This window comes from Lissotriton helveticus, chromosome 4_2 (genome assembly GCF_964261635.1).
Source record: "Lissotriton helveticus chromosome 4_2, aLisHel1.1, whole genome shotgun sequence".
In the NCBI taxonomy this organism is placed as follows: domain Eukaryota; kingdom Metazoa; phylum Chordata; class Amphibia; order Caudata; family Salamandridae; genus Lissotriton; species Lissotriton helveticus.
Genome location: NC_136064.1, coordinates 136639115 through 136711203, shown reverse-complemented (window position 1 = coordinate 136711203; position 72089 = coordinate 136639115). Strand labels below are relative to the sequence as shown.

At 47.3% G+C, this 72089-nt stretch overlaps 1 protein-coding gene across 1 annotated transcript; it reads right to left on the bottom strand.

Annotated features, from left to right (window-relative positions):
• Positions 1–21943: 21943 nt before the first annotated feature.
• LOC144752265 (nicotinamide N-methyltransferase-like) lies at positions 21944–56775 on the bottom strand. Its single transcript, XM_078640276.1, has 3 exons — positions 56553–56775; positions 50803–51010; positions 21944–22566 (listed from the first exon to the last, which is right to left on the bottom strand). The coding sequence occupies exons 1-3, from the start codon at positions 56698–56700 to the stop codon at positions 22131–22133; spliced, it is 792 nt and encodes a 263-aa protein (XP_078496402.1). The 5' UTR covers positions 56701–56775; the 3' UTR covers positions 21944–22130.
• Positions 56776–72089: the final 15314 nt, after the last annotated feature.

Below are 72089 nucleotides of genomic sequence, written 5' to 3'. Positions count from 1 at the left end.
CGTTTCTCAGGCTCCCTCTCCGGAATCGATCCCTGATTCCCCGTTACCCGTGGTCACCATGGTAGGCACAGAAAGTACCATTGAAAGTTGATAGGGCAGACATCCGAATGTATCGTCGCCGTCACGGGGACGTGCGATTGGCCCGAGGTTATCTAGAGCCACCAAAGCGGCCGGGCTATCCCGGATTGGTCTTGGTCTGATAAATGCACGCATCCCGGGAGGTCAGCGCTCGTCGGCATGTATTAGCTCTAGAATTACCACAGTTATCCAAGTAACAGATGGAGCGATCAAAGGAACCATAACTGATTTAATGAGCCATTAGCAGGTTCACTCTACCGGCCGTGTGTACTTACATTTGCATGGTTTAATCTTTGAGACAAGCATATGCTACTGGCAGGATCAACCAGGTAGCCGCACCTGATGACGCGGTGGGGAGCCGCGTGCCCTTCTCCCCGACCGGCAACCTTCGCGCAACCCACCGTCTCTCGGGAGCCTGACAGGGGGAAGGAGCCCACTCGCCTGGGCGGTAGGGCTGGCCGGAGGGGTGCGGAGAGGCGCGGTCGCATGGGCACCGGCAGGCCCAGCCGTCTCCCTCAGGAGGGAGAGGCGGGCCGAGGCGCAGCCTGAGCGAGACGCAGGGGTGCCGGAGCCTGGTGGCGGCAGCACCCCTCGGAACGGTCGTTCCGAGCTGCTGTGGAAACGTGCTGAGGCAGAGAGGAGCGGCGGTGTGGCGCGCGGGGCCTAACGGACCTGCTGGGCGGCGGCATCCGAGGGCCTGGCGCCATCCGACCCCTCCTGCTGGGGTCGGACCACTGGGGGGCACGAGCTGCCGGGGCCGCACGAGCTGCCGGGGCTGCTCGGCCTTCGCTCTGCTGGGTTGAAAGGGGCCTCCCGCCAGGCAGCAGGCCCTCGAGTCTGACGGTCCATGGCGTGGAAGCTCTTTGCTTGAAACAATAGCCGAGGCTGGCCAAGCAGTCCATCCCTAAACGGACCGAGAGTGCCCAATCGATCGGAGAGTACGGCCGGGGCATCCCCTGGCAGGCCGCCCTGCGCATGGGGATGGGGGTGCTGGCTAGGCATCCCCTGCCTGCCCACTCACCCGGGGCAAGCAGGCTCGGAGAAAAAGGCCCATCGGGAAGGGGCTGAGAGGCAGGTGCGTTCCCGGGCCCCTGGGGGCCCCGGCAGGTGGGCCCCGGGTGCTGCCTTCCCCTGTTTCAGCATGGCCGGGCCTCACGGGGCTCTGCCTGAGCAAACTCGGAGAAAAAGGACCATCGGGAAGGGGCTGAGAGGCAGGTGCGTTCCCGGTTCCCTGGGGGCCCCGGGTGCTGCCTTCCCCCATCTCGGCATTGCCAGGCCTCATGGAGATCTGCCTTAGCAAACTCGGAGAAAAAGGACCATCGGCAAGGGGCTGAGCGGCAGGTGCGTACCCGGGCCCCTGATTCAGATTCGCCGGAGCTCACGGAGGTCTGACTGACCCTCTCCCTAGTAATCCAGAGGAAAATGACCCCCCTTTCTTGTAATCCGTGCACACGAGGTGACAGAGGGGACCCAAGGCGCGAATGTACCCGACCTCCTGGAGCCCTCGCTGGGATCCGGGAGGCAAATGGCACTTCATCGGGACTTCCAGGGAAATTCGCCCATCTGATCGCCCCATTGGAAAGCATTGCGGGCGACCAGATGGCCGAGGCGATCAGAGCGACCAGATGGCCGAGGGGATCTGGGTGACCAGATGGCCGGGCACGAAAGGGACACGTCTGGTCACCCTGTGCCCCAACGAAGGAGTGAGCGGGCGCCCGGGGCATGGCAGACAGGAGGCCCTGGGCCCCAGCCAGCCCCCAGCCATGGAGGCTGCCAGGGGGGGCCCGGCAGGCCCTCTGACCCGGGGCCCGGTGCCCGCGGACACCATGGCAAGCCGGGGATTCCTGCATGGGACCGACAGACCCCTGTTCTAGGCCCTTGGTGGAGCAGCAGCCCGGGGGACAGGGCCCAGGGCCGGAGCCCCCGACCCGGGGGCCCGGCCAGGCCCCTGGACTCATCCGGGGCTCCCAGGCCCGGAGGCGCAGGGGAGGCCTCCCCGGGCCTGCCTGACCCCGTCCCGGGCACCCTGCCCCGCAGCAGGACCCAGGGTGGAGCCCAGGGTGGGGAGGCCGCCCTCCCCGGGGCCCTTGGGGGCCCCATATGGGGCTCCTGAACACAGCCAAGCACGGGGAGGCTCCCCGGGCCCCACGGAACCCCATCCCGGGCCTTTGGCAGTCCGGCAGGCCGGGGGACGGGGCCCAGGGCCGGGGAACCTGACCCGGGGCCCCGGCCGGGCCCCTATACCCAACCGGGGCTCCCAGGCCCGGAGGCACATGGGAAGCGGCAGAACCCAGGACGGAGCCCGGGGTGGGGAGACCGCCCTCCCCGGGGCCCTCAGCGGCCCCGAATGGGGCTCCTGAACCCAGCCAAGCAAGGGGAGGCTCCCCAGGCACATCGGAACCCCTTCCTGGGCCCTTGGCAGTGCGGCAGGCTGGGAGACAGGGCCCAGGACCGGAGCAACCAACCCGGGGCCCGGACCGGCCCCTGGACCCACCCGGGGCTCCCAAGCCCGGAGGCGCATGGGAAGCTTCCCCGGGACCTCCGGACCCCGTACCGGGCAACCTTCCACGCAGCAAGACCAAGGACAGAGCCAGGGGTGGGGAGGCCCCCCTCCCCGGGCCCTCAGGCCTTCCAGGTAACCACAGCAATCTGGTCGCTCCATTGGAAAGCATTGCGCGCTACTTTTGCAACACATTATCTACTGGACTTGCTCTAGATGGCGCTCCAACATAAGGAATATACCAACACCTTCCCGACTGAAATCGTGTCGGCATGGAGCCGTCATTAGCACTGAAGGGGCTAAACATGCGTTTCACAGGCAGCGATAAAGAAGAGGAAGAAATTAGTGCTGCAGGTATCAGCTGGGATTTCCTAGACGAAAGCTTGGATGCTGATTTGTGGAAGCATTAGATGATATCGAGTTTGATCATATAACTTCCGAAATTGATAACCAGGAAAATTAAATACCTATAATAATATAAATTATGAGATGTTACAAGAATAAATATATTATTATATAATAACAATGGTTTGAGTACTATGTATTAAAACATTCACTGTAACAAAGTGTACCAATTATAGATTCTCTTATACATATTTTAAATTCAATGCTCAGTCTGTATCCTCTACACTTCCCTCAAACACTCTGTTACTGTTGTTTTAGTATTATAGTGAGCCATTCAGCAGAATGTCCTTATCTATCTGTGCACTGTGCTAAAAGTGAAGCTGCTATACATTCAGCCAGACACTCTCCTTGCAGAACTGTAATCATCCAGTCAGTACCCAAGTACTCATGGAGCAAAGTGGGTCTTAGGGCATGGACTGCTTCAAACCCCTATAAACTATGCTTGCAGTCTTCTATGCACCTGCAAACGTGCCTTTTATACCTTCAATTCCCCAGTCTGTATCCTTATACTTCCAGCAAACACTCTGTGATTGCTGATTCAGTTTTGTACTGAGCCATTCAGCAGAATGTCCTTATCTATCTGTGCACTGTGCTAAAAATGAAGCTCTTATAAATTCAGTCATGCACTCTCCTAGCAGAACTGTAATCATGCAGTCAGTACCCAAGTAATTATGGAGCAAAGTAGGCCTTAGGGCATGGACTGCTTCAAATCCCTATAGACTATGCATCCTCTGTTCTATACACCAGCAAACTTGTCTTTTATTCCTTCAATTCCGTAGTCTGTATCCTTACAGTTCCACTAAACACTATCACACTACTGTTTCAGTACTGTAGTGAGCCATACAGCACTATGTGCTTATCTATACACTGTCCTAAAAGTGAAGCTGCTATACATTCAGCCAGACACTCTCCTTGCAGAACTGTAATCATTCAGCCAGTACCCAAGTACTCATGGTGCAAAGTGGACCTTAGGGCATGGACTGCTTCAAACTAAGGGTGGGCGTAGTTTGTGAAGTAGCGCTACGCGAAGCTACGCGAAGTGCACTTTGCACTACGCGAACTTCACGTAGCACTACGCGAGCTGCGTAGTAGCATGTTCGCACTGTGCAAGATGCATTTTCAATGATTGCACAGTGCGAACAAGCATCCGGCACTGTGCAATCATTGAAAACGGCATCTTGCACAGTGCGAGCTGTAGTTTTCTGCAGCTCGAGTAGATTTTTACTCGAGTGGCAGCTTTCTCAACGCGAACCGGTAGTTTCTCATCGCGAGCGGTCGCAAGCATGCACGACCACTCGCAATGAGAAACCTGACCTCCCCGCGTTGGGAGTCTCGCCGGGATGTCATTTTGCTTGCTCGCGGTCGCGAACATGATGTTGAGGACTGCGAACAAGCAAAAATGACCGCTGCACTACGCTACGCTGCACTACGCATGTTCGCACTGTGCTACGTGCAGCTCGCGTAGTGCGAAGTTGCGCATGAAGTTGTATGCATGCACTGTTCTATGCACCAGCAAACTTGTCTTTTATGCCTTAAATTCCCCAGTCTGTATCCCTACACTTCCAGCAAACTCTCTGTGATTGCTGATTCAGTATTGTACTGAGCTATTCAGCAGAATGTCCTTATCTATCTGTGCACTGTGCTAAACATGTAGCTCTTTAAATTCAGTCATGTACTCTCCTAGCAGAACTCTAATTATGCAGTCAGTACCCAAGTAATTATGGAGCAAAGTAGGCCTTGGGGCATGGACTGCTTCAAATCCCTATAAACTATGCTTGTAGTCTTCTATGCATCTGCAAACTTGCCTTTTATACCTTCAATTCCCCAGTCTGTATCGTTACACTTTCACCAAACACTCTCACACTACTGTTTCAGTATTGTAGTGAACCATACAGAAGTATGTACTTATCTATACTGTTCTAAAAGAGAAGCTGCTATACATTCAGGCAGACACTCTCCTTGCAAAATTAATCATTCAGTCAGTACCCAAGTACTCATGGTGCAAAGTGGGTCTTAGGACATGGACTGCTTCAAACCCCCTTTGTATATGTGATGTCATCAGCAGTGCATTGCGGGCCCGCGAGTTATAGTTAGCTGAACTAACTATAACGGGGGAATTTCAATGGTTTTGTATGAGTGAAATGTCCAGCTCACTATAACATGTGTGAAACCTATGTTTTTTTCTGTGATTTTCTAAGGTCTTTTAAATGCTAATTCCTAACTATAACGTGGCTGAAACCTATGGTTTTTTCAGTGAATATATATATAAATATATAATAAGTTGGCAAGAGGTATAGATGAGAGAACTAATATCTCTATGTGCTTAGTTTCCTAGAACACCACTTACCAAGGCACAATACAACGCTGAGGAGAACATTGAGTGTGCAGGCATCAGATGACCAGAGGCAAAATCTTCTTCTTGTTGTTTATAATTTTAACCAACTCCCCTTTCCCCTTCAGGAGACATTCTCAGACACTATAGAATTAAAAGAGTGTCCGGGTGTTTCTCAAGAGGGGTTTTGGTAATTTCCGTCCTTCTGTTCCTGCGAAAGTCAAAGAAGGTAAAGGCAGCTACACAACCACTTAAGCATTGAGAGTAGCTTAATGCACCAATTGCATAGTCAGCTTCTTATACCACGCAGTAGTGTTACATGCAGCTTTGCAAAGATGCATCCATTGTTCCATCCAGTCTACACCAGTGGTTCTTCTCCTGGTGTACGTGGACCCCTGAGGGTCTACAACACCTGCCCTGGGTGTCTCTGACTGTTTAAAAAATATAAATGTTAGTAGATAACAGAGGATATATAAATAAATTCTTTTTTAAAAAAAATGAAAAATATAAAATGTTTTGCAAATGCAAAGGAATTTAAAATTGGAGGCAAAAAATGTAATATTTAATAATGTATGTATTTGTGTAATGTATGCTTGTTTCCATACATTTGTGGATTGTTTTGAGGTTTAAATTGTGGAAATTGCTTAGGTGGAGTCCCTGGTGTCTAGTACTCATTCACTGGGGCGTTCATAGTCATTCATTGGAAGTCCTGGGGGGTCCAGTACTTTCAAAGATGGCTGCATGGAGGGAGCTACTGGGATGAGCTCCGGGTAAAGGGATCACAGTTAGTGAAAATCCCGACCGGAACGACCCCCCATTCCCCTACCCTACGAATGGCACGGCTTACAACAGGACCTCCCAATCGATCCTGAACGTCAGTCCCTGTAACCCCCAAGGAACACGGAGGTTGACAACATAAGAGTCGGCGCGGTCAACACGGAGTCCCCCCCGCCACGACAGGGGAACCGGAATGGTATCCTCCCTCACAGAAGCCCCACCAAAAGGAGAAAGTAAGATTGGCACTTACCCGTGACAGGGAATGGTGGCGAGGCAACCCGCAACAACCGCATTGGGGGTCACAGCTCACAAAAAGGCACGAACGGTGGCAGAAATGGAACCCTGCGCCTAACAACCTGCGAAGGCTCAGAGGTGGTTGCTGACAAAGCGCCGACCACAACAAATAGCAGAGCCCGTAGCGGAGACCCCTTTTCAAGTGGGGGCTGGATTCAGCAAGGGACCGACGTTGTGCTTCTCGCGTCCGGTGGATGCCTGCCCCCAAAATGGACACTTGCTAGCCTCAGCCTGACAAAAGGGAGGACTCCTAGGCCGGTATCATCCCTAAAGCCACCAGCCTTGGGTCGAGGAGAGAGGACCCACACGACGTCCTATAGGAGCGCCATAGCATCGCTAACACTGAAGAATCAAAGCTCTAGCTCGCTTTTCGGCAACTGGTCCGCCTGACTCTAAAATGGGCGCCTTGTCCCGACATTAACTGCTCAATCCCAAAGAGCACGAAACTCACTGATGCCCCTTGCAAACGCCTAGATGACCGGAGCAACCCCCCCTCCCTTCGGGACTGGAGCGCCCGCGTGTGACCGGAACAACCCCCCCGCGTGACCTAAAGGACTACCAAAACCAGTGCTTCTACTGAAGAATCTCGAGCACCAGCTCACTTCCAGGCAAGTGGGCTGCCTGACCCAAAAGTAGCCGCCATGCTCGGGCATCAATTGCTCAATCAAGGAGCACAAAACCAACTGAGAAGCCCTGCTTAGGACTGAAACAACACATCCAGAACAGACCCCCGACGACCCAGCATTCCCAGGTTAGTGAGGTCCCGCATCCCACTACCCACCATCAACTGAGAGTACCGAGGGCTCTGCACCCCTGGATTACTAGCGCCCGCCCCCCCATGGAGGCCTCCTGACAGCACCTCTATCGCCCTCATCCTTCACCCCACTAACCACTCCCCCCCACCTGACGCAACACTCTTCTTCCCCCGCCCAACTGAGTCCCACAGGAGGATGACCCCTTACCACCCAGCTAACAGATCACACCATTAGAGAGACGTTATTGCGCTCTACCCCACTACACACCTCATCGAACAGCCCAGCCTCCACCCGACCCAACACTCTCCCCCTCATACCTGAGGACCACCTCCTCCCCCTGAACAGCTAAGATGCCCCTGGCCTTGCAATTGGACACTTATCCATGCCCTACACCTAACTACCTGACACCCCACAGACAGAACACCTTCGCTATAACTTTCCCCCACACTCTCTCCTTCAAAGCGAAAAAACACTTTAAACACAAATTAATCAGGCAACATCCCGAAACACTAGTTGTTGACACATACCACTGCACATCTAGAGGGCAACGGAAAATGGACTTCATCTTCCATACCGACAGGCTCGACCTCTGGGTCACTATCTTCAACTCTCACCTCCCCATTTCCAAAACCACCATCAAAGCCCACAGCCACAAACTAACAATCTCCCTCTTGAAACACCAGTCCCTGACTGGAGACATTTCCATTACCATTTTTGAGAACGGCACCATACTAATTCAGGCTAACGACGAGAACCTCGAGTTCTTCGACTCCATCTTCCCCGTACTAAAGAAGGCATCATCACACAACTCGCACCATGCGCGGATCACTCCCCAAGCAACCCCATACAAGCATCTAGCCATCTGATCCCGCATACGCCCGCTCCCAGAGCCCATCCCTTCACAATTTGTGAATTCTCTAGCCCTGCGTCCCCCGCAACCACAGCTCCTCCTATCACCCACCCCCGCTCTACCATCCATCTCACCCAGCCTCCCAGAACTGAGCCCTCCTCCCAACCACTACTGTTCCACAACACCCCATCCCCCATCATCCGGATCGCGCCTAGATCACAGACACCCCCCAAAGTAAAGCCCAACTTCCAAGCAAAATCGATGCCCAGCCACACCCCCGTCAACCCCTACTCAACCTGAGCAGAGCCTCCACACCAGAGAGGATCACTACTCCCATCCTCAACTAGGCCACAACCTCCCCCCTCCAGCCTCATCTTAGATGTACACTAAGCCAGAGTCAGCATCCCAGCCGCCCATGAACCCCTCTAGAAACAACACCGCCAGCAGCCCCTCACCCATAGGGCTCAGTTCCTCTCTTCCCCCTCCCCACCCCCTCACACAAGCTGATGCAACGCCTTGACCTGCTGGAAGCCCAGCTCGGAATCCTGATTCATGGCCTGAAGGAAACCCTATCCTCCCTAGGGAAAATCCATCTGTCCACCCTAGACTCCGCAACCCCCCATCCCTCTGCAAACCAGAAGGAATGCCTCACAACCCCCCATCCAGACCCGGCCCCCCCGGATCTCGGCCCTAACTCACCAAACCCTGGACGGAGTCACGAACAGGCAGACCCAGAAGAACTAATCCCAACCTCTCCCCCAGGAAGCGACCACACTCGCCTCATCATATTATCATCCCACTATCCCTTATCCTAAGCCTGCTCCCCCCCTCAGATAACGATTCCACCCACCCTAGCTCAAGCTCTGACGTTGATCTCTTCACCCAAATCCGTGATCCAAGTTATTACTGGAATGGGAAGGGACCCTCCCCCCATAGAGCCACCAGACCTTCCCCTCCCCCCATAGAGCCACCAGACCCCCAGCGTACCTATCCTCCATACCCAGAGCCCATCCTGGCAATCAGAACACAAAAGAAGAACCTCCCATTAATTGCATGCTCATAAACAGCAGATCCGCTTACAAACACGCTACTGAAATAGCACAAGCCATCCTCTCCCATGACCTTGATGTAGCTTTCAGCACGGAAACCTGGCTGAACACCCTGTCTTACCCCAACATGGATATGCTGGTGCCGCCCGGTTTCTCAACTATCCACAAAGACAGACTCGAGCACAGAGGAGGTGGCTTAGCAATCATTCACAAAAGTGACATTTCCATCTTAGAAAATCCCTCATGCCTTTATAACTCCTTCGAATGCCTCTCGGTCAACATTAAATCTCGTATTAACAGTTTGTTACAATGCCATCTACTGTACCACCCACCTGGTAACCACAACGAACTTGGGACACAGCTTTCGGACCTGATCACCCAATGGGCTCTCAGCAACGATAACAGCATAATTCTGGGTGACCTTAACCTAAAATGGAATCAAACAAAAAATCCGCTCATCCAATCTCTCAACAGCCTCATGCTAGATAACGGTATGATCCAACAATGCTCAGAAGAAACACACCACAGAGGAGCGATCCAGGATGCAATCATCTCAAGCAGGAAATCAATTACTATTGACTACATCATTCCAGTTGACTAGTCTGACCACCAAATTATTCTTTTTCAATCAACCAACCGGCCCTAACCAAACCCCCTCTTCTGGCCCCACCTAAAAGGGCCAGGAACACATCCCGAGTCCCTCGAGACAAACTAGAAGAAAAGCTAAACACGCTCCTCTCAATCGAATCGGAGCACCTCTCAACCACTGAACTTACCTCGCTCTACCACTCTAATTTGTCGCTCACCTTGGATGGGCTGGCACCCCTGAAACTAAAAAAAAAACAGAAGCACCCCCTCCAGGTCCTGGTTCACCGCTGATATCAATGCGGAAAGAAGACACTTCAGAACCTTAGAAAGAACTTGGAGGAATAATCCCATCTCCCTTCATCGCAATCAACTCAAGGCAGCACGCAGAAACTACAATAAGCACATCAAGTACAAAAAAGACATCTTTCTTCTGCTCCGCCTTAGACAACGCAAAAAAAAAAACAATGAACTCTTTAACTTCATTAGGAGCCAAACATCCAAACCGTCGACAACCAACATGGTGGCGTCCAAAACGCTCTGTGACAACTTTGTCAGCTTTTTCAATGAAAAAATCACCAAAATAGATCTATCACTCAGCACTTACCCCTCCACCCTCACGGAGACCTTGACACTTGCAACAATAAACAACACCCCAGTGATCACTCCTACTCTTTGGTCCTCCTTCCGCCCCATCGAGGAGGAAGAGATTTGTAAGCTGATAGCCGCAGCTAAACCCTCATCCCACTCCCTAGATCAGCTACCGTCGAGCCTGGTGAAAGACGTGAAGCTTACCCTAGCCCCAATCTGGTGCAAGATCATCAACAGTTCACTGAGCACGGGAATCATTCCAGACTGCCTCAAAGTAGAACAAGCCACTCCGCTACTAAAAAACCTGGCCTCGACACTGAGGATATGAACAACTTCAGACCGGTATATAACCTTCCTCTCTTATCCAAAATTCTAGAAATATGTGTTCTCCCACAGTTAACCCAGCACCTAGAGAACATCAAACTACTAGACCCACACCAATCAGGATTCAGAAAGGGATGCAGCACCGAAACAAGCAATCTTAAATGTCCTAGATGATCTTCACATGTCACTTGACTCTGACTAATGTAGCCTTCACATCCTACTTGACCTATCGGCTGCGTTCGATACAGTTGACCACACCCTGCTCCTTAAAGTCCTCAGGAGAGAGCAGGCATTGAAACGACGGTACTAAAATGGTTCTACTCCTGCTTTCACAACCACACACAAAGAATAAAAATTCAATAACTTTGAGTCTTACCCCCTTCCCGTCAGTAGAGGAGTTCCACAAGGGTCAGTACTCTCTCCACAACTTTTCAACATCTACATGGAAACCCTCACCACACTTCTAAGGAACTCCAACATCCCCTTCCACCTCTATGCGGACGATACACAACTTTATCTGGAAACCACCTCGATCAAAGACATACATAGACTAAATGTCACGCTCAAAGAGGTCCAACAGTGGCTCTCAATGAACCACCTCAAACTCAACCAAGAGAAAACATAAGTTCTCCCCATCTCTAATAGAGACGAGATCCCCCAAATCGAAGAATGGCTCAAAGCCATAGACGCCCTCAATGGTGCCCTCGACCCCAAGCTGGACATGAAAAAACGCATCTCAAAAGCCGCAAAAAAAGCGTTCCTAAAACTGAAGCTGCTGTACAGAATAAAACGCCTCCTCCCCCCGAAAGATCTTAAACAGGCCACGCAGGCATTGGTGCTTACCAGAATTATCTATGGAATCGCAGCACTGACCGGGTCAGCAAAATCTCACCTTGGTCCCCTGACCACTACCCTCAACACCGCAGCAAGAATGGTCACAGGAACTAAGAAATATGAGCATATTTCGCCGGCACTTAGGGAACTGAAGTGGCTTCCTATTGATTAACGCACCAGCTGCCGCACAGCCTGTCTCACGCATAAAGCCTTGCACACAGGCAAACCTGAATATCTGGCTGCTAAATTCAAAAGGGCCGGTCAGTCCAGGAACCTCAGAAGCTCCAACATGCTTCTACTCATCCCACTGCAATCACGGAAACACAAAACCGCAAATAAATCCTTTGCGGGTATTGCGCCCAAGATTTGGAACTCCATCCCACCTCACATCAGAATGACCACCTCCTTCCCAAAATTCAAGATACTACTCAAAGCCTTCTTCCTAGAGTGCTCCCGAGCGTAATGAGTAATCCAGAAAGGACTTGGGGAAGGATTACTAACTCCACTTCGTGAAACCCCTAAAACTGGAGATATGTTCTGTAACTGTGTACATATTGTTTGTACTTGTTTGTTCATAATTGTACATGCTGTGAAGGGCTCTGATACCCTCTGGTCCAGCTAGCACTATACAAAACTTAAATAAATAAATAAATTCCTTGGAGCTCCGCACTATTCAAAAGACCAAGAACCACTGGTCTACACCGCCCTTCTACTTGTTGTAGCGCAAGCTACAGGTTGTTTTATATATTTCATTAACATGACCTCTAAACAGTAAGAGGCGACCCTCTTATTATGGATTATGAGATTATCCCACTAGACGCCAGGGTTTGATTTTGAGAGACCACATATATCTTCATCCGCATGAGGACAGGACATCAGAACGGACGAGGTATTTGAGAGTAAGTATCTCATTGCAGCTCAAGATGCCAAACTCATCCTTTGCAAGTTTCTTTCAAATAAGTTGACAGTACCTCATTTATTCTATTGCATTTTTATGAAATATATTCTGCAGTCTCTAACCGCTACATTGACTGGAGATTTTAGAGCAGAATTAATTGGGTAAAAATCAGGGTGTTTAAAGTATTTGAATTCAGATGATTATTGGGGTTCGGCCCCCACACAGGTAGAATTGTTTTTGTACCGGAAGGAACACCTTCCTGCACAAAAGCAATCCACTTAGGATATTTCCACTTTCTGTTGTTGCTGCTGAATGCAGAACACGTAGAAAGAGTAAAACAATGAGAAATAAATTTATTTTTCCTTGATAGACCTCCCTTGCGATGACGTTTGACTCAATCCTAGGTTTGCTATTAATAGTATACCTAAGAATTCACCAAAAGCCATGCGTGGATGTGCGGGAACACCCTCACTCCATCCATGAAATGCCTTCCCAGGACAGAGTAACCCAAGGTGGCTCTGCGTGGCACAGTAAATCTTTACTTAAGGGCTTGTGTTGCCCTTGCATCACCTTGTGTGAAACAAGAGCAACACAAGCCCTTAGTTACTCTGAGCCTCATTGTGTAATGTACCAGTCAACAGTATCTCAATGTCAATCTTATAGAACCACAAACCTTACCAGGTCGCAAGGCAAACACTACATCTACTCTCTTTCTCCTCCACCTCATGCGCCATACCCAACTGTTTTGTCTCAGAATCATGTCCACATTGACATTTCCTAATGGGTCCCCCCAGAAGACACACATACCAAACCACCACAGTGTACTGACCACCTGGACAGCCGAGGGCAGATCCTTTTGCACTTAGATTCAGCCTCAGGACTACGTGCATATCTTACTAAGCCTGTTCATCTTTCAATTTCCCACAACCCAGGCTCTCCCAGTTTCCAGGCATCATATACAACAATATTGATTGTCTGCATTCTAAAATGTATAACTAATCACATATGTTCTCGGTGGTCTAGTGTTCGGAGCATATTAAGTCTCCAACCTATTTTTCATCTTGGCTGACCCTTTTCCCGTGAATTTCATCTGAAGTAGCCCATTCCACCATCTCTTTGCCCCAACTATCAATAGTCAGAGACCTCACACTTTTTAAACCCCATGCTGGTCCTTTAGGCCTAGTTCACTCATTCGGTTTGACTTTTACTACACGAATGACATCAAACTATTCTACACCTGGGTAGGAACAGTTCCATGTTAAAGAGTGTCTGTCGGCATCCGTGCATTGGATGAATCACAATTCACTATGTCCTAATCCTTCTAAAACCAAGATTCTTGCCTTTGCCACAGCTTCAGTTTAGGATTTCAACTGGTGGGCCTCAGACTCACGCTGTAGACATCGCTAATTCCTCTGCTCACAATATTGTGATCATCCATGACACCGGCTTAATTTTTCATAATTATATTTATAAATTCATCTCCATTTTGTTCTTTTTGATAAATCTTCTGAAAAAGAGACTACCTCTTTTTCCAGCTGACTTCTGTAAGGTGGTTGTTGAAGCCATAATTGTATCATGTCTTGACTATTGAAATTCTTTCCTTTGTCTTCATAAATATCATGTACACTGTCTTTAAGTCATTCAAACTTTGACTCCTCATCCTCACTTGGTAAGAAGAAACACTGTCTTCTCTACTCACTTACACTCTCTCTATTGGTTTTCATTCTGCAAAACATTTTTTTCAAGTTTCTCTTTTTTTTGTCAGACCGGACCGGTGTGTATCAAAAAGTTGTAGTTCAGCATTAGTCTACAACATGTCTGCATGCTATGTCGGCTCATCTTCTACACAACTCTAGAGTCAAAGGTGATAGACTAACAGGCAAATCTTTCTCTTCTCACTGCCAAAGCTTCTTGTTGTCTTCCCTTCTCCCTCAGCTCTAGCCTGTCTCTTACCATGTTTCTCAAACATCTTAAAACCAATCTTGTTATGCCAGATGATTGAATAACCGTGCATTTTAGAAATTATAAATCAATTACTCACAAAAAATTAGCTTGGTAATGTATTCTCTCACAAGCACACACCAAATTCACAAACTTTGAAGTCTGGCCAGGTTGAGTCACATTCAGCTCTATGGGCCCGATTCATAAAAGTAATCTGAGACAAAATCCTAACTTTACGACTTTCGGTATTCACAAAGTGCATTTAAGAGTAGTAAAGTTAGGACTCCTAACTTTACTACTCCTAAATGCACTTGTGAATACCGAAAGTCGTAAAGTTAGGATTTTGTCTCAGATTACTTTTGTGAATTGGGCCCTGTGTTTTTGGACACACTTAATTTATATGTTTATGTGTAGCTGTATAGTGCACACTAAAGAGCTTTGTTTCTTCTAGATGCCTTTGTGGGTAGGAACAGTGAAACATGAGAGGTGTCACATCCATTCTTTGTAATAGGTTTTTAGGTGGTGTTGGACTTGACCCCCTCTCCGTTGGGTCACCCCAACAGTTTTGCCTTCACTCCTCCTGTTTATTGAATTTCATTTTGTGCTGGCATTGGGATCTGTGCACTTTACAACTGCTAACCAGTGCTAAAGTGCTTGCGCTCTCGTCTTTAAACATGCTGAAATTGGCCTACACGTAATTGGCATATTTATTTTACTTTTTAGTCCCTAGTAAAGTGCACTACATGTACCCAGGGCGTGTAAATTACATTCTACTAGGGTGGCCCTCAACACTCTATGCCACTCACTACAGTAGCACTTTTAAACTTGCCTCAGGGGTGGCCATTGCAGCTTGCAGGGCAATTCAAACTACCATTTCAACCTAGCAAAATACACCTTTTGTCAGGCTCAAACCTTAATTTGTGTAAGAAATAGCCCTCTCTACAGGGTCACCCACAAACGTTTTGCCTTCCTCCTCCTACTTTTTCTGGATTTGTGCTTCGTAATTTGTGCTGTGCTGTCTGTTGTGCTGACCAGTGCTAAAGTGCTTGAGCTAACTCCACTAAACACAGTTTATTTGGCATATACATGATTGGCATATTTCATTTACTTGCAAGTCTCTTGTAGACTGGTATACCATACACACAGGGCATGTAAATGAAATACTACCAGTGGGCCTGCAGCACTTTTGTGCCACCCACATTTAGCACCTTACAACTTGCCCAGGGCCTGCCTTTGTAGTCCATGTCGACCTGGCATTTAAAACCCCTTTGACAAGCCCTAAACTTCCCTTTTGTTACATATAAGACACCCCTAAGGTAGGCACAAGAAGCCCATAGGGTAGGTGTAGTGTCCGCATAATTTGTCCTATTTGGACTGATGGTGACTATGGTCCTCCGCCATCTCAGTATATACTATGAATCCTTTGTTTCAGCCTTATTTGTGCCTATTTGTAGGATTTACCTATGTACTTTGACATGGTTTTGTGCCTTCTTTGCCTCTTTTCGGGCCTAAAAGCCTAAAGCTATGGAGAAGCCATCTTTGTTCTTGCCTCGGCTGTCTGAGACGCTTGGAGGGTAAAGGTAATGTTTAGAGTTTAGCCTGTTATGTGCTGATGAGGAGCTGGTGAAGACTGGTTCTTATCGAAGGAATGTGTGTGTCTCTTGGGTCCCAGACGCAATACGCAAATGACCACTGCGGGTGCGCAGGCATCCTGGAAGCTGGCACAGGAATTCGTGGGAGTCAGTCTGCTACTGGAAATTTCCATGAGGAGAGAGCATTCTATATTATCAGAGGGCAAGAGAGCAGAGTGGGCAGATGGTTTTTGGAGCAGTTGGAATTACATGTGCAGAAGGAAACGTGCAGTGTGCTGAGAAGGAGCCAGCTACAGTTTGAGTCAGAAGGATTTTTCTGTTGGAGAAACCAGGAGGAGGAGGCAGTTGGAGTGATGAATTGATTCTTTGGAGTTGATAAAGACAGTTGGTGGAGTTATATCTGAAGTGCAGTTGGAGCCGGTGAAGTGCAGAGGCCATGAGGAACAACAGAGGTTGGCACGTTGGTGATGGTGGCTCAGTGAGCAGAGAGTCCTGATTCAACCAGAGAGGGACAGAGAGAATTGGATCCCCTTTCTAAGGGTGAGGTGTTCAAAGAATACTTTCATTATTTCTGTTCATAATCAATCACTTTTCTTTCAGCTACCTGTTTGTATGTCACAATTAATCACTTTCCTTTTAGTTTCTCATATGTGTTGGTGATTGCATTCTATCATTGTATCATGAAGAGCATTCATGTTTAACCATCTTTACTTTTCAGTTCTTTATATAAATGTATGTGTTGGTGATTGCTTGTTAGTTGAGTAATAAAGAGACCCCTTTTACATTTGAAAGTTGTTTCCATGATGGGGTCAACCTTTCTTTTTAGCCAGGTGCTGACGAACAGAAGGATGGGACATTCCCTTCTGTAAAGGTAACTGATGACAGGGGAGAGTGTGAATCATATTGGGGAATAATTCTTGAATGTAATAATTTGGCAGTTCTTGTGTGAGAGGATCGGATCTCCTATCCATTACATGAGGGATAATAATAATTCATATGAGATAGAAGATATTTTCAGTAGATGTTAGGAACTTAGGAAATTCCCAATAGAGAGCAGGAGGTATTAATAGGATAGTGGGGACACTATAAAGAGAGATCGCTCAGGATAGGGCGTTATATACTGGAGCTGCTCCCCGAGAAGCGAGGGGGTAGAGTAGTCCGGGTCGGATTGCCGTGGGACTACAAGTGGGGACACTATAAAGAGAGATCGCTCAGGATAGGGCGTTATATGCTGGAGCTGCTCTCCGACATGAGTGAGAGTAGATTAGCACGAGCCGGATTGTTGTGGGGCTATAAGGTGAGATCATAGGATATAGGATGGAATTCCGTAGTTATTATTGATTTCTATAGTTAGTTCTTGGTAATCCTCTAGATTTTAGTGGTATGTTGGCTGTGTAAGCTTGTATATTGTGGGTTCCCCATTCCCAGGAAAGTACCCAGGTACTGTTGTAAATAGGGTCTGGGAAGGGATGAGGTTACGTGATGACTGGGTTTGTTGTGTTTGGGTGAGCTGATAACTTGGTCTGGAAATCCGGTCATTACAGTAGGGTGCTGTGCAATTAAAAGATAGGACATATACTTTGAAGTTTAACATGTCCTGGTAGCGAAAAACTCCCAAATGTGTGTTTCACTACATGGAGCCTACCGTTCCAATAGGATAACATTGGGAAGGTAGAAACGTCATGTTTGGTACCTATGAACTTTTAATGATATACTCTCTTTAATAGTAAAGTAGAATTTATCCTCACAAGTTTGAAAATGACACATTAGAAAGTTTGCATTTATCTGCCCTCAGCCCTCTGTGCCTGCAGACTGTCCTAGGTCACATGACTTGGTGTAACTGACAGTTGGGGCTGAGTGAATTTAGCCCAGACAGTCACACAATAGTGAGATCAGTAGAGCATTAATGGATCATTAACTGGTTTCATGTGGAAGGAGCTGAGCACAGCCCCATTTGCACCAGAATAGGCTGTGCCCTGACTCCTCGCATAATAGGTTTAATGACCTTGTATTGTCAGTGCAGCCAGCTTGGATCCAGGGGAGGCAGGAAACTCCTAGACCTTCAAAGGACTATTCCACAAACCTCTCCCACCTTCGTGGAGCAGGAAACCAAGGTATAAGAATAGGGCTCTCAGACCCACTGTTCAGTTCACTTCTGGACCTGTGAAAGGACCATCATAGGATTGCCCGCTGCTGTGACCGGCAGTGTACTCTGCCAATCGGCTGCTGTACATAAAAGGACTGCTTTGCTGCATGGAGCCTGCCTTGAACCCTGTTGGACCTGGCCCTTCTCCCAAAGCTAACCCCTGAACGTTACGACACATTTACCCTTTTCTCAAGCCTATTTAGGCTCCCTTTTGAACCTACCCAGCACCCCTATGGTCGACCCTTGGGCAGGGCGCATTGTTAGTAGAGGGTAGGCCCTGCCCAGGGAATGACCTCGTAGTGTTTTGCAGCTATCTTCGTTTTAGTAGCTTTTTGATCCATACCCCTTATTATTTATCTGACCCAGGGAACATAGGAAAAATACGAGACTGACATCCCTAAAATCAGAATTACGTAATACACTCTTTAGTAAGAGTGCTCCCCACCTCTTAGGTCTAGAAATAGGACTTCTGGGCCGGGACTGTCCTCCAGGCAATCTTGCTGGACGATACTGCTAGGATGTGTATTCCCCGTCTAGAGATAGTGACAGGGCATGGGGAAACTCCGCCATCTGGTATGCGCTGTCTGCCCTTTAGATTAGAGGGCAGGAGTAGTTTCGGGCTGCGTCCTGTCCTCCACAATGCCAACGCCGCTTCCTGCTGGGCGGCTGACGACCCTGCCTTCCTGCTTCAAAGGATGAGGTGGCCCATGATGGGAGCCACCCCCAACCGGGCCCAGGGGAGGGAAACCCCCGGCCTACATGAAAGGAGATCAAAGAAATTTTCAGGGATAAAAGAAGGACGCTGGAACTAGAGAATCAGATCTGCTAGGGGAACCTCCAAAGAGGTACCCCCGGGAGCCCTCCTAAGGCACGACGAGTGTGCCCCTCGCAACCATCTGAACCCTGCAGACATCGTCGCGGCTCTTACCCGGCAGAGAATGACTTCTGCTGAGCCCACCTGAGCCCTGCTGACATCATCGCGGCTCCTACACGGCAGAGGACTTCTGCCCGGAACCATCTGAGCCCTGCAGAAGTGGTCGCGGCTCCCTCGCAACCTTGAGAACACCTGGGCCCTGCTGATTCGATCGCGGCTCCAAGCTTTCACCATCACCAAGAGCCCTGCTGACGCTGTCGCGGCTCCAAGGCTTCGCCTCCACCTGAGCCCTGCTGACGCTGTCGCGGCTCCAAGTCTTCGCCTCCACCTGAGCCCTGCTGACGCTGTCGCGGCTCCAAGGCTTCGCCTCCACCTGAGCCCTGCTGACGCTGTCGCGGCTCCGAGTCTTCGCCTCCACCTGAGCCCTGCTGACGCTGTTGCGGCTCCAAGTCTTCGTCTCCACCTGAGCCCTGCTGACGCTGTCGCGGCTCCAAGTCTTCGCGTCCACATGAGCCCTGCTGACGCTGTCGCGGCTCCAAGTCTTCACCTCCACCTGAGCCCTGCTGATGCTGTCGCGGCTCCAAGTCTTCGCTATCACCTGAGCCCTGCTGACGCTGTGGCGGCTCCAAGCGTTCACCATCACCCGAGCCCTGCTGACGCTGTCGCGGCTCCAAGCTTTCACCATCACCCGAGCCCTGCTGACGCTGTCGCGGCTCCAAACTTTTACCATCACCACGAGCCCTGCTGACGCTGTCGCGGCTCACGCCTGTCTTCCACCTATACTGACCAGTAGCCACGTAGAGTGCGTTCCACACTCCTGCCCGCACTGCTGAGGGCACCACGAACGGTGAGAACTCAAACACGAGTACCCAGCATACTCCTGCCCGCACTGCTGAGGTGCGCCACGAACTTTGAGGACAGAACCGCGAGTACGAAACATACTCCGGGCCGCACTGCGGGTGCGCCTCGAACTTTGATAATAGAACCACGGCCTCGTCTTGAGGTACTGTGCGGAGTGTGTGGATATTCACCTAACGAGAAAGTTATGTAAAGAAGCCTATATTTTTACTAGAACTCTGTGTCCTGTCTATTTTGTAGTGGGTCTCTTCTACTATCACATGTAGTCCGAAATGCTTGGCACGCTAACTAGGGAATAGGCCTGCCTGCTCTAGCTACCATCCTACTAAGGGGAGCAGGCGTCGTTTTAGGAAGGGCCCCTCCCTTCCTTTACGTGGGAGTGGGGGTCCTACTGGACTGGGGTGCGACCCTCAGCCAGGTGGGGATTCCATTTCTAACAAACCCTCAGAGGCCAGTCCTGCTGTTGACCCCTGCATCTTCATCTGCACCCTGGACCTCCAGAAGTGACTCCAAGGGCGAGTTTGCTACCCTCCTGTTTAGAGACACAGGGACATAACAGGCTCCCACTATCTTAAACCCGTACCTGGACACCAACTGGGTGAGTTCTGAACCCCAAAGTGGTCTGCAACCACTTCTGGACCCTTGGTTGTGGTGCTAAGGGTACCCAGAGGGCCATTTTCATAAACTGAAGACAAACATAATTTGGCCATAAAGTGCTCAGAGAACCAGGAGGAGAATGGGATCAACCTGCTCGCCTATCAGCCCGAGTTGCGTCACCGGTGGGATTGACTTTGCTGCATCTCCCGCTACGTTCTTCTCCACAGCAGTGAATCCTTTTCAGTGGTCCTTTGCGAAAGGGGTGTCCAACCTCACGGAATTGTCTTCGGCTACAGTATTCTGCCAATTTTTTACTTCCATTTAAGTCTGAAGGTAAACATTTTCACCAAGGCTTTGCTCCACTGCTATCCGCCTTGTATCGCGGGAGAAGAGGATAAACAGTATATCAGACACTGCTGCATCACCGGAAAGCAGGTCGCAGGACCTGTCGCGGTCCGCATCGTGTCGCACCTAGAAGAAGACGCCATCTTTGTACCTTTGCACCGGATCTTCATTGCAGAACGGCGTTGCGGGCCGTATCACCACAGAAGCGCAGTAAGAAACCGACACATCACCTCCCCTCACAAAGAAGAACCAATGCATCACCATCCCCTACGCAGCAGTAGGGAACTGACGCATCACTGTTGCGTGTAAGCAACCGACGCTTCACCTTCCCTGCAACACTTTAGTTGTATAGCGTTACGCAACCTAAGGTACGTTGACTGAAAGTGTCGCATTTGAACATCTAAAGAGAACTAAATTAATTCTACCATTTTAAGTACAGTATTGTGGATTTTTTTTTGTTTGTGGTCTTGTGATAAGTGTATATAAAGAATACTTATTTTTATACTACAACTTGTGTGGTGTCCATCTGTAGTGTTGTCACTGGGCTACTGTATGTGGTCACAAATGCTTTACACACTGCCTCTGAGATAAGCCTCTCTGCTCGTGCCAAGCTACCAAGGGGTTGAGCAGGGGGTATTTTAGGAGAGTACCTCCTTATCCTGACTAGACGCAAGCGTCCCTATTTGTCTCAGGTACCTACCTTTGCCAACGTTTCTCAAATATTTCTGCAGTGGGAGAGCATAACTTCCTCACAGGATCATGCATCGGAGTGCTGGATTCTTTCATGAATCCACCTTAACAACCTATGACTCTTGCACAAAGTTACATGACAATTGTGCTCTAAATTACTCTATTTGGCCAAATGTTTTCAGAAAAGTCTCAGGAAAAAACCCAGCCAGAAACACCAATGGGGGAACTTGCTTCACTCAGTAAAGTTCATGGTAGATATTTATCCCCATCTTCTTCCAAAGGTCACCAGCCACCGCGAAGCAGGCCCACTCCGGGCGACAGTGCCAAGAACCCTTGACTGCAAATCGAAGGTCTGCACAGAATGAGAAGACACATCTCTAACTATGTGATGTTCACTCACTGTACAGACTGTGTGAACACCATCCATAGGGGAAACTGATCTGTGCAGCTCCTCAAATTCATTACATGAGTTCACTGCACTCGGTGGTCAGACGAGAAGTCAGATCTTATCAATAATTCTTAAAAAGATCACAAAACTTGAAAAGAGTGTTTTCGGAAAGATTGTGGCGGACAATGAGATAGAAGCACATCAAGAGTTATTGAGTGGATTTATGTCCAGACACATGAGTAATGTTTGCATACTTTATTGTAACTTAACATTGTGTGTCCTGCTTATGAAACATTTGTATCCTTTGCCAGTATTTTATAACTGCTTTAAAGAAAATGTAAAAAAGGCAACAGAGAAAATTTAATGGAGGAAACAGTTGACCTATCTGTCACTATTCCCTCTGCTGACCCCTTTATGTACCAGAAAATTAAATATCTCTTTCTTTGCGTGCTTTTACAATAATAAAACTACTGTAATCTGTGACATCATACAAACATTGCACTTTCCGATTAATAATGTGATGCTCCTCTATGACGTAACTAGCATCTGTGAGGGCGTTCCTCAGAAACCCCTCATCGATGCACAGATAAGGAAACTTCACATCGCCAACCATGTAAAATGTTGCCTCGAGGGCTGCCATCATTATTAGGTGTCCTCCGCATTTCAACAGTGATGACAGATTTTTCAAACCATCGCAGTAGGTCTTCTTGTCTTTGGTGAAGACCTCCAAAGAGCTCACCAGGAGCAGACAGTCAGCCTGGGGCAGGACAGTTGGAGACAAAGGGTCACTTCTGTCGATATCACATTTGCAAACGTGTTTGATTTTTTGTTGTACCATGTTCTGCTTCTCAATCCATGTTTCACTAAAAACAAACATATGTAACATGATTAATAGGATTTAGTTACTGTTTAGCACCTGTTTTGTAACATGATGTTAACCATCATGGCTGTTATTCAGGTCAAACAAACAGTTAGAGAAAGTTTCAGGATGGCGGCCCCAGCGGTATCTGCTGTACACTTGGTATCACCCACTTCTTTGGGCCAATCTCCTGAATATGAACTAAAAGCCAAGTTGTAACCTTGATTTATAATATCAGTATAGATGTCTAAGGAAGGATTTTATAAACTGCTAAATGTAGGCAATGCGTATCTGCAGAAGCAGTAGAAACAGAATGTATCACTATGCCAACAAACCAAGAAAACTTTGGCAAACCAAATTGATAGCCAACAGCAAATTTCAATTTGTCACCCAAGTCATTCCCTAAGATGTGTGTATCAGAGGTGGTGGAAGTTTGGAAACATATTAAATAACATCCATGAACAACATATGAAACACATGCTTGTTAGTGAAGATGCTGATGCTCTGACCATACCATAGATATAAGGGTTGCCGTCTTCAGATGCAAAACTTCCGGTCTTTGGAATACTTTCTGTCTTGAAAACTTTGTGCAACAAGACCGCACTTGTATCAATAAAGAAGTTGATGAAGACTGTTACTCTCTGTTATTTACTGTTATTTACTTCTCTGTCCTTAGAGCATTCCGCCCCTTGCCCTCCCGCCCTCCTCCTTCCCGCTCGCATTCCCGCCGCTGCATCCCCTGCAGTGCCGCCCCCATCGCTCACCCATTTGCCCACACCCGTCTCACAGCTGCTCCTCCCTCCCACCTCTCCTTTTTAATGGCAGCCCGTCTGCACCCGTACTCACCTGGACCACGCCTAGCGCCAAACCCCCTGGCCCCCACGAGCACCACAAAACCAGGCGCCGCTCTGATGCCAACCTTCTCCACAAACTCAATGCCAGCATATCTATCACCTGCTTCCAGGCCACCCCGAAGCGCACCCATGGACTCTTCACCTTCCAAAATTGCAGCTTCACCACCCGGCGTGCACCCCTTACCAAGGCAGGCCACAACCATCTCAGATGCATACTGCTCAACACACGCTCCGTCCACAGGCATGCCGTCAAACTCTGGGACCTGCTAGATTCATCCTCCCCAGATGTCGCTTTACTGACGGATACCTGGATGAACACCTTATCGGCACCGGATGTTGCCATAGCCATCCTGGATAGCTACAAGATCACCCACAGGGACCGCACCAACAGACCAGGAGTAGGAATCGCCATCATCCACAGAAACACCCTCAGAATCTCAACCAACACCGAACTCCTGCACTTCCAGACAAACATCGATCCCAACCCCACCCTTTTGCGGAGTGAATAGCGCCGCGGGAGCCCACTCCGCGTGTAGGGGCACTTATGGCGTGTTTAAAATAATTACCAGAATGGGGCCTGCCCCTACCGCCAAGGATAACCCCGCAAGGACATCAGGAGCCCGGTGAGTGAGGGCTCGACTGAGTGGGTTGGGGGTGTGCCGGGGCACAGGGTCGGTGCCTGCCCCCAGGACTGGTGTTTTGGGTCGACGGGCGGAGGGACTGAGATCGCCCCCCCCTGGAAAAATTGTGACTGGGCCCTATTGGCCACTCGCAAGGCTTGTGCTGACTTGGTAAATAATGCCCCCATGTTGAGGAGAAGGCCCTATGCCCCAAGCTAAGTTTAGTGGTTAATGCCCGGAGGTCCCTCTACTGAAGTGCCAGGCCTGATATTAAAATTGTGTGGCTGGTGTTCTATTTTCTTGCAGGAGGTGCTCGTAAATTCCTGCCTGATGTTCTAGACCTGATATTGAAGTTGTGCCTATGCAAATGCCATGCCCCATGTGAATGCTAAGGTTAGGCTTCTGTGTTCTTTCTATGTGATGGAGCCTGATGTTAAGGTCTTGCACCTAACGTTGTACCTGGCTGGAATAGGGAGCCAATGAAGACTCCTCAGTGCGGGTTTTGCAGATTGCCACCACAGATTCTGGAGAAGCAGGCGAGCTGCGCAATTCGGAATGAGTTGCAATTTGTGGATGGTGAATTGAGGAGCTCCAAGATATAGGGCATTCCCATAATCCAGGCAGGAGAGTATGAGGGTCTGTACCATAATTCTTCTCACCTGGAAGGGAAGGAGGGGGATAATTGTCCGCAGCATTTTCATTGCTCCATAACGGGTGGCTGAGAGCTTGGTGGCCTGGTGGTTAAAATTGAGAAAGCTGTCAAGCCACATGCCAAGGCTCTTGATCTGTGCCTTTGGAGGTGGAGCAGGGCCAAGGCATACCGGCCACAGGAGGGCGGAGATGGAAGACAGGGGGTTGCCCAGGAACATAATCTCAGTTTTGTCCCTGCAAGCTTGAGGCAGGAGAATTCCATCCACTCGGCCACCAACTCTAGGCAAGGTCTTAGGATGCTAGACGACCCCTCAGAGTGATTTAATGCTACCACTAACTGAGTGTCGTCTGCATAGGAGAATATTTTAATGCCGAATGGATATACAATCTCCGCCAGGGGACTCATGTAAATATTGAAAGCGTGGGGCTCAGGGCAGAGCCCTGGGGAACCCCACAGCTAAGAGGCAACCGGTAGGACACCACATCGCCTTCAAAGACTTGGAAGAAACGGTTACTGAGGAAGGAATAAAACCAGGTCAGCGCCGTGCCTGACACTCCCATGCTTTTAAGTCGATGGGCCAAGATGTTATGATTAACAGTGTCAAAAGCAGCACTGAGGTCCAGGAGGATGATTGCCGCTGTCCTCCCTGGTCCAGTAACCTCCTTGCCTCCTCCGTTACCATTAATAGGGCCGTCTCCGTCCCATGCTGGGGACGAAAGCCTGTTTGAGAATCATGCAACAAGTTGTTGGATTCCAGATAGTCAACCAGAATGGTGTTGATGTGTTTCTCAATCAGCTTATCAGCCAATGGAGGAGGGGAATTGGGTGATAGTTGGCCAGAATGGATTGGTCCAAATTGGATTTCTTCAACTGGGCCCTAACCATCGCACATTTCCATGCTGTGGGTACCATGCCTGAGGTGATGGAAGAATTAAGAATATCAAGGATAACCGGATGAATGGAATTAGTGACTAAGGTGAGGTGCTGCGGGGGAGCAGGGTCCGACGGAGAACCTGAGGTTACTCTGGAGATGATCAGGTCCGGTGAATCACCATCTAAGAGGGGAAATTGCTCTAACGTGCATTTGGGGATAGAATTAGAGCTTCCTATTCCAGTCACCACAGGCTTGAGTGTTGTGGTAGGGAAGGACGTACAAATATTTTAGATTTTTTTATGGAAAAAAGCTGCCAAATTATTACATTGTGTAAGTCCTTCTGTTATCAAGAGTTTTTAGGGTAAGGTGATAAGTGATTTGCAATATGGAAAATCTCCTTGGGAGAGGTCACAACAGTGCTTATTTTCTCTTCATTGAATGTGGTTTGGGCAATTTTAATTTCTGATTTATATAGCCTGATTCCTTTCCTATATTCCACCTTCCTAGTCTCTGAGAAATTCTGTCTCCAACTTCTTTCTAGTCTTCGGCAAGATTGCTTTAAGTCCCTTAGCTTGGGGGAAAACCACGGAAATGTTTTCTGTCTATTTTTTTATAAGTAGGTTCTTTGGGCAGAACTAGGTCAAGGGAGCTTTAGATCCACCCATTAAAATTGCTGCTGGCCAAATTGGGATTAGGATTGCTAAGTGGTCTTGTCAGGCTCTGCTTTCTGGCCTCTTCGGGGCTGTGTTGCTAGACCTATAACCTCCCCATCTGAACTGCCTCCGAGTCTGAAGTAGAAAACACAGACTACTGAGGGTGTCCAACCGGGGAGGGAAAGGAAGGGGACAGCAGGGAGGGAGACCTGAAATGACAAAGAACAGCTAGTTTAGGAACACCCACCCTATCAGGTACTTCTAACCCTCCCACTTCTCTAACGCTCTTTACCTCACAGGTAGGGACAGCAGACCCCCCGCTCGTACCTGTAAAGGAAAATACACGTGACTGGTTCTGTAGTAGACTCTCAAGGATGAGGTACCAGGCACTCCACCCAGCTGCAAGGATGACAAAGCACAAACATGTTTCAGGAAAAACCCTAACTACGAAGGGCTATACTATATACCGGTATACTTGCTACACCTACCTAATGTGCATAAAATACAATCCTCAATGGGGGAGGTAATTCCCTCTGATTGTACCCCTCTTGGAGTCTCCTACAGCAGGCAAAAAACAATAAACAAGTGAAGTAAAAGGAAAGAAAAAGCAATGTAAAGAACAACGGAAACTGAAAGGGTTCTTGCATAATCCTGGTGTTCATAGATCACACCATAAACAGATAAACACCCATAGTCGTTGTTGTTAGATAAAGTCACCAGAGGGGTAACAGAGCCTCTGTCTTCTGACTATGCGCCAGAGTTCCTCGTGCTTGTAAGTTATTTTCTCCCACCCTGAGAGACTCCTAATCAATCCTTCGGTTTGCCAAGTTCGCTGCTAGGTGCATGTGAGGGCAGCCCCTCACTCGACAAACAAAGGTGGCCGGGTGAGGCTTCCCCTCAGCCGAGAGGAAAAAATTCGATGAGAACCAACAGTTCGCGCCCTTGCGCGGTGTACACAAAAAGTCAAACAAAGAGAAGCCAGGTATTTCACACACACCCGGCCCGGTTGCTTCCTCTCCGCCGAGAGGAAAACCAAAGTGCATTTAGAGTTCCACGTCCCAGCGTGAACTCCGACTTCGAGATGAAGTGCCGGCAAAGTAGAACAGATGCAGAAAGAATCCGCTTTCTTACCGCCTCTTCACTCTCTCTCAAACCGTTCTCCAGGATACATCCAGAATTATCGGCAACAGCTTCTTCCCCGGGGCTCTATTTGATGACTCGTTGCGCACGTCCTGTGCGTACCTTGCTTGACGGCCCCTCAGCATGACGGAAGTCGTAGTTTGTTGTCATTCCGATATTGTGGAATCACGGGATTCGAGTCGTTGAACACCCTTCCCGGTGGATCATGACAGTATATCCCCCTTCACAAAGGGCCGGAACCAGCCACTGGACGATCCGGACATAAGCGATGGAACCTGGCAACCAACCTGGGCGCATGTACCAACCCAGCCGGCTCCCATGAATTCTCCTCCGGACTATAGCCCTTCCATGGGTGCACAGACATAATATCGACTCCAAAATATCGTTTGGACAGAATATCGAGTTTTAAATATCGTTTGGAGAAAATATCGACAGGACAGAATATCGACAGCCAAAATATCGTTTTTAAGGTAAGTGAAGTAATATCGACTGTAAATAATATAGAAAGTGAAAATATCCAAGTATATAATCTAGATAGTAAAAAATATCGTTTTTTAAATAATATTTAATTATTTATAGTGTTTTTATGTTATAATATGTGTGAAAAGTGTCATTTTATGTTATAATTATTTTTAATTAATGATTTTTTTTTATTATTGTGTAATTTTATTCTGTAGCGGGTTGTGGGTTTATAGGGGAATAGGGTGGGAAGTAATTTAATTATAATTAATTAAATATGTAAATTTATTAATTGGTAGTAATAATTAATTAATTGGTAATTAAATAATATTTGTTAATTATTTAAAATTTAATTGGTAATTAATTTAATTTAATTGATTAATTGCTAATTATGTAAATTAAAATAATTTATTTCCTGTAGCGGGTTGTGGGTTTATAGGGGAATAGGGTGGGAAGTAATTTAATTATAATTAATTAAATATGTAAATGTATTAATTGGTAGTAATATTTAATTAATTGGTAATTAAATAATATTTGTTAATTATTTAAAATTTAATTGGTAATTAATTTAATTTAATTGATCAATTGCTAATTGTGTACATTTAAATAATGTATTTCCTGTAGCGGGTTGTGGGTTTATAGGGGAATAGGGTGGGAAGTAATTTAATTATAATTAATTAAATATGTAAATTTTATAATTGGTAGTAATATTTAATTAATTGTTAATTAAAAAATATTTGTTAATTAATTAAAATGTAATTGGTAATTAATTTAATTTAATTGATTAATTGCTAATTATGTTAAATTAAAGGGGTATTTTTAGGGTTCAGGGTCAGTTTTTGGTTTTTGGGTAAAGGGGTATTTTTAGGGTTCAGGGTCAGTTTTTAGTTTTTGGGTAAAGGGGTATTTTTAGGGTTCAGGGTCAGTTTTTAGTTTTTGGGTAAAGGGGTATTTTTAGGGTTCAGGGTCAGTTTTTAGTTTTTGGGTAAAGGGGTATTTTTAGGGTTCAGGGTCAGTTTTTAGTTTTTGGGTAAAGGGGTATTTTTAGGGTTCAGGGTCAGTTTTTAGTTTTTGGGTAAAGGGGTATTTTTAGGGTTCAGGGTCAGTTTTTAGTTTTTGGGTAAAGGGGTATTTTTAGGGTTCATGGTCAGTTTTTAGTTTTTGGGTAAAGGGGTATTTTTTGGGTTCAGGGTCAGTTTTTAGTTTTTGGGTAAAGGGGTATTTTTAGGGTTCAGGGTCAGTTTTTAGTTTTTGGGTAAAGGGGTATTTTTAGGGTTCAGGGTCAGTTTTTAGTTTTTGGGTAAAGGGGTCTTTTTAGGGTTCAGGGTCAGTTTGGGGTTTTTGGGTAAAGGGTTTTTTTTAGGGTTTAGGGTCAGTTTTGGATTTTTGAGGTACAGGGGTACAGTGTAAGAATAAAGTAAAATTAAATTTACATTAATTTAATTTAATGAAATTAAATTAAATTAAATTATATTAAATTAATTTTAAATATTTTAAATTATAAAAATTATTATATACTTACCAATACTTACGTTGTAATGGTAGTGCGTTGTAAAAGTTGCGTTGTAACGTCATATATCCACTGTTGCACTCTTTGGAGTGGGAATAGTAATTTTAACCCCTACGCTATCCAACGCTTTCCCTACTGTTGCACCCACTGGAGTGGGAATAGTAATTTTTACTGTTTTGTATTTGAACGTTAATAATATTGGCTATTGTTTAATTAAATTTTGTTACTATATATATATATGTTTTAAGAAATATGATTAAAAAAATATTCTTTTTTTACTTTCATTAATTATTTAAAGTTATTTTAAGTATTGTTAAGTATATTTTAGTAATTAATTTTTTATATTAATGTAATTAAACATTGTTTTTATTAAAGTCGATATTTTTACAACTATATTTTTGTAAACGATATTTTTAACTCGATATTTTTGTACTTACCTGTTTGTAGATAGAAACTCGATATTTTGTCTCTCGATATTTTGTCAACAATATTTTTGTTGGTCGATATTCTCTCCCTCGATATTATTTCAGTGATCCCTTCCATGAAATCAAATAGTGCAGGCGTCCCCGCACCCACTTGGAATCGAGCACTCTCTGCACCTCGTACTCCCTTTCCTGCTGTACCCAGATAGGCAGGGGGGCACGGCGCACAGGACAGCGAGAGGGCTTCAGGAGAGATACATGGAACACAGGGTGTATCCTAAAGCGTGCTGGCAAATGCAACCTCACTGCCACCGGATTAACATGTCCCAGCACCCTGTATGGCCCTATGAACCGGAGGTTGAACACGCTATGCTTCCTAAACTTGATGTGTTTGGTGGACAACCACACCAAGTCCCCTTTCCTATACACCTGACCAGGCCTATGGTGTTTGTCCGCTTGCTTTTTGTAGCGAGCCTTGACTTTCGTCAGGTTCTTCCGTGTGGCCAGGAGAACCTTGCGAACACGTAACAACCTCTCTCTGACCTCAGGTAGCTTAGTACAGACATTAGGCAACAACATGGGAGTGAACCAGGGGTGAAATCCATACGAGCTATGGAAGGGGGAATGCAAGATAGAGGAATGTTGGGAGCTGTTGTAGGCGATTTCTGCCACCCATAACCAATCCACCCATGAGTCAGTGTTTTCTTGCACGTAACAACGGAGATACTGTTTCAGCATTTGATTCAGCCTCTCCGTTTGTCCGGCGGTTTGAGGGTGAAAACTGGTGGACAAGGACGACTGGATTTGCAGTTCTGAACACCAAGCTTTCCAGAATCGGGCTGTGAATTGCGCTCCCCGATCTGACACTATGTCTCTCGGGAGCCCGTGTAGCCTAACGACATTCACAAGGAGTATGTGTGCCAACTGGCCTGCCGTTGGGACCTGATTACACGCAATGAAGTGCCCCATTTTGGTTAAGTAATCAACTACTACCACTATGGCCATTTTCCACTGATCTTTTGGAAGTCCCACTATAAAATCAACGGAAAACCTTTCCCATGGGAGCTCAAGAGTGGGCATGGGTTGCAGCAGTCCCTGTGGTTGTTGACGATCTGCCTTCATCTGAGCGCACTTCGTGCATGCGGTAACCCATTGACGGAGATCCGGCCTAACAGAAGGCCACCAGAATTGTCTCAAGCCTTTATCGAGCGTTTTTACATATCCCATGTGTCCTGCGCAGGGAGCATCATGGCACCATGAGAATACTGTTCGGCGTAAGGAAGCAGTAGGGATGAGCACTTGTGCTCCCCTCATCGGGATTCCCTGTTTCATCTTCCACTCAGGGTGGTGCCTTAACCAGGTTCTCCACACACATGTTTGAGCTCCGTTTCTTACTTTTGTTAGAAAGTCATGAGTTTGGGTAACTCCTATGATTTTGGAGGGTTCAATGATGGCTCGCACGGGCGTCGAGGTGTGCAGGGTAGGATTTTCTTGCCTCGTTAGAGCATCCGCTTTTCTGTCTTGGGTGCCGGGTCTGTAGGTCACTACGAAACGATACTCCTCGAAAAACAACATCCACCGCAACTGTTGAGGTGTTAAATGTTTGGCTGCTCGTAGGAACTGCAGATTTCTGTGGTCCATATCGTATATACGGTGACTTGATGTTTCGCCCCCAACAACCAATGTCTCCATTCCAAGAAGGCATCACGAATAGCCAGTAGTTCTTTTTCCGCAACGATATAATTGTTCTCCGTCGGACTGAGTTTTCTCGACATGTAGGCAATGGGGTGCAACAGGCCAGTGTTTTCTTCTCTTTGTGACAGCACTGCTCCCAATGCGGCTTTGGATGCGTCTGCCTCCACGATGAAAGGCAGGTCAGGATTGGCATGAGAAAGCACTGGTGCTGCAGAAAAGGCGGCCTTCAACTGGTCGAAGGCATTTTGTGTCTCGTTGGTCCACTTGAAATATTCGTTTTTCCTCGTGAGTCGGGTCAGAGGGGCTACCATCCCCGAGAATCCCTGGATAAAACGCCTGTTGGACTGGGCCCTTCTGGCGGGTCCACCCCTTGCTAAATGTGACCTGGGGATGGTGATTCCCACTCTGAGTGCGTGTAGATGGGTGAGGACTGCCCTCCCATAGGAATGCATGGGGAATGTGTGGGTCCCTGATAGTCCCTGGTGCAGGAGGGGTACCAGCTCGAGTCTGGTATGTATGGACTCGTGTGATTGAATGCTGTAAGATGATGTATGCGACGTGGGTGTGCCTAAAAGAGAAGTGCCACTTCCAGACATCGGTGTGTGTGTGCAGTAAGTATGCTGGCGTGTGATTGGATGAAGTGAGGGAGGGGCTGTGCCTGTATCCTGTATGGGTCTGGGCTGTCCCCCCACAATGCTGGCTCCACCCACCTGGGGTGCGTCTGGTGTCCTAGCCTGGCCAGTAAGAAGAAATTCCTTATAACCAGTTCTAGCTGGTTCTCATCCTGCCTGCCCCTTTTTAGACAAAGGGATCTCCTGTATAAAAGGAGGGTGTGCCCTCTTCGCTCTCTCTTTCCTGCTGGTCCTGACTGGAACCCTGCCAGGGGCTGCTGCTGCGTTGGCTCAGGGTTGGCTGGCCTCCCTGGGCCCTGCCCTGCTCCTGAACTGCTAGGGGCCCTCTTTCCCTGCTAGGAGCTGCTGTGCTCCTCCTGAGCTCCTGGACTGCTCTGGACTTTGCTAGTTTTCCATCTAAGCGCTTGGGAGCGCTTTTCCTAGACCCCGAGCGCTTGGAAGTGCTTTCCTCTGACCCTAGCGCTTAGAGCACTTCATTCTGTCCTTTTAGCGCTTTTGGAGCGCATCCGTCGTGGCACTAGCGCTGTGAGCGCTACCTTCAACAAGCCGGGGCCACCCGGCAATTGCCCTGTTCTTTGGAGGTTCTACCTCCCCCGCGAGTGCCTACCTCGCTATTGCCCCCATTCTCGAGGGGGGCCTGGCCCTCGTCATTTTCCAGAGTCACCGCCGCCGGCCCGGGACCCCTCCGTGAAGCCGTCCCCCGGGCCGCGCTGTGATTGGATGGCGGCCCGGGCTTGGCTTTTGACGTCTCCCCGGGCCGCGCTGTGATTGGACGGCGGCCCGGGGAGCTTGTGAGCCGGCTGGCGAGTGAGGCGAGGAGGAAGGGGGCGGCGGGAGTCTACTCCGCGCCCCTGCTTGCCAGAAGACTGCTGTTTCCCCCCCCCCCCCGGGGCCCTCAGGAGCGAGAGGGAGCCCCGGCGAGCAAGAGGGAGCCAGCGCAGCAGCGACCGGCGCATCCAGACCGGTGAGTGCTCCTGAAGGGGAGGCGGGGCGTCGGGCCACATTGTCGGTGGCCGCCCCTCCTCTCCGGCTTGAGCAGAAATGGGTTTAGAGGCCCGTGGGGCCCCCAGTGATGCAGAGTCCCCCGAGTGGGACCCCGCTTGCCCCGGCTTGGCCCCAATCCCCCGAGGGGGACTCCTCCCGTGATCCTCGAGCCCCCAGAGGCTCCGATTGAAAACCGAGTCCCCCGAGAGGGACTCCGCCCTATCCTGCTGCTGCTCCGAGCCCAGTGGGGCTCCCACGATTCCCCGAGCCCAGCGAGGCTCCCACGATGTCCGGAGCCCCGAGAAGCTCCATCTCCCCTCGAGCCCGGAGAGGCTCCTACCCCAGTTCACCCACGAGCCCGAGAGGCTCCACCTTGGCCCATGTTCTTACGAGCCGGCGAAGCTCCGCCCACCATCCTGTTTTCGAGCCCGAGATGGCTCCCACGTGTCCCTGGCTTCCCGAGCCCAGAGGGGCTCCCCCCCATTTGGCGCAATCCTCCCGAGCCTGTGAGGCTCCATCATGTTGGCCCATCCTTGGCCCTTCAGCTGCCCAGCACTTCGTGGGCAGCTGCCACGTGTAGGTTTGTTTATGGCTCCCTGCGGCCTGTCCTGACATTGAGACTTTGGGCGCCTTTGACCCAGAAAAGGACGCTGGCCTGTTGGAAGTTATTGTTTGATGTTCTATGTCATCCCTGAGAGAGTATCCTGTGTGCGCCTTCAAAGGTGCTCTGTTATGTTATGTGCTTGTCCTTCCTTCCCTCCTAAGCATCCTAGGTCTCCTGTATATGGCTTCTGGTTAGAGTGAGTTCTACTGCTAGTTCTATTGAGTTCCAGGTTGTCATGTATTCTAATGCTAGCTCCTGGTTGTTATGTGTTCTAGTACTAGTTCTAGGAAGCTCCCAGTTGTTATGTGTCTTAAATGCCATTTCCATCATGTGCATATTCCTGGCAGCGGTCCCCTGGCCCTGTCCTGTATATATTCCCTTGTAAACCATGCCCGTGCCCCTGGCACATTGTATCTTGTGTATTTACCCCTAAGTATGTTTTTCAATACAAAGTATATTTTTCATATATATCTCGTGTGGAGTTCCTTTTGTGGGGGGGGGGGCCTGGGATGTTGTGCTGGGGGTGCGTGCGCAAATGCTTTACACATGACCTCCGAGATAAGCCTGACTGCTCGTGCCAAGCTACCAAAGGGGGTGAGCAGGGGTTGTCGTGAAGGGTGACTTCCCTACCCTAACTAGAAATGGTGATTTCTGCCTGGCCTTGGCGCAAGCCTCGGCCAACCAGGGATTCCATTTCTAACATTTGTTGGCTAGCGGTGGGATTTGGACATGTGTTTGCGCAGTACCTCAGTTATAACCGGCCCCACTACAACACTCTGCAGTTAGATTGTCACAAAGAAAAGAAACTATTGGTGCACGTTGCTAAAAATATTTGTTTTGTGAAAAAGATGGTTCTGGTGCACTTTGCTAAAAATGTCTGTCCCTGTGAAAAAAAGTGGTTCTGGTACACTTTGCTAAAAATGTCTGTTCTTGTGAAAAATGGGGTCCTGGTGCACTTTGCTAAAAATGTCTGTTGTTGTGAAAAATGTGGTTCTGGTGCACTGTGAGTTAGGTGTCCCTAGCTCGGGAGGGTAGATCATCCCCCTAAGTGCAATGTGTTTTCTGGATTCACCAGAAGGGTGGGATCCAGTGGTGGCAGCGAAATTGTGTCCAATATGTGCGGTCCTTGTCCCTTCCCTAGAGTAATGGTACCTGTGCCACATGGGTCAGGTTGAGGAATCAGGGGCGGTGAAAACTGTCTTACCAGTCCAGGGGAGGGTGTGTGGATGAATGTTGAGGTGTGCTGAAGTAACGGAGTGTAAGTTCTCTGAGATGGGGAGCTTGCTGAATCCACGATAATTGTATCCTTCCTTACCCCGCTGAATGTGTTGGATGCATCATGTGTTCCGTACACCGCTGAATGTGTTTGATGCGTCAGGTGTCTTCTGGAATCTATGAGCCCTGCTGACGTTGTCGCGGCTCCTCTTAGTGCTGTGCCTTTCTTACACCGCTGAATGTGTTGGATGCATCATGTGTTCCGTACACCGCTGAATGTGTTTGATGCGTCATGTGTCCCCCTTCCCCCGGTGAATGTGTTGGATGCATCATGTGGTCCGTGCACCGCTAAATGTGTTTGATGCGTCAGGTGTCTTCTGGAACTTATGAGCCTGCTGACGTGGTCGCGGCTCCTCTTAGTGTTGCATGAACGAATAGTTGTATCCCGGACAAGTAGGCCCTGCTGATCTTATCGCGGCTGACCTTGGGGAGAGCTGAATTCGGAATTTATGAGCCCTGCTGACGTGGTCGCGGCTCCTCTTAGTGCTGAATGAAGGTTGAGTTGTATCCTGGACAAGGAAGCCCTGCTGACTGGGTCGCGGCTTGCCTTGGGGAGAGCTGAACTTGGAGCCCTGCTGACGTTGTCGCGGCTCATCGTGCTGAAGTGAATGTTAAGTTGTATCCCGGACAAGGGAGCCCTGCTGACTGAGTCGCGGCTTGCCTTGGGGAGAGCTGAACTGGGAGCCCTGCTGACGTTGTCGCGGCTCATTGTGCGGAAGTGAATGTGAGGTTGTATCCCGGACAAGGAAGCCCTGCTGACTGAGTCGCGGCTTGCCTTGGGGAGAGCTGAACTTGGAGCCCTGCTGACGTTGTCGCGGCTCATCGTGCTGAGTAAATGTTAGGTGCGGAACTGGAAGGGGGTCGGAGGGAGTCTGACCCCTGGGCATCCGGTGAACTTAGTTCCCAGGTGGTAGACCAGTGGAGGGAGGAAGTTCTGAAACTGGTAGGAGATCGTGGTCTGAGGGTGCTTCTCCTGGGAGAGCGCGGAACTTCAGAAGTAGAGGTAGGGTGGGGCATTCTTGCCCGTGACCTCTGGTCAGCCTGAGGGTGCGGACCCTGGGTGGAAGAGAAAGTGGTCAAGTGGTACTACACGAAGGAAGGGAGTGGAGAAGGGCTGTCGTGGGCCAGGGGTTTCCACCCCCCACTCCGGGTTGGTATGGACCAGTGGTATCTGGGTGGCCTAGGGCCTGGTCCTAGCCGGGGTCAACTAAGGAGTACCAGTGGGGTAGCCTGGTTGGGCCTATGTTTTTTATTTTTGTTTGTTCTGTTTGTTTTGGTTGTTTGTTTTTGTTTTTTTTGGTAATTTAGTTGGTGTGTGTCGATGAGATCAACGTGGCGTAGTACTGGAGGGTGTCCCGGCAGTGCGGGCCCACGTCCATGTTTTTTTTTATTGTCGCCCAAAGCAGGGAAGTCCATCACGGTGGTGATTGGCCTACCCGGCGTTTTGGCTGGAAGGGGGCCGTGTTGGACTGGGCCCTTCTGGCGGGTCCACCCCTTGTTAAATGTGACCTGGGGATGGTGATTCCCACTCTGAGTGCGTGTAGATGGGTGAGGACTGCCCTCCCATAGGAATGCATGGGTAATGTGTGGGTCCCTGATAGTCCCTGGTGCATGAGGGGTACCAGCTCGAGTCTGGTATGTATGGACTCGTGTAATTGAATGCTGTAAGATGATGTATGCGACGTGGGTGTGCCTAAAAGAGAAGTGCCACTTCCAGACATCGGTGTGTGTGTGCAGTAAGTATGCTGGCGTGTGATTGGATGAAGTGAGGGAGGGGCTGTGCCTGTATCCTGTATGGGTCTGGGCTGTCCCCCCACAATGCTGGCTCCACCCACCTGGGGTGCGTCTGGTGTCCTAGCCTGGCCAGTAAGAAGAAATTCCTTATAACCAGTTCTAGCTGGTTCTCATCCTGCCTGCCCCTTTTTAGACAAAGGGATCTCCTGTATAAAAGGAGGGTGTGCCCTCTTCGCTCTCTCTTTCCTGCTGGTCCTGACTGGAACCCTGCCAGGGGCTGCTGCTGCGTGGGCTCAGGGTTGGCTGGCCTCCCCGGGCCCTGCCCTGCTCCTGAACTGCTAGGGGCCCTCTTTCCCTGCTAGGAGCTGCTGTGCTCCTCCTGAGCTCCTGGACTGCTCTGGACTTTGCTAGTTTTCCATCTAAGCGCTTGGGAGCGCTTTTCCTAGACCCCGAGCGCTTGGAAGTGCTTTCCTCTGACCCTAGCGCTTAGAGCGCTTCATTCTGTCCTTTTAGCGCTTTTGGAGCGCATCCGTCATGGCACTAGCGCTGTGAGCGCTACCTTCAACAAGCCGGGGCCACCCGGCAATTGCCCTGTTCTTTGGAGGTTCTACCTCCCCTGCGAGTGCCTACCTCGCTATTGCCCCCATTCTCGAGGGGGGCCTGGCCCTCGTCATTTTCCAGAGTCACTGCCGCCGGCCCGGGACCCCTCCGTGAAGCCATCCCCCGGGCCGCGCTGTGATTGGATGGCGGCCCGGGCTTGGCTTCTGACGTCTCCCCGGGCCGCGCTGTGATTGGACGGCGGCCCGGGGAGCTTGTGAGCCGGCTGGCGAGTGAGGCGAGGAGGAAGGGGGCGGCGGGAGCCTACTCCGCGCCCCTGCTTGCCAGAAGACTGCTGTTTTCCCCCCCCCGGGGCCCCCAAGAGCGAGAGGGAGCCCCGGCGAGCGAGAGGGAGCCAGCGCAGCAGCGACCGGCGCATCCAGACCGGTGAGTGCTGCTGGAGGGGAGGCGGGGCGTCGGGCCACATTGTCGGTGGCCGCCCCTCCCCTCCGGCTTGAGCAGAAATGGGTTTAGAGGCCCGTGGGGCCCCCAGTGATGCTGAGTCCCCCGAGTGGGACCCCGCTTGCCCCGGCTTGGCCCCAATCCCCCGAGGGGGACTCCTCCCGTGATCCTTGAGCCCCCAGAGGCTCCGATTGAAAACCGAGTCCCCCGAGAGGGACTCCGCCCTATCCTGCTGCTGCTCCGAGCCCAGTGGGGCTCCCACGATTCCCCGAGCCCAGCGAGGCTCCCACGATGTCCGGAGCCCCGAGAAGCTCCATCTCCCCTCGAGCCCGGAGAGGCTCCTACCCCAGTTCACCCACGAGCCCGAGTGGCTCCACCTTGGCCCATGTTCTTACGAGCCGGCGAGGCTCCGCCCACCATCCTGTTTTCGAGCCCGAGATGGCTCCCACGTGTCCCCGGCTTCCCGAGCCCAGAGGGGCTCCCCCCCATTTGGCGCAATCCTCCCGAGCCTGTGAGGCTCCATCATGTTGGCCCATCCTTGGCCCTTCAGCTGCCCAGCACTTTGTGGGCAGCTGCCACGTGTAGGTTTGTTTATGGCTCCCTGCGGCCTGTCCTGACATTGAGACTTTGGGCGCCTTTGCCCCAGAAAAGGCCGCTGGCCTGTTGGAAGTTATTGTTTGATGTTCTATGTCATCCCTGAGAGAGTATCCTGTGTGCGCCTTCAAAGGTGCTCTGTTATGTTATGTGCTTGTCCTTCCTTCCCTCCTAAGCATCCTAGGTCTCCTGTATATGGCTTCTGGTTAGAGTGAGTTCTACTGCTAGTTCTATTGAGTTCCAGGTTGTCATGTATTCTAATGATAGCTCCTGGTTGTTATGTGTTCTAGTACTAGTTCTAGGAAGCTCCCAGTTGTTATGTGTCTTAAATGCCATTTCCATCATGTGCATATTCCTGGCAGCGGTACCCTGGCCCTGTCCTGTATATATTCCCTTGTAAACCATGCCCGTGCCCCTGGCACATTGTATCTTGTGTATTTACCCCTAAGTATGTTTTTCAATACAAAGTATATTTTTCATATATATCTCGTGTGGAGTTCCTTTTGTGGGGGGGGGGGCCTGGGATGTTGTGCTGGGGGTGCGTGCGCAAATGCTTTACACATGACCTCCGAGATAAGCCTGACTGCTCGTGCCAAGCTACCAAAGGGGGTAAGCAGGGGTTGTCGTGAAGGGTGACTTCCCTACCCTAACTAGAAATGGTGATTTCTGCCTGGCCTTGGCGCAAGCCTCGGCCAACCAGGGATTCCATTTCTAACAACGCCTGTAAAAGTTAGCAAACGCTAACAGGTTCTGGATATCTTTTACGTTGCACGAACGAAGCCAGTCTTTAATTGCTTGGACCTTCCTTTCTGCCATCACTTGTCCGGAGGGGGTGAGCATCACTCCAAGGAACTCCACTGTAGTCACATGGAATTCGCATTTTGTGATTTTGCAGAACAAGTGATGCGCTTGTAGGGCGTGTAGGACTGAACACACGTGGGTTACATGTTCTTCTGTTGAGTTGGAATAGATGAGTATATCATCGATATACACTACGACGTGCCGGTCAAGGAACTCTCTCAGCACTTCGTTGAGGAAGTATTGGAAGGCGGCCGGGGCGTTACAGAGCCCAAAGGGCATGACCAGGTATTCGTAAAGCCCGTACCGCGTCTTGAAGGCCGTCTTCCTCTCATCTCCTTTTCTAATACGAACAAGGTGATAGGCACCTCGAAGGTCCAACTTGGTGTACACAGCTGCGGATCTTACCTGTTCTAACAGAACAGGGATTAACGGTAACGGATACTGATTTTTGACGGTGAAGGTATTCAACGCCCTATAATCGATACAACACCTTTTCTCACCATTCGCCTTCGGGATGAAAAATAATGGCGAAGCTGCAGGTGATCTGGAAGGACGGATAAACCCCAACGCAAGGTACTTATCCAGGTAAGCCCGGAGGGTCTCATTTTCTGGTAACGTGAGGGCATAAATCCGACCATTTGGAATGGCCGCCCCTGGTACAAGGTCGATACGGCAATCATACGCCCTGTGCGGAGGGAGCACCTCCGCTTCCTTATCGCTGAAGACTGCTTCGTAGGTTTGGTAACACGGTGGAAGAGACACTTCTTTCTCTGCGGCCGTCGCTATCCTCAACGCCGAGGCCAGTGCCTGCGACGGATTACTTAGCCCAGCTAGACAATGTTCCATACAGTAAGGAGATATAATGTGAACCGTTCTTTTCTTTCACTGGATCACGGGTTCGTGTTTTTGTAACCATGGAAGTCCCAAGATTATACCGTATTGGGGTGCCTGAATGATGTTGAACGACATGGATTTGTGATGCGTTCCTTCGTATGAAAGCCCATATTCTGAGGTGTGATGAGTGATGGGTCCGGCCTTTAGTTCTTTCCCGTCGACTGCGTACACGATTTCGGGGCTTTCTTTGATGATAAGTTGCACTCCCAGTCTCCGGGCTTCGTCATAGTCCATAAAACAACCGGTAGCCCAGGAGTCCACCATGGCACGCACCCTTTTTTCCTCAGCACCCATTACCAGGGTCATACTCAGAAACAAATGGTTCTTCTCTTGTTCCACGTCAGGGGTTATAGAAGGGATGGTGTACTTGCTTGATGGCTCCCCTTCACACACCTTCAAGTGTTGGAGTTTCCCGACTCCTTTCCGGTAATGCCTGCTGAGGATTGCCCGGTTCTCATCCTCCCAGGTTTGGACTTCACAGGACAGTCCCTTGAGAAGTGTCCTTTTTTGCCGCAGTAAAGACAGAAACCTTGTTTACGACGATAGTCTTTTTCGCCGGCTGTGAGGGAAGCCCTTACCGCTCCTATCTCCATGGACTCCATTTGAGGGATGGCTTTCTCACCATGACTCGGACTTTCATAGGGCGTGACTGGTCGGTCTCTTTTCTTATGGTCCCCCTTTCGTTCCTTCATTCGATGATCTAGACGTAAGGTAAGTTCGATAAGGGCAGTACATGTCCGAGGTTGGGGATTGATTTGGGCTAAAACGTCTTTGAGGTCTTCGTTCAGGCCTTGATAGAACAAGGCGGTTTGCTTTACTTCGGGCCAATCGGTTTCTGCCACCAACCGACGAAAGTTGTTTAGATATGTAACCAAATCTGTTTCTCCCTGCTTGAGCTTCAGCAGCTCCCGATCCGCTGTGAACGTTTACGCTCTTCTGTCGAATGTTTTTTTGAATTCTGCACTGAACTCATCCCATTCGTAAAGAAGAGGGTCGTCTCTCCGAACCACAGGGACTGCCCACTGAGCTGCCTCACCCCCCAGATACGAGATCAGGAAGGCTACCCTAGCCTGGTTAGTGGCGAATATCTTAGGTTTGCACATAAAGTGCATCAATACTTTTGTTATGAACACCTGCACCTTTTTGTTATCCCCATAGAACCGTTCAGGTGGGGCTAAGGGGATTTGAGCAGGCATTTCTACCACTACTGAGGTGGATGCGGAGGATCCCCCACCCACCGCCCCGGGGTGGTAGGCAATCTATCTAAACGTACTCACAGTTGAGCGTTTTCGGCCCGAGAGGCAGCCACCTCTCTATTTGACGCTTTTAATTCCACCTGGACCTGCGCTAATGCCGCCAACACGTCGTCTAAGGTCGTCATGTTAAGGATCAATACAGCCAAGAAGCGGATAAAATTCTTGGGCCGATAATTCTATCAGGCTCTGCTTTCTGGCCTCTTCGGGGCTGTGTTGCTAGACCTATAACCTCCCCATCTGAACTGCCTCAGAGTCTGAAGTAGAAAACACAGACTACTAAGGGTGTCCAACCGGGGAGGGAAAGGAAGGGGTCAGCAGGGAGGGAGACCTGAAATGACAAAGAACAGCTAGTTTAGGAACACCCACCCTCTCAGGTACTTCTAACCCTCCCACTTCTCTAACGCTCTTTACCTCACAGGTAGGGACAGCAGACCCCCCGCTCGTACCTGAAAAGGAAAATACACGTCACTGGTTCTGTAGTAGACTCTCAAGGATGAGGGACCAAGCACTCCACCCAGCTGCAAGGATGACAAAGCACAAACACGCTTCAGGAAAAACCCTAACTACGAAGGGCTATACTATATACCGGTATACTTGCTACACCTACCTAATGTGCATAAAATACAATCCTCAATGGGGGAGGTAATTCCCTCTGATTGTACCCCTCTTGGAGTCTCCTACAGCAGGCAAAAAACGATAAACAAGTGAAGTAAAAGGAAAGAAAAAGCAATGTAAAGAACAACGGAAACTGAAAGGGTAATTACATAATCCTGGTGTTCGTAGATCACACCATAAACAGATAAACACCCATATTCGTTGTTGTCAGATAAAGTCACCAGAGGGGTAACAGAGCCTCTGTCTTCTGACTATGCGCCAGAGTTCCTCGTTCTTGTAAGTTATTCTCTCCCACCCTGAGAGACTCTTAATCAATCCTTCGGTTTGCCAAGTTCGCTGCTAGGTTCATGTGAGGGCAGCCCCTCACTCGACAAACAAAGGTGGCCGGGTGATGCTTCCCCTCAGCCGAGAGGAAAAAATCCGATGAGAACCAACAGTTCACGCCCTTGCGCGGTGTACACAAAAAGTCAAACAAAGAGAAGCCGGGTATTTCACACACACCCGGCCCGGTTGCTTCCTCTCCGCCGAGAGGAAAACCAAAGTGCATTTAGAACTCCACGTCCCAGCGTGAACTCCGACTTCGAGATGAAGTGCCGGCAAAGTAGAACAGATGCGGAAAGAATCCGCTTTCTTACCGCCTCTTCACTCTCTCTCAAACCGTTCTCCAGGATACATCCAGAATTACCGACAACAGCTTCTTCCCGGGGCTCTATTTGATGACTCGTTGCGCACATCCTGTGCGTACCTTGCGTGATGGCCCCTCAGCATGACGGGAGTCGTAGTTTGTTGTCATTCCGATATTGTGGAATCACGGGATTCGGGTCGTCGAACACCCTGCCCGGCGGATCATGACAGGTCTTGTGTCTTCAAGAGCTATGGTCGAACGATTGGAGGAGAGCCTAGACCATTTTTCGTTCCAGGATCGGTACTTTTCTCTGGGGGGAGCAGGCATGAAAGTCTCCCAACTTAGAGGGATAAAAAAGTGATCCGTCAAGGGGAGTGGCGTAGGAGTGTCTACGACAAGATTGTGTAGGTTGCTAAACACATGGTCAAGAAGATGGCCCTTGACAAGTGTAGAGGCAAATCCTGTTTGTTTGAGTTGGATCGCCAGAAACTAAAGCTGCTGCGTTACCAACTTGGTGATTTGCAAACTAGTTTTAATTCACCCATCTGGAGTAGATTGTCTGAAGAGTCACATTGTTGTCTTTGTAACTAATTTAAGGAAGACATTTGTCATATTGTCTGTACCTGCGCAGCCCTAACGGTGGAGCGCAAATGGCAGTTGAGATAATAAATGTTTCTATTAGGAATACTATACAAACTTGTCGGCAAACAGTTAAAGTCTGTCCCCAAGGAGATGACTTGATATTTTGTTGGAAATTCTTCAAGTTTATGTCTATCACTGAGTCAAAACTAGCAAAGAGTGACTTAAAGCATAACATCCTAATGCACTGTGTCGAACAAGCGAGGATCCGGGGAACAGCACATGGGTGGATAAAATCCTTTTTGACAATTAGAACTCAGGCGGTGTGTCTTGGGAATTACACGGCCCCTAACCTGACTACCTCATGCGGAGTTCCTAGGGGTTCATCCTTATCTCCATTGTTGTTCAATCTGTCAATTCGCCCCCTGATTCACTCACTCAAGGCTAGGAGCGCAACTGTATTCAACTATGCCGACGACCTTCAGTTGGTCTTTAAGCTAGACTCCCAAAATGCGGCCGCTGAATTCCAAGCTACAATGCTGCATATTCAAGGTTGGATGGACCAGAACCAACTAAAGCTTAACCCCGGGAAAACCGAATTGGTGTTGCCTGGGAAGAGTCTCACTAGTTGGGCACCTCACTTTTGGCCGGGCGAATTAGGCCCTGCTCCTGTTCCGTCCCCATCAGTGAAAAGTCTTAGAGTGACCATAGACTCCGATCTCTCGATGAGGTGCCATGTGGGCATGGTCATCTCTTCCTCTCTGTTCCAACTACGAAAAATAAGAAAGATCGCCTATCTGTTATCTCATCAAGCTTTGATCCAGGTGGTGATTGCGCTGGTACTCTCCCGCCTTGACTTTTCCAATTCTTTGTATACCGGCCTTCCTCTTGGTCTGGTAAACCGCCTACAAATAATTCTGAATCAGGCATCGAGATTGATCTATAGGCAGCCAAGATGGCAGTCTGCCAGGATGTTACTGCGCACTTTACATTGGCTACCTATGGCGCAACGCTCCGCATTCAAATCGGGCTGTATAATTTTTAAGGCTTTGCATTGCACCAGTCCTAGATTTCTTAACAGCTTAAAATCGAGACATGTCCCCACTCGCAATCTTCGTTCCGCCCATCTTCACCTTTTGTCTATTCCATCAATCAAATAAATTAAAATGACTAGGCGGGCGTAGGTTTGCCTATTTGGCCCCCAGGCTCTGGAACTCATTCCCACTCTCAGTCAGGAACTGTGATAGTCTCTTGGGATTCAGAAAAGCCTTAAAAACCTGGCTCTTTGGACAAACTGTTTAAATGGGACTCCCGCAGCGGCCAATGTAGGAACAGCGCCGAGACCTATGGTGTAAGTGCGCTTGACAAATTCATCTTAACATAACATAACATAACATAACGGTAATTGTCAGTGGTACATGTAGCACACAGGAGATGCCTGTCTGTCAGTCTTTCAGCCAACCAGGGACTGTTTCTGGGCTTCAGCTGTTCACTGCCAGAGCTGACCACAGATTGTGGGGTGGGCGTATGACCAGATAATAGGACCGAATATACCCCAGCCACAGTCTTTGTTAAAGTGTTTTCATCACAGTCTCATCACTCCAAACTCCTCGGATCCAGTGAGGTGAGCACAAAGATATCCATATTCATTGATTTAGGGAAACTAGAAACACAACACCCCGGCTACAATTACCTCTGTAAGGGTGGGTGTGGTAAATTATCAACAAAGGTGTTTATAGAAGTGACGTGAGACACAGCTACCTAAAAAGATGAATATTGTCAAATGGAAATGAAACATCCCAGTACTACACTTACTCTGGTGGCCCACAGCTGGTTGTCCCACAAGCCATCATGTACACACCTGCCACACTCAATAGGAAGTCATGGGTTCCAGTGATGACTGACTACATAGGTATAAAAGGACGATGCAAGTCAGCATGTTGTAAGTCATACCTATTGTTATTCTCTATGATCCCTGTTACTCTATGTACTTTTCACATTCCAGAATGCTTATCACTCTGACTCTACACTCCATGTTCTATTAGAGTCAGTTGGAGTTTGGTCAGCAGGCGTTGGGTCACTCAGAGCTGTTCTCCTGAATAAATTAGCTACACAATCTAAGAGGTGTCTGTGGCTTATTTACGACATTGTGGCGATGTTTACTTGCTGACCAGACAAAGCGGCTGCAGTACCAGTAGTGAATTTCACGCTGTGAGGAGTAGTGTGTTCAGTTGCAACAGTTGAGAGGACCCATCGCAGAGAAACCCACTAGAACCTGTATTAATTGCTCTGCCGACTCGAGAAAGCCAGGAGTGTAGCGCAAGAAGCGGAGGAAAATTAAGAATTAAAGAAGAAAAGTCGTACCTGTAACTCGACTCAACCGTGAGAAGAGCGTGCGGCTCTAAAACGTATCCTAGCAACAGGAAGCAAAATGGAGATTCAATGAAGAAGGCGAACACGTCATCTGATATTTGCCTCTTCATGAATCAAGAAGCGCGTTGTATGGAAGTGATGCATCACGTGGTACGCGCAGCGCATACGTGCGTTTCAAGCCTCGTATTCGTAAGCGGCCATTTGAAAAAAAAACTCACAGTAGTCTCTATTCACGGACAACGAGTGTTTCCTAAAAAAAACGCTTTGAAAACGGACAACGGATGTTTCTAATAAATACAGTTTTACTAATTAGCAGTGCGGTTTAATATTCAGCGGTGCGGAGAGGTGTTATCTACATTCCTGACGGTATTTTCAAAACGAAGAATAATTTGTGAATTATTGTGGCAAAGACAATTTTTGGCTGCCTTTATATTCAGTATTTCTTTTGTTGCTGATGCTTTGAATGACTATTGATATTGTTGTAGTTTATGCCTCCTTTTTTATTTGGGAAAAGTATCAAATTCATTTCTTTACTTTCAAGAAGGTTTAGCAGCAAGTGTAATACACTTTAATTTGTGACTGCAACAACATTAGCATTGTCCTTATAAAAATGGCTCAACAGGTAAATGTTACTCCTGCTCCACCATTCTTGAGTGAGCCAGGAAAGAGTTTTCAGCTAAAAGGAAAATGGCAATACTACTCAGCACCTTGGAAAAAGAAGGGCAACAAGTTTTTAGATTTTTACCAATGGCATTACAGGCTAATGGTCAACCTATGCCAGATGAATATTAGGAGGCAATTTCGAGGCTTGAGGTGTGCTTTTCAAAAGAGGTAAACCTTGTAATGAACCGTTACAAATTCTATATGCATAGTCAGAAAAGTGAGGAGTCAATAGATGATTTTATTGCTCACCTAAGGGAGTTGTCTGTCAAATGTAAGTTCGGTGCAATTAATGATGAGCTCATTAGGAATCAATTAATAGTACAATGCAACAACAGGAAATTCCAAGAAAGACTGTAGGCAGCAAAGAATCCCTCTTTGAAAGTAGCGATTGAATTGGCCAAGGTTATAGAGGAGTATAAAAGGTGCATGAAAGCCAGAGAGACACAAAACAAAAACACCTCACAACAAGAGGTTTCAGAAGTTTCAGAGAAAAGCTATAGAACTGATAGTGAACAAAATGTAGATGAATCGATTGCTATTGTTAAAAATAAATTCAAAACGAATGTGAGGAAGAATACTCCAGCTAATAAGTTTTGTTCACGGTGTGGAAGCAATAGCCATACTTCGGAAGCTATATTTTGTTTTGAAGCTAACAGGAGTGCCTCAAATGCGGATGTTTCTAGGACATTTTTCTAAAATGTGTAAGACCAAAAGCAGACAGAAAGTTGCAGTGGTCGAGCAATACACTGATGTGTGTAAAAATGAAAAAGACAGACTATTAGTGGTTGACGATGTTGACATAGTTAACGAGGAGGATAGAAGACAAAACAGGCCAAAAGCTATCTTTAGAGTTGATGGACGCGAAGTGTCACCCATGGTTGATACAGGGTCAAGATATACTATCATTCCTCAGTCCACCTTCAACAAAATCTGGAATGATAACATCTTGGGAAAAAGTGACATTTCACCTAGGGGTTTCCAAGGTGAAGCTATTGACATTGTGGGTTATTTTGAATCAGAAATTGTGTTTAAAAATAGGACAAAAATAGGTCCACTTTTGGTAAAATATATGCACCGGTTGATGGCCCTCCCATTCTGGGTTGGGTACATCAATATGACCTGTATATTGTCATTAACCCAAGAGCACGAAATCAGATTATGGTAGTTGAGGATGACTCTGTTGATACCATGTTGAGCGAATTCAGTTGTGTGTTCAAAAATGAACTGGGAGAACTGAAAGGTTATTCTCATCTCATCAAACTTAAAAAGAATAGCTTACAAGTTCAACATAAATTGAGAAGGATCCCACTCTCCATTAGAGATGAAGTAAAATCTTTGTTAGATGAGATGCTTCAGAGTGGAGCAATTGAACCTGTGGAGGCGTCCTCATGGGTGTCTCTGGTCGTGATTTCAAAGAAATTGGACGGAAAGTTTGGATTCTGTGTCGATTTAGGATCTTTGAATAAGTGTGTGATTGCAGATACTTTACCATTACCCAACATTGGTGAATTGGTGTCCACTCTTCAAGGTGCAAAAATGTTCTCGAAGTTGGACCTCAAGAGTGCATACCACCAAAGAAGGCTACATGATAGTTGTAAGCATCTTACTGCTTTCATCACAACTGATGGGATTTTTCAATTTACAAGTCTTCCATTTCTGCTTAATATCAGCAGCCAGTGTGTTCCAGCGTATGGTTACTGAGATTTTTAAAGGGTAATGGAAGGTTGTGTTTTTCCAGGATGACATCTTGGTTTTTGGTGATTCTGTAGCCGATCATAACCGCGGGCTCAGAGATGTTTTGCACAGAATTTGTGATGCTGGGCTTACTTTACGTAAGTAGAAGTGTTCATTTCTGGTGCAGCATATCGAGTATCTTGGTCATAAAATTTCAGCATTGGGGGTCAAACCAAAAATATATCTGCTTGAGGCAATACGTTCTGCCCCATGTCTGATTGACAAGGACCAATTTAGGTAATTCATGCGGTTAATAGAGTACTACTCTAAATTTGTAAAAAAAAAAATCAGAGAACACTATACATTTAAGAGCCCTACTTAAAAAGGATGCAAGTTTGTGTGGGGTTCAGATCAAGAATCGAGTTTCATGCAGATAAAAAACGACATATGTGAAGCTAATGTGCTTGCACCTTTTGACACTAAACGTGTTTCAATATTGATATTTGATGCAAGCGCAACAGGATTAGGTGCAGTACTTCTGCAAAAACACAGTGATGGAGAACGTGCTATTGCTTTTGCCTCACGTAGTTTGACCTCGTCTGAACAGAATTATTTTGTTATCGAGAAGGAAGCATTAGCGGCTGACTGGGGCATACATTACTTTCGCATATATCAGTGGGGAACAAAGTATTATTCTGAAAACAGATCACAAACCTTTAGTTCACATCCTCTCTACTGGTGGTGCGATTAAGGGTTCACCGAGATAGGCTAGGTTAGCACCAATACTCCAGGATTATCATTTTGAGGTTTCACATGTGCAGGGTTGGCGTAATTTTTAGACTGACTGTCTATCTAGACTTTCGACTGCAAGTGATAATCTCAGTGAAGATTCTTTTCATTTGGATAGTAAAGATGATAGTGTTGCTTGGATCCATGATGTTTTGTTTGTTACTAAGGGGTCTTTTTCACATAAAGAATGGGTCAAAGCAATGCAAAATGATCACACATTGCAGGAAGTCATACGTATGGTCAAACAAGGTCACAGAAGGGAAAGCTGTTTACATGTTGCTGTTCGTCCTTTTCTGAAGGTTTTTGATGAGTTTTCGACTTGTAGTGATAACATTCTTATGTGCAATGATAAGATTGTTCCACCTTCAGTGCTTAAGTCTAGGCTAATTAGCATAGCACACAAATGACATCTTGGGCAAACACTAACTCAACAGAGATTAAAAGCAAATTTTTGGTGGCCCGGGATAGATTCTCAGGTTTACTTATGGATTGAGAATTGTCAAACTTTCAAAGAAGGGGAAAAGAGACTGAAAATTGCTGTTGGATGGTCAATGGGAAAATTAGATTCTCCAAATATCCCTTGGCATACCATTTGCTTAGATGTTATTGAGCCAATGAAAGAACTAGCTTTGCATCAACGTTTTGCCATTGTTTCCATTGATGTTTTCAGTAAAGGGTTGAGTGTTGAATTTGTAAAAGACTTTACCACTGAAAGCACAATTACATTTTTAAAATCTCTTTTTCAGGAAGAGGGGTATCCTAATGTTATCATCACGAACAATGGCATGCAACTAGTGTCACAAAGTATGCTGCGTTCATTTCTATCTGATTGCGGTGTGTCACATCATCGCACCTCCCTACACAATCCCCAGGGAAATGGTCTCTGTGAAAAGGTCAATAGACTTGTAAAAGGAACAATTCAACTAGCTCACTCTAAGGGTGAATCAGCTTCTATTCTTGTTCAAGACATGGTCTGTGCATACCGTACTACAGTTCATGGTTCAAGAGATAAGTCACCTTTTGAAATCATGCGGGGTAGAGTTCCAAGTACCAAACTTACTCCTTCTTGGTTGAAAGAATTAGTTACTAAAGATGTTCCATTGAATACTCAAAAGACATAACTTCGAATATTTCTAGACGTGAATTTGTAGAGGTAAAACCAGGTAGGATCACAAAAGGGTTATCCAAATTTAGAGGACATTATTGTGTCAGAGAAGTATTTCCACATTATGTTGTTCTTACTAATGGTGAGAAATGGAATATTTGAAGAGTTGCTTTGTATCAAAAGAAGGGGTCATCTTGCAGTGATAGTGTTTTGCAGAATCCATCTGATTTGTTTTGTAACAGTCGGAATAGTGGCTATATGTTTCTCCTATAGAAGATTCCATTTCACTTTCTTCTCCAGTTAACAGAAGATGTGATGGTGGAGGTGATGCTACTAATTCATGCTGTTCAAATGTTCCGAGTGCTATTACTGACTCTTCTGTTTCTCAAAATTGTTCGTTGCCTGGTAATGCCAGAATTGCAAGGTATCGTAGATCACCTGTTTATCTAAATGATTATTGCTGCAATTAACTTGTTTATGTAATTCATTCCTTTGTTGTTTACCTAAATGTTGCTTATTCTTTTCTTCATTTGTAAAGGAGGAAGATGTGTTGTAGATCATACCTATTGTTATTCCCTGTGATCCCTGTTACTCTATGTAATTTTCACATTCCAGAATGCTTATCACTCTGACTCTACACCCCGTGTTCTATTTGAGTCAGTTGGAGTTTGGTCAGCAGGCGTTGGGTCACTCACTGCTGTTCTCCTGAATAAATTAGCTACACAATCTAGGAAGTGTTTGCGGCTTATTTACGACACAGCACCACCAGTAGACTTAGAGCTTTCTTGTGGACGGACTTATTTGTCAAAAAACCTCCAGAGAGTCCACCATGAGTCTCCAGTGCAAAAATCATTCCAGGTCCATCAGACATGTTCATCAGAGACATCAGAGAAGCGGTGTGGCCCAATCCACATGTGCAATGAACCTTCCACCTAACAGACAGCTTTACATGACACAAAGATTGTCGACTACCTCTGACAGGGAGTTGGAGCCTCACATACACTATGGCACTTTCAGGTGCATTCAACTGAATATTCACTCACACTCGTCCCCTGACAAAAGCGGTCCACTCCAAGACAGCCAGGGTGCTTTATAACAGTTTTAAAACACCATCTTCTGAAGAGAGAAAGAAAAGAGTTTGGTTCTCACGCAATAGGATCCTTACCTGCTCCCCTGGAGTTCACACAACAACTTTATCGCGTGACTACAATCCACTGCATCAGGTTCATTCTTCACCCATTTCTGCAGCTCCTGAATGGACTTGTCATTCAAGCAGGCAACGGTGATCTCAGTGAAATACTCACAGGCTGGGAGGATGTAATGGATTAGGGGGGCAGTGCAAATGTAGATCATAGAGCCCCCTTTTACAGCACCTGCTCAGAGAAACATTCACACTTCAGTATACTGCAGGGATATCAAAGGATGTTTCAACTTCTGTATAGAGCATAAGGACATTTACAGGTGCATCACAACACTGAGACAGTCACATCAAGTTATTTATTTATTGAAGTTTTGTATAGCGCCAGCTAGACCCGAGGGTATCAGAGCGCTTCACAATATGCACAGCTATGAACAGGCGGCAAACAAGAACACGAAAACAAATAGAGAAATAAAAGTCTGCAGATTGTCCACTTGCGAGCAACGCGGGGCATAGATCGGGAGCGCCCGGTTTCGGGAGGGGAGGGTATCTGGACTGCCCCCAGATAGAAGTGAGAATGCCATTAACCCAGAGAATGTTCTAGGAAGAGGGCTTTCAGTAATGTCTTGAATTTCAGGAAGGAGGTGGTCATTCTGATATGAGGGGGGGGGGGGGGTCCAGATCCTGGGAGCATTTCCCGAAAAGGAATTGTTTGCGGTTTTGTGTTTCCGTGATTTGCCACCTCTGCCACCCCACCTGCTCCATAGTCTTGTCAAAAGGCGGGCCAGCAGCTGACCAGCCTGCTGGACAAAGGTGCGCACAACTTAAGTGATATACAACATATACAACATGGAAGCAGAATATTACATTCATTTTAATCTCATTTAATTTCATTGTGATCAGGAAAATCTTCAATTATTTCATTACAAGTGCACATACTTCACTGTGCTTCTAATTCTATTGTAATAAAAACAGACAATTCAGTTGCAGTGTCATTACATAACAATGTTATCAAACAAGAGTAACCATAGCCCAATCCATTTCCGGACTACTGACCCTTCGTCAGGGGCACATCTGTAAAAACAAAGAATAACAATGAAACACATAAATATGTACAAACAGAGAATGATAACCAACCAGCCTACCCAAACGCATGCCTCTCCAGCATCTCATTCCCTCTTCACAGCCATGTGATGTGGACTACTGAATGTTGAAAACAACCCCATGTGAAAGTGTCCAAAGTGTGCATATAAATGAAAAAAAAGAAGAACCAGTCCACCTAATCAGTCAGGCCACTTAAATGTAAATGTAGCACACTCAAATGACACGCTGCTTGCTGTTCATTCAACTCTATAGGTCAATCCGACCCTCAGTAGTGGCGTATGCTAAAAGAATAGGTGCACAAAACCCTGGTTAAGAACCCTGAATGCTGCACATCACTGTACCCATCATAACAAGCATTGGCATAGCCAATAGGTCTCGTCTTTGGGACCTTATAAGTGTTTAGCCATGCAACAGTTAATGTTGTTGCACCAAGGATATTGTGCTGCATAACTAAATACTTATAAGGCCCCAAAAGCAAGACCTATTGGCTTTGCCAATGCTTGTTTACTTCAAAGGCCGAAACCACCACTCATGTCAAACTTCCAACACTGGGATTTCAGCAGTGCTTATTATCAATCAATCAATCAATCAATCAAGGCATTTGTAAAGCGCGCTACTCATCGGAAGGGTCTCAAGGCGCTGGGGGAGAGGGGTACGTTACTGCTCGAACAGCCAGGTCTTGAGCTGCTTCCTGAAGGAGAGATGGTCTTGGTTCAGCCGAAGGTGGATGGGGAGGGAGTCCCAAGTCTTGGCTGCCAGGTAGGAGAAGGACCTTCCTCCGGCGGTGGCTCTGCGGATGCGTGGTACAGTGGCGAGGGTGTGGCTGGTCGATCGTAGCTGGCGGGTGGGCGTGTAGACGGTCAGGCGGACGTTGAGGTACTTGGGGCCCAGGTCGTGGAAAGCCGTGTGTGCCTGGGTGAGGAGTCTGAACGTGATTCTCTTGCTGACGGGGAGCCAGTGCAGGTCTCTCAGGTGTCCGGTGATGTGGCTGTGTCGGGGGATGTCCAGGATGAGTCGTGCGGAGGCGTTCTGGATGCGTTGGAGTCTTTTTTGAAGTTTGGCTTAGGTCCCGGCGTAGAGGGTGTTCCCGTAGTCCAGTCGGCTGGTGACGAGTGCCTGGGTAACGGTCTTCCAGGTTTCGGTGGGGATCCATCTGAAGATCTTGCGGAGCATGCGAAGGGTGTTGAAGCACGATGAGGAGACGGCGTTGACTTGTTTGGTCATCGAGAGGGAGTAGTCCAGGATGAAGCCCAGGTTGCGTGCGTGGTCCGTTGGTTTGGGAGTGGTGCCCAGGGCGGGGGGCCACAAGGAATCGTCCCAGGCGGAGGGGGATGATCCTAGGATGAGGACTTCCGTCTTATCTGAGTTCAGTTTCAGGCGGCTAATCTTCATCCACTCGGCGACGTCCTTCATCCCTTCGTGTAGGCTGGTTCCAGATAAATCAAGGGAAAGATTCGAGGACGTAGGTAACAGGATTGGGTCAAAACAGGACTCTACACACTCAGGTTAGACAGTGGGGGGTCAATTGATTAGGCTTGCATGCACAATAGGTGTCTAGTCCAATTGCGGCGCACTCTGTCTCACTGGAGGGTGCTGTATAGCCACAGGTCCTGATCCCACCGCTCACCATCAATGTAGGAACTGGTGACCCAGTTCCTACACTACCCCAAAACCCAGACACAGGAAACTGCCATGAAACCACTGACTGCTCCAGGACTTTACAGGATGCTGCCATGTAACCACTGACTGCCCAGAGACCCTCATAGGAAACTGTTCTGTAACCATTGACTGCCCCAGTACCATGCAGGATACTGCCCTATTACCACTGACTGCCCCAGTACCGTACAGGGTACTGTCCTATAACAACTGACTCTCCCAGGACCACACAGGATACCACCCTGTAAATACTGGCTGCCCCAGGACCCACACAGGCTACTGCTCTGTAATCACAAACTGCTCCAGGACTCGAACATGCTATTGCCTTGTAAACACTGGTTGCCCCAAGACTACACAGGATACTGCTCTGTAACCACTGACTGCCTCAGGAACCAGACACAGTAAACTGCTCAGTTACCACTGACTTCTCCAGGATCCAAACAGGATACTGCCATGTAACTAATGACTGTCCCATGACCACACAGGATACTCATCCAATCAATAGGAGCCACAGGGGGAAGAAAAGGGGATCAGGCCGCCCCCCACTCAACGTGTTACTACTCAACAAGTTACTACTCAACAATTGGCCTAATCACCAGACATTACACCCGACACTGTATATCCAGCAATGGAGGGGTCACCAAAAACTTTACCACTCCCTCGTGGTCCTCACTAGATCCCTAGGCTGTGGTGTATCCAAATTCTAAAATTATTTATACCATCATAATCCACCCAATGAGCAAGAAAAAGTGTGGAAAAGGAAAGGAGGCACCTCAAGGTCGTAACACCAAGGGGACTGCTAGCTGGTACTCGTCAGCAAGTCCACTTATCATCATCGGTTACCACCTTTCCTGTTTAAAGAAACATATGTGTGTGTATTATTTAACAAAAACCTTAACTCATGAAATCAGGCAAAACTCAAAACTCAAGTGCCATAGTATGTTACTATCATGTATGCCCAATGGACGCCATGAGGATATTGGCAGAGAATCCTCACAACTAAATCTTCGTGAAGCTACCTAGCTGAAACTACCTTTATTTGGTGCTGCTAGCTTCCCAAACTAAAAATTGTTCCAATCAAACCATAATCAATTACGCCGCCAAACAGGATACTGCCATGTAACCAATGACTGTCCCATGACCACACAGGATACTGCCCTATAACCACTGACTGCCCTGGAACCTCACACATGCTACTGCCCTGCAACCACTGACAGCCCCATGCCTACAAAGGAAACTACCCTGTAAACAAAGACTGCCCTAGGACCACACAGGAAACTGCCCTGTAAGCACTGATTGCCCAAGGACCCAGACACTGGAAACTGTCCGGTAAACCACTGACAGGCCCTGAACCCAATCACAGGAAACAACCCGGTTAGGCTTGACTGCCCCAGGACTCTCACAGGAAACTGCCATGTAACACCTGACTTCCCCAGCACTATACAGGATAATGGGCTGTAATCACTGACTGTCCCAGAACCCAACAGGCTACTGTCTTGTAACCACAGACCGCCCCAGGACCCAGACACAGGAAACGGCCCAGTAAACCCTGACTGCCCCGGGACCCAGACACAGGAAACTGCGAAGTAACCACTGACTGCCCCAGAACCCACACAGGAAACAGTCCAGTAACTCCTGACTGCCCCACAACCCTCACAGGAAATGCACATGTAACAACTGACTGCCCCAGCACTATACAGGAAACTGCCCTGAAACCACTGACTATAACAGAGCCACAGAGGATACTGTCTTATAAATACAGACTGCCCCAGAAACACACAGGATACTGCTCTATACCCACTGACTGCCCAAGGAACTCACCGATTACTGCACTGTAACCACTGACTACCTCAGGACCAAGATACAGGAAACAGCCCAGTAACCACTGACTTCTCCATGATCCGCACAGCATACTGCCCTATAACCGCTGACTGCCCCAGGTTGGCAAAGGGCACCTCCCTGTAACCATTGACTGCCCCAGTAACACAGAGGACACTGTCCTATTACCTCTGACTTCCCCAGGACCACAAAGGGCACCAAACTGTAACCACTGACTGCCCCAAGACCCGCACAGGAAACAGCCCCCTGTAGCGATGGACTGCCCCAGGACCACACAGGATATTGCTCCATAACCACTGACTGCCCAAGAACCTTACAGGATACTGCCCTGTAATCACAAACTGCTCCAGGACTCGCACATGCTATTGCCCTGTAAACACTGGCTGCCCCAGGACAACATAGGAAACTGCTCTTTAACCACAGACTACCTCAAGACCCAGACACAGGAAACTGCCCAGATATGTTGTGTCTCTTAAACAGGAAACATGAGGCTCCCATAGGAGTGAGTTCTACACAACTCCACGCCAGAGCTTCTTTGAGTTTCCAAGCTGCTGCATCTTTATTGTTTTGTTTGTCCCTTTTTTCCCCTTCCCCTGCTGGGTTTTTCTAGTACTCGCAGGTGGTTCCATATAAAGGGAAAAGGAAACATAGCATCGTTCATTGCTCCCGCTGTATCCGGCTGACCAGGTTAGTGTTAACCTATATCCATGTCATGAAACAGGGCAGCCTTAACTGTCCCTTTGCTATGGGTACAACACAAATTCAGCACACATACATCTTTCTTGACAGCTTTTCTGATCAAAACACTATTCCCATTGACTGAAGTATGGGCATTTCCATGATGTATTCCGCATACAATACAATTTAAAGTGTGTAATGAGTTAATTAAAAAGAGTATTTTTTAATCATATGAATCTCAAAGAACGCTTCAATGCCCTAAGCATGAAAAAAGCCAAGATCTCTAAGTTTGATGGCCAAATGAAGTAATCTGAAAAATAAAATAGCATTACTCAATTCAAACAATAACAATTATCTTAATCAATACTGTCCTTGTAAATGGATCAATTTCTTGTCTATTAACTGTAGGTGAAATGGGGCACAGCCAACTAAATGTAAATAATTAACCACACTAATTAACCACACATTATGTGGTAAGGAGTGACACAGATAGTACTCACATGATGATAAGATCCTCAGGTAAGCAGGGAATAGTTGATTAACAGTATCTTCCACATAGTCACCGGCTTCTTCATAGTACCTCTGGAGCAACTTTCGTGGATCATATAACTTCTCATACATTTCCTTCAGACTCATGCCAGAGGCCATGTTCTCCACTGTGCTGCTCTCCTGATTCAGTGAGTGTTGCCTGCGCGCACACAATATCTACAAGAAATCTGCATTATAAGGAATATATACACAAAATCTACATTGAAAATGCTGTCTGCCTGAAATCTACATTGTAAATTGTGTCTACATGAAATCGAAATTGTAAATGAGATCTACCTGAAATCTACATTGTAAATGCTGTCTACCTGAAATCTACATTGTAAATGCTGTCTACCTGAAATCTACATTGTAAATGTTGTCTACCTGAAATCTACATTGTAAATGATCCACTAACATATATTACACTATTTATATACACATCCCTTCAGCTCTAATCCACCTTCACTTTTAAACTTGGGGTCCATGTCTTGCTCTTCCTTACACGTTCATGGAGCCTGCCTCACCTTGACTCGCACCTCATGACTCCCGTAGAGGCCATGTTGGTGTTGAGCATCGATCGTATACCCATGAGCTTTGACTAAAGTCCATGGTAATTTTGTGGAGGAAGACGTGCACATTTTTCCAGCCATGTTGGATTTTTGATTGTGTCAGCGTGGAGAAGAAGAAAATCTTCTGTGGTGACCCTTAGTTCAGGGAAAGGATATCAAGAGTCATCAACTTTGATGGGGAAGGTTTTTGACTCTTCAGTGTGTTTGACCGATGTCAATAAGACGTACAATTGAGTGATGTTAGCATACGCATGAACGAGTACATCGTATTTACCTGACAACAGTGAACCCAGTGGCTCATGGTAGAGGCTGAAAAATGTTTATGACCGTGGTGATACTTGGTACAAATTGGTGACCAAGGGAGGGAGAGCTTTTTCTGTGTTGGCCCCCAACTTGTGGAATAAGCTACCTGATGGGCTACGCAGTGAGGTGAACCTCCTGCAATTCAGGAAATCTTTAAAAACATTGCTATTTGGAAGGGTGTGGGTATAGCTGGTTGGTGCATTATTTCTCCATGTTGTATGTAGTTATTGTAAAAACTCCACCGATTTCCACGCGCCTAGAGACCTGTAGGTGATTGGCACGATACAAATCCAAAATAACAATAACAATAACAACAATAACTTGAGCAACCACATATTCCAAGATGTTTCCATCTGGATGCGCTTCTTTCTTCCTTTTGAGAGAATCATTTTAGTAGTGTTAAGATGCTGTTGCTTGTTGAGTATAAGTTAGCATAGTACTATATCGTCAATGAACTGCTCAGAGCCACCTTGGCAGAGCTCATCAATAGCCGAGGCCAAGTTGATATACCGCATAAGACCACCAAACGACTGTAGATTGTGTATGACACTCACATCTCCATCAAAACTGATCCATCTCGTGGATATGTGGTTTCTCCCACTCATGGGGCCTGGTGCTTTCCATGGGTAATTCTGAAGAAATCCCAGAAATGCTTGCATAGGCTTTTCCCAAAGGCCTGTCCTTCATCCCAAGAGGACAATGTATTCTCACCACATTTAAATACCTGGACATCTGCACATTATTAGGAGAGAAATTGTGGACTTCTGGAGATTAAGGTATAACCAGGAGTTTAATGTATAGACGTCGGGTGATACACTAAAGGCTGGTAGAGTTTAGTGTATAGACGTCTAGTGATATACTGGAGGCTGGTATTTGTGCTTTGTTCATGTTTTTCTGGTGGGGCAAAGTTAAACAATTTCCACCCAAAGGAACAACAGCTATGGAAGGATATCAGAGGACTGGAGATGGAACACAAATGGTATGAACCAGTTAAGCCGTTGCAAGAAACAGACGAGACACAACTCCAACTAATGAATGCCACTGCGGCCGAGACAAAGAAAAGATCTGCAACTCATTGACACTTGCTCTGGCAAACGCCACTCAGAAATGAGGGAATTCTCTTGGTTATTAAAAGTGTGTATAAGAACCAGCAGGTTGGCTTGGGAGCGTTTATCATTGGTTCTCATCAGCAGACATGCTGGCTCCCAAGATGGAACTGACGTTTAAGCCGGGATACTGTGACCATCATGCTCCCTTGCCCGTATGAAGCCAGCATAGTGTTCATATGTGAACCTGACAAGGGCCCTAAATTATGTGGACGATTTTACCTCATATCCCATCCTTAGTCTGATGACAACATTTGGGCTAGTGTCTTGGCTCAGACTGGCCCTTCTACCAATGTTGGTGCATAACAGCCAAGAAATATTTATAAGAGAAAGCTACCTTTCACTTAAACTTGTTTTTTTGTTTTGCCTTGATCGCATCCAGTACCACAACTTGCTCACAAATGCTTTGTCTTTCCTGGAAAATCTACAGATAAGTTCAGTAAAGCATTGTGTAAACTGTTTATAAAAAATATGTTAGATGAACATAATGATTTCCTGATTAGAAATGTAAATACAGTTCTATTTGCTTAGGAGATACATGTTGGATTAGAAAAAGGGAACCTTTAGAGATACTTTCTCGATGCCAAATTTGATGTCGTTTGTTACCGCTGTCTATGTGCCAACGCTCCAATGTGCCATTTTCCTATTTGAAAATGCCACAATGTGAAGATAATTCAACAAAGTTTATTGCCTTTTTTGATCTCGAAAATCTATAGAAGTCAAAGGAAGATTAGATTTTCATTTGCAAACAATAAGGTAAGTGCTGTGAGACTGACTGTGGCTGAAGTTTAAATGATCGCCTACAGACTCTCCTGTCTGTGTTATTTCTAATCTAACTCTCATTCCACTGAAGCCCATCTGTTTATCTTCTTCTCAACATGTACCTCTTTCCATTTAATCAGTAATTTGCCTTTTGCTCACCCTTTCTTCCTCTCACCCTGTGTTTCTCTAGGGCGCTGCCTCTCACGCCCTATGGCTGTGACCTGTGACTTCAGCAGGTTTGTTTTTCTCATGCATAGCTGTCTTTAGGGTTCAGACTCAATATGAACCCCTGATACAACAACCACATTGAATCTCTCCCTTTGCCTCTGAGACACTATGGTTCTCTCACCCTACGAATGCTGCATCTTCCGCATCCATCACTCTACACCACCTTCTCCCCTGCCACAGGTGCACTGCTACTCCCACCATATGCCAAGTCCCTCTTATTTATTTTTTTTATTTTATATGCTTATAGAGCGCCAGACTAGACCCCCGAAGGGGTATCTCTGCGCTATAACTGCAGGTATAGAGAGAGTAAGAGACTGTGTCCAAGGATGGGAGGGCAGTTAGTAGCAGGGAAACAGATGGGTCTTGAGGTTTTTCCTAAACATCATGTGATTGGTGATTGACCTCAGTCCGAGCGGCAATGAGTTCCATAAAACAGGTCCGGTGTGGGCCAGTGCACTTGACCCCCTAAATCGAAGCCTAAATCGAAGCCTCCTTCTCACTATGACTCACTTACTCTCTGCCTCTCACATATTCCACCCTTGCCTTACACCACCTTCTGCCCCACCACAAGCGCGATGCCACTCCCATCATATGCCGATGGAGGCCTCCCTCACCCTATGCCTCACTCACTCTTTCCCTCCCACATTATTGCACCCTTGCCCTATGCCAGCTTCTGAATACGCATCCGTCCCTATGCCGGCTTCTGATTACACATCAGTCCCTATGCCAGCATCTGATTACGCATCAGTCTCTATGCCAGCGTCTGATTACGCATCAGTCCCTATGCCAGCTTCTGATTACGCATCACTCCCTATGCCAGCTTCTGATTATGCATCAGTCCCTATGCCAGCTTCTGATTAAGCATCAGTCCCTATGCCAACATCTGATTATGCATCAGTCTCTATGTCAGCATCTGATTACGCATCACTCCCTATGCCAGCTTCTGATTAAGCATCAGTCCCTATGCCAGCATCTGATTATGCATCAGTCTCTATGCCAGCGTATGATTACACATCAGTCCCTATGCCGGCTTCTGATTATGCATCAGTCCCTATGCCGGCTTCTGATTAAGCATAAGGCCCTATGTCAGCATCTCATTACGCATCAGTCCCTATGCCAGCATCTGATTACGCATCAGTCCCTATGCCAGCTTCTGATTACGCATCAGTCCCTATGCCACTGTGTCCTGTACTACAGCCATGTTATGACTCTCTCAGATGTCATTGCCATATGCCTTGAGCCGTAGTCCTCCCACACTGTATGTACCTCTGCATCTATTTCTCTTCTACTGTAACCATGGTGTCCTGGTGCTTAGTGTTGGCCAACCTGGAGAGCTAAATAAAATACTACTGTGAAAAAAGCCAAGTTTTCAGACCCTTCCTGAATATGAGGAGACTCGGAGCGGTTTTGAGGGAAAGGGGGAGCTCATTCCATGCCTTAGCAGCACAGTGAGTAAAACTCCTACCTCCCCAACCTATTTTTTTAGCCATTGTGACATGCACTTGTTTAGCGCTGGTAGATTGTAGCATTCTACTGGGGATGTACCAATGACATTTTAGCCTAAGAAACTTCGGTCCGATTCCATTGATGGCTTTGAATACTATACAGAGAGCCTTAAACCGGGCTCTCTGTTTTATTGGGAGCCAGTGTAGCTTCTTAAGCTCTCCTCTAACAGAGACGAATTTGGATGTACCGGACAGTAGCCTAACCGCTGCGTTTTGGACTAACTGCAGCCTATACAGGTGTTGTTTTTGTATATTCAGATATAGGCTATTACAATAGTCCAAACGCGATGTTATAAGGGCCATGACCACTGTCCTAAGGTTACTCTCGGTTAACAAGAACTTAATTTTCCTTATGATTCTTAAAATCATACAGCAGGAGGAGGAGACCAAGCTCACTTGATCCCCATGGCAAGTTTATTATCCATTAGTACCCCCAGATTTTTAGCTTTCTTAGTGGGTATAGGGCAAAGGTCCAAGTCATCCGGCCACCATTCTGGTGTCCATACCAGTGGATTGGTCCCAAACTTTAAAACCTCCGTCTTATTGAAGTTCAATTTAAGACAATTGGAGGACATCCAACTGGATATGGCACTCATACACTTATAGAAACAATCACCAGTCCCCTTCTCCACTCCCCTCATCAATGACAACACAATTTGTGTGTCGTCAGCGTAGGAGGTGAGCTGGAAACCAAATGATCTAATCACTCCTGCTAGAGGTGCCACATATATGTTAAAAAGCGTTGGGCTCAATGAAGAGCCCTGTGGCACTCCGCAGCGAAGTGTAAAAGGGTTAGATGAGTTGTCGTCCAGTTCTACAGTTTGCACTCTATCAGCTAAAAAGGATTGAAGAAGTTTCCATGCTGAGGCCTCGACCCCTATTTCAGACAAATGGTCCATCAATAGCCTATGATGGACCGTGTCGAAGGTTGCAGACCGGTCCAACAAAATCAAAACTGCACCACCTCCTCCATCTACTGCCCCTCTCATTTCTTCAGTAGATTTCAACAGAGCCAGCTCACTGCTATGATCAGCCCTGAACCCATATTGAGATGGGTCCAGGGAATTATTATGTTGGAGAAACTCACTGAGTTGGGTGTTCATCACCTTCTTCAGAATCTTAGTAGGGAGAGGAAGCCGAGAGATGGGCCTGTAGTTGTTAGTATCTTTCGGGTACAAATTCTGTTTCTTCAGAAGTGGAAGCACGGAGGCTTGTTTCCAAATTTTCGGAAATACACCAGATTTAAGGACTATGTTCAGCAAAGGGGTCAGGGCCTTACCTATTACTTCAGGAATGTGTTTAACGATCCAGGCAGGGCATGGATCATTGAGGGCTCCTGCGCGTATCGAGCTTAATACCTTAACTGTCTCTGATACCTCCACTGGTGAGAAATGATCAAATACAGATATAGAGTCACTGCTTACCAGCTTACTCACATTGGGATCAGATAGAGTCAATTTATTGGTTTTAGAAAAAGACTCTTAAAGAAGTCAGCAATTTCATTACAAAATGAAAGATTGCTGTGGCTTCTAGGCGCAATGGGAGTAGACAGTTTTTTAATGGTGTTACACAGTTCCTTAGAGTTGGACTTTGCTAATGTTATCTGTTATGAAAAGAACTGTCTCTTAGCCTCTAAAAGCATACGTTTATAACTTGCAATACAGAGTCTATATTTTTCCTTATCAGTAACAAAATAATTATTGCACCACACCATTTCCAGTAAATTACACTTCAATTTTTTTTCTTTGAGATTTTCTGAGTACCCTGACTGAGACAATATGTCAGAGTCTATGCCACCACTACCATGATCCAGTGGCCTCATCCCACAACCGTGCTGGGTCCCGCACCCTGAGAGAAGATTCGACAAAACGAGTGAGACGCACTACTCACTACGCTCATGTGGAGGTGGAGCATGCTCGTGCTGTGCTACCACTGTAAGCCGAGAACCGCAAGCCGCAGCCCACCTGTCTGCCGCCGAGACTGCCCACCGAGACTGCCACCGGACCGGCCATCAGCCTTTGACACTGCAGACTGCCTGTCGAGCCAGTGCCGGTCCCTGAGGCATGCAGCGTGCGGTGGGTGGCTTTGCTTGCTGGAGCTGTGAACGGAGCCTTGAGCCTGAGCGATGGGAGGGGAGGTAGGAGGCAGGGAGCAGAGCGTTGCACAAAGAGTAAACCAGGACTAAATTAGGCATGGTGGTGCTCCCTTGTGCCCCCACCCCCCTCCCCTAGCTGACTGTTTTTTTACAGAGGTAAGTTGGCACACAGGAGCATAGGCACCTAGGAGGGGGGCTGCAGGGCGCAGAGAACGGAGGTCTGTTTACCTTTATCTTTTCCTTCCTATGTACAGAGGCCCCCCGGAGATTGCTGTGAACGTCCTGCGCCTAGTGGGTGATTGACATTCACAGAGACATTCACAGAGACTGCAACATAAGACTGGGAGCTTCCAAGTTGGAACGGACTGACAGGCCTGGACCTGTAGCTGCACTGCCGGGATTTTTTTTTACTAGAACAGAGGGAGATGCATTGGTGAGCCTGACTTGAGGACACTTGAGGGGACACAGCTTGTTTTCTCGCCTGTCTTCTCGCTGTGGCCAAAGTTGCTGGACGCTCTCCCACCCTATGCTCACCCCGCAATAGTTGTGACCTGGAAGATAAAGTCAGTAGCAGTAGCAGTAGCAGTTAGCACATTGTGAGGATGTTGCAGGGACACCGGGAGCTGAGACTGAAAAGAAAAGTTGCCTCCATGCGGCTTATCGCTGCGCATCCGGACTCTGGTTCCTCTGTCCCGTGATTTTAGTGACTCTGGACTCTGAATCTGAACTGCTTTATTTGTTATTTATGGTTATATGTGGTTATTTAACGCCCTCTCCTTTAGTACGTTTGTCCCTTTCTCTCTTTGTCCCTTTCTCCTTGGATCCTTTATTTTTTTGGCATGGAAAGGACAGCTCTGGCTCCAGTTGTTGTAGAGAGAGCTGTTTGTTCCGGATATTCGATTCAATAAGCTTTATTCGGTTAAGTGTAACAACCATAAAAGCGAATAAGTACATACACAATAATAAAATCCTGTAACATCTTCATAAGGAAAGAATATATAATCACATAAACATTAAAACACCATACTTTTCCTTGCATGGATTGATTTTAAAATAAATACAGCAGCATAAAAACAAATCTCAGGCTCTCTTAGTGTAAACAACAGATTCATAGCAGCATTTGTGGTTAAGACATTATATTTTTTTTAAAACAATTCTGAAGGTCAGATGCAAATTACATAAAAGAAGAAAGTGCTAGGTGCTTTGTTTAGAGTGCCCATCAGAGGGACAAGGGGAGACTGGTTGCCGTTTCATACTAGGATAAGCAACTAAATGATGGGCAAGACCTAGTCTCATTCTTGTTAAAACATAGCGATGTGAGGGCCTCGTAACCAGGGATAGATAGTTTTGAAAACCATTGGAATCTATATACAAATGATAAAGCTGATAAGTTGTTTACTTCCCTACAGATCTCAGTCTGCACTCCTTCTTATGGGACAAAAAACATTCTTAATCTCTTGTTTAGACAGCCCTGTGACTTCATTTGTGTTTTCCAAGATCATATATTTGAATAAGTCTTTATACACATTGGCTATATATTTGAGCCAGGGGATCTGAAGACAATTGTAAAGTTGCAGACAGTCCTTGATGAAGGATTTATTAAAAGCTGTCTCCTCTTTTAACCATATTGCTCTCCAAAGTAGTAGCGGTCTGAGTGCAATCAAGTCCATCAGGTAATTAAGCCCCACTTCACAGTAGATTAATTCAGAGGACGCTGAAGCAGGCAGACATAAAAGCTTTTTAAGAAAAACAAAATTCCTCTATTTGCAGTTCTTCGCTGGGGTAATAACCCCATACACCTGCACCGTATAATGCAATAGAGGTACATCTAGCTTTATAGATATGTATCATGTCTTTAATTTGGCGATCCCCTAGTTTGGAGGCGAACCTGAAAACCCCTTGCACGCTTTTAGACATTTTAGACCGGACGTTAGACATTTCCCGAGTCCCTTTGCCATCACCAGTGGGAGATATCCCCAAGTAACAGAAGTTATGTACTGTTTGCACTTTTTGCCAGTCTATAAGGCCTGCACCACATAGAAGGGACACCGCACCCAGTAACGCCTCCATTTCGCAACACAACTCACACGGTTGCCACGACCGGCTCACACCACCGTGCAAGCCGCAACGAGAAAGGTACTGTTACTGAGTCTGTTCATGCCTTCGCTGTCCCGTACCGACGTGGACGGCTGGAACTGTTAGACTCTGTTGTTTGCAGCATCGCGGTAGCGGTCGATGGAGCTGCCGACTGGTACGAACTGTGTTTTTCAAGTATTCTTGCAAAGTATAAATTTTAACATACTGTATTGTGGATTTTTATCATTTTGGTCTTGAGTTAAGTATATAAAATATTGGATTTTTTTTAAGACAGGTGTGGTGTCCTTTTGTAGTGTTTTCACTATATTACTGTTAGTTATGTGCAAATGCTTTACACACTGCCTCGAAGAAAAACCCTGACTGATCGTGCCAAGCTACCAAGGGGGTGAGCAGAGGTTATGTTAGGAGTGTAACTCCCTTATCCTGACTAGGAAGAAGGGTCCCTACTTGGACAAAGGTACCTACCTCTGCCAACTAGAACCCCCCATTTTTAAAGACAGGTGTTAACAAACCCTTTGACAGGGTGGTTGTGGTTAAAGTGGTAGCCATTGAACAGTACTACCCTGATGAAGAGAGTTATGTGGAAGACCACTGAAAATTGAATTAGATCTAGAAAACAGATTAGTGGATGTGCTGGATAACAGGGCGCAACAATAACTCAACAGGGCATTGGCCTTGGCACTGCAACCCTTCGCTCAGGGGCTAATGAAGTCTGTCCAATGCACCTCTCTCATGGAGGAAGCCCAACCCCCTCCATCCCAGGAGACCACTACTAGCAAGGCCAAATCAAAGGCAAAGAAATGGCCACATACTGAGGCCTTCCAAAAGCTGTTCAATGCTTACATGTGGGATCACGCTTACGGTTTGCCCATAGGGTCATCAGGTTCATAATCTCCTGACAAACAAGACGACCCAGATTCAGACGAATCAATGTCCTCGTTATCCACCCACCGGGTGAACAAACCGGGTCCAAGCAAACAGAACCGTGAGTCAGAGAAACCTCCTCTGCTAGACTGCAAGTCCAGGAAATCAACCCACCGGATTGTGGAAAAGTAAATTTTGCCATGTTGTATGTGCCTACGTGTTCCCCATCCTATGCTATATGTGCATGATCGATATGCATATGTATCCCCTTATGATCGATTAAAGACGCAATCATAGTTGTGTCCAACTCTAGTATGCCAGTTTCCAGTTCTCGTAAAAGCAACGAGTATTAGGCCTATGTTGCCACGTTTTACAGTGTGCACGTTAATTCATTGAATTATCCCCGTTCCTAGGCCTCAAAAGGGCCCGGACACCAGATTCAAGCTCCAGTCTCCTGAACCCTCTCCGAGGAGCGATGCAGCCCCCACCTGCATCCCTGACCCTTCACTTACTTCCTGCCGCACAGTGCCCGGCCCGGCCTGGCTCTGCCTGCCTGTCTGCCAAAAGTATGTTATGCTTCTAGTTATCAGTTCAGCCCTCCTTCTCTGCATTCCTAAGCTACTGAATCGTATCAATAGTTTCAGCCAGGGTCTAGCCTTTCTGTCTCCATGTAAGAGACATACTGTATTATATTCATAGAATATTCCTAGCACACGCAATACATGTAGAATAATGCATGCACCAGTCTTAGTGTCAAGTAGCCTTTGCCCTGATAACTTTTGGATTCTATCAACATGTACTCCAAACACCAGATACCAGATATGCTATAGGTACATGTCGTCCTGACACCGCAGACTTTAGTCTCCTCTTCTAGCGCAGAAGTCATAGCCCCCAGTTCTCCCTGGTAATACGTCATTGCCCGTTTGCGCGCATCACTAGGTTAAAGGTCCCAGCTGCTCGAGTAGCCCCCTCCATGTTTCCGCCCCATTCATGACACTTCTGTGACGTTCATACCACATGTTTCAGTGTACGCCCTGTACACGCCTTTCTTTTTCCACCCATTCACTCTTATCTTACGTTTGTCATAAGTTACGCCTACTGTATGCAATGTAATGTAATGTATTACTATATAAATGCTGCACTGTCGATGAAACATTGCAGCTGCCTTCCTTCCTTCCTGTTTTATTTCAGGCTGTCCCGTTCCAGTCCCTTCCTTTTTGCCTGAATAATCCTTTTGACTCGGACACATCGGATCTTGCCTCTTATTTATTGAGCTATCTGTTATTGTTAATATAGTCAAAAATAGTCCCGGTATTATTTATTTATATACCACATAATGGCGCCCGAATAGGGACGAGCCCCTTCCTCACGCGCTGGCGATGCCACGCAGGCCCCCTGACCCTCTACAGCCGTGACGGAACTCTACTGCGCACCGGCAGATATTTCTGCGTCAAGTCTCCCTCAGGCCCACGGAGGAGACGGAAACTGCGGTCCGACATCCAGACGAAGCGGTGTGGAATGCGGTTCGTCCCGACCAGAGCCCAAGCCGAGAGAGCAAGGTCCGAGGTATCCGGAGGCCAACCTGTAACTGAAGTTTCCGAAGTTCGTAGTCCGACGTCGTAGCGGTCCAGTCTAGTCTAGTCCAGTCCGAGGCCTTCCAGTTTCTGCTTCCCGGTGAGTACCGTCGCGGGGGAAGTATCTAGACAGGATCATTAGTTTGTTCCTGGTCCGTTGGGTTTGGGTACACAGATCCATTACGAAGTATTCACCTAGGTGGATACGGGTCCTGACGTGTCTCTTTATGGGACCGGTATGTTCTGTACTGTTTTAGCAGTGCATCCAGTAATTCTAGTAAGTTTCATTTTTCTCGAGGAAATTCATGTGTTCTGTTTTCAGTGTATCAGGTAGTATTTCTGTTCGAACTGTTATTCATGTATTTTTATGTCGTGGTATGAGAGTTTTGTTCGCTATATTATTACTGTGATTATTGTGTATTGTATTTCAAGTGTATCAGTGAAATGCCTCTGTTCTCGTAGTTACGTCAGTTAAAGACCAGAAAAGGGTTACTCGAAGAAGCAGTTCCTGTCCCTCCTAGGGACAGTCCAGGACATTTTATGTATCACAAGCATGGCTTAGATGCCATAATATATCTAGACTTGTGGGCGGACTATACCAAGGAATTAGAAGAGAAATATAGATGGCCCGTATCAGGTACATGGGATGCCGAGTGCATCATGCGAGTAGAAGAAGCATTATGGAAAAAGAAAGCAAGACAGTCCCAGAAAGATGCCATCGAGTTATGGCGCAAAGAATCTCATAAAAGAACCGAAAAAGAATACAGAAAGACAGAATTAAGTAGGGAATCCGCAGAAAAAGCCCAAGAAAGGGAATTAATCGAAGAAGGTGAACGAGTTAGAGCAGAACAGTCAGACAGACAGAGAAATGCCCTTATTAAGGGTATGTATCCTCTTCTTGCCGAGGGCTTGCCAAAAGCAACCCCGGAAGCACCTTGTAATTTCCCGCCGCCATTGGTCCCGATTAAGCTACGTCACAAACCAACCGCAGCGGATATTTTTCTTTCGTCCTATTTGGACGATACAGTCCCAGAATATACAAATCCTATTCTGCCTGCTCCCGTTAATAATGTAATTCCTGCTCCTCCAGCCACTGGTCCCGTGGGTCCCGTTAATGTTACAGCACCTGTTACAGCACCCCCGGCCCAGTCCACATTACATGTACCCGCTTTACCAGTCACTTTACCAGCACGTACAGTATATACCGACGACTCTAGTTTAGGAGCCGCGGGGGGAGATTCTCCTCGTACCCCGCCTCAACCCAGACGTCTGACGCTGCATGAACTAGCGTTACAGCGTACGCCAAAAACGACTACATACGTCGATATCAAGCGAGCACTTACTGAATGTCGTTATGATCCAGTTCCAGGCGATGGCCACATGGTCATATATTCATTACGTTTAAGAAGGGTTGTCGGCTTTTTGGACACCCTGCCTGATATGAGAGACCATCTAGACAGAATATATCGTTTTATCCGTACAGGAGTGAATCCAGAAAGTATTCACGAAGCCATGGTTCAGAGAAAAGTCGAGACTCAGCTCATGATTTTAAAGTTTTTGATTAACTGTTTAATTAGGGAGCAGGATTGTCCGGAAAAAGATCAAGAAGAAATGAAAGTCCTGACCAGGTGGAGTGACAATATAGCCGAGGGAAGACACAAGACACAAAACTGCATAGAGAGTATGTACAAGAAAATTCGTAGGGAAATCATAAAGATACACGAGAAACGAGAAGCAAAACAAGCAACCGAGAAAGAAGATGACTCTTCTACTGAAGAGGTAGACGACGAGAATCCCTCCAGAATAGCGTATGTAGGTAGAACTAGACTTTCCGACAGACATTCACGTCCAGATTACAAGAAAGCAGTTCCTTCTCCAGCACCAGAACAGTGTTCTCTTGAGCAAGTATTCCAAGCTACCGATCATATTCTGAAATCGCGAATAGGTTACAGCCAGTTCCTTTTCGGATTCTGTTTAAATGGAAGAAGCTATAAATTCACACGAGCACCTCAAGGTTTCACAGAAAGTCCTAGCATTTACAGTCAAGCACTTAAAAGACAACTAGACAATATTCACATGCCAACTGACACTGCCCTGCTCCAGTAGGTCGATGATCTACTGATCACAGCCCGTTCTGAACGTGACTGCGAACGTGCGTCACTTACAGTTCTGTATTTCCTGGCCGAGATGGGGCACAAGGTGTCCCCTTCCAAACTACAATTCTGTGTCCAGCAAGTGGTCTACTTGGGACACTTACTGTCCAAGAGGGGTAGGCAGTTGACACCTGACCGTATCCAGTTAATAGCACGTCTTCCACAGCCCAAGACACAGAAGGAGGTACGAGCTTTTATCGGCCTCACTTCTTACTGCAGACAATGGATTCCTCAGTATGCATTTCTAGCCAAGCCACTGATACAGTTAACGACACAGGAGGCAGCCGTATCGTCTGTCCTCCCTTGGACCCAGGAACATACACTTGTTTTTAACGAGTTAAAGAAAGCTTTATGTAATGCACCTGTTCTAGCAACACCGAACTACAGTAAGCCTTTTACACTTTTTGTAACAGAACGAGATGGTACTGCATTATCTGTTCTCACACAAGATCAAGCAGGACAATACAAGCCCTGTGCTTATTTTTCTAGCACATTAGATCCAGTGGCCCAGGCTCTGCCTGCGTGCCTCAAGTCAGTTGCAGCCACAGCTCTAGCCATCAGACAAAGTGATTCCATAGTGTTAGGACACTCCCTGACAGTACAAGTTCCACACTCCGTGGAAGTTCTTTTAAACCGAACACAGACTCAGCACTTGACAATTGCACGTTTAACAGGTTATGAACTGACACTGTTTCAGCCACACATAGAAATCAGACGCTGCAACATCTTAAATCCAGCTACACTATTACCGTCAGTTACTTCAAATCCTGCCACACATGACTGTGTGGAAGTTGTTAACACCATGACAAAGCCAAGACAAGATCTGACAGATATTGCATTACCTGATCCCGACCTGACACTTTATGTGGATGGTTCATGTATGAGAACAAGTACAGGAGAACTAGTAGCCGCGTATGCAGTGACTACTGACACCGAAGTTATAGAAACACATCGTATTGACACCCTGTCTGCTCAAGCAGCAGAGCTTGTCGCTCTGACCCAAGCCTGCATACGTGCCAAGAACCTGAAAGTAAACATATACACAGATTCACGTTACGCATTCGGAGTCGTACACGACTTTGGAGTGCTCTGGCAGGAACGAGGTTTCATGACTTCTCATGGAACCAAGATTCAGCATGGTCTCCTCATTCAAGCCCTGTTAGATGCAATACATTTACCGACAGCTATTGCTATCATGAAGTGCAAGGCACATACGAAAGTCACTGATATCATTTCCCAAGGTAACGATCTAGCAGATCGAACAGCCAAGCTCACAGCTCAGACTCCAGACATTCCAGTTAACACGACACTGATACTTATTCCAGAACAGACTACTTGTATGACAGTTAAGGACCCTACACAGGATGTCATAGACATACAGTTACATGCTACTCCCGATGAAATCAAGAAATGGTCCGAACAAGGAGGGGTCCAGACAGATCAAGGATGGTTGACGAAGGGAAAAGCCACATGGTTTCTCCCCGACTCTATGGTTCAAATCATTATTAACACCGCACATAGTCCAGCACATTTAGGAGAAAAAGCCATGTTAGACAGTATTCAGAACCTTTGGTTCAACAAGCATTTACGAGCAGCAGCCAAGCAGAAAGTCCGTACCTGTATGATATGTTGTCAGTTCAATCCAGGTAAAAGTGTCCCGGTGGAACAAGGTGGATTGCAACCTCCTGACCACCCTTTTGAAGTCCTCCAGATGGATTACATTCAGATGGAGAGATGTCGAGGTTTCAAGTATGTCCTCGTAGTTGTATGCGCTTTGTCCAGGTGGACAGAAGCATATCCAGTCCCAGATTACACAGCTGCGACCACTGCCAGGCAGTTGGTTCGTGAGTTCTTTCCCCGCTATGGATTACCTAGGGTCGTGTATTCAGATAACGGCCAGCCATTCTCATCCGAGCTCATGAAACAAGTTTCCCTTCTGTTAGGGTACCAGTGGAAGTTCCATTGTGTACGCCATCCTGAAGCAGTCGGTCTCGTAGAGAGACATAACCAGACTTTGAAAATCCGCCTTGCAAAAGTGTGTGCAGAGAAAGGTGTAGATTGGATAGTAGCATTGCCAGTTGCCCTTTTCTACATGAGAATGGTTGCTCACTCCCGTTCAGGTCTATCTCCCTAAGAGATAGTATTTGGCCGCCCCCCTAACATGTGGGGTACACCTAGACCCCGTAGTATTACCGATATTGACAGTAATATGTTGACAGATTACCTTGCCTCCTTGATGTCTGCACTACAATC

Bases quoted from the DNA above. Each gene is read 5' to 3' on its own strand.
- LOC144752265 (XM_078640276.1), bottom strand. From the start codon at position 56,700: ATGGCCTCTGGCATGAGTCTGAAGGAAATGTATGAGAAGTTATATGAT. The intron at 51,011-56,552 runs GTGAGTACTATC...TTCTCTGAGCAG, and splicing joins CCTGAGGATCTTATCATCAT to GTGCTGTAAAAGGGGGCTCT. The intron at 22,567-50,802 runs GTAAGGATCCTA...GTTTGTTTTTAG, and splicing joins TGTGAACTCCAGGGGAGCAG to TGAAACATGGATTGAGAAGC.